At 43.7% G+C, this 71,437-nt stretch overlaps 1 protein-coding gene across 1 annotated transcript; it reads left to right on the top strand.

Moving 5' to 3' along the window:
* The first annotated feature begins 14,901 nt into the window (after positions 1–14,901).
* On the top strand, positions 14,902–69,655 carry TRIM71 (tripartite motif containing 71). Its single transcript, XM_058832873.1, has 4 exons — positions 14,902–15,790; positions 56,185–56,352; positions 65,921–66,055; positions 68,204–69,655. Exons 1-4 carry the CDS (start codon positions 14,906–14,908, stop codon positions 69,653–69,655), a joined length of 2,640 nt encoding a protein of 879 aa, XP_058688856.1. The 5' UTR covers positions 14,902–14,905.
* The last annotated feature ends 1,782 nt before the right edge of the window (positions 69,656–71,437 follow it).

The raw sequence follows: 71,437 nt of genomic DNA, 5'->3' as shown, positions 1-71,437 counted from the left end.
CTGTGGTCTTATTTGCAAGCGGTTCCAATCCTGATAATGGATGTGATCCCCTGCACAAAGGCTTTATTGGAAAAGATATTGCCTTGACTCTATGGAAGTTATGCTGGCAGAAAATGTGGTTCCCCAAAAATTAGCTGTTCCCCAAAAGCTAAGGCATTTTTTGTGCCTAAGTGTATATTTTCATTTAAGAATAGCAGACCAGCCCACTATTAAAAGTGTTTAAGACAACCTCAGCTTTGCAGTGAGCAGCCAGCTAGAGCAAGCAGGCAGCCAGCCCAGTGGAGCACTGGGAGAAGGATGGCAAGAGGAGCAGGACAGAGCGTCAAAGGGCAGCACTGCCCAAAAGCCACACCAGAAGGAAGTGCAGTCCTTTCCTGCCATCCAGGAGGGTGAGAGCTCAGACATTTTGCAGAGCTTACTCCCGGGAAATGGTCTAGCTGAAAAAAGCAGGGGAATCTCCAGTAGCACCCTTCTTACCCCGAAAACACATCTGCAGCTAATTGTCATGGCACATTTTTAAAAGCACCAAAGCAGTGCTTAGGAGCTCTACCCATCCCCAAACAAATGTAAACTTCTAAGCACTAAATTACTTTAAAAATACTCTCTGGGAATTAAAAGTCACTTTTGTGACTTGTGACATGAAGCTGCTGTTTCTGAACTTTTTTAATGGCAACTCCAGGATAAGGGAGAGCAGAGACAAACCTTCCCTTGCATGGGAGGGTTCTTGACCACTGCAGGGAGTTCCCTCACCAGGAGATGATTTTGCTCTGACCCACCTGATCCGGGGGATCCAATGGCTCCTGGAAACAGCCCCAGCCCAGCAGGATGTAGCTGTAGATGGCAGGCAGCTAGTCTGAAGCAGTCCTGGGGATTTCTTTGAACCAAAGGACTTGGACATTACCCTATAATGCCTTTTCCATAATGAATGACATGTAAATTATCTCTCCTAGAGGGTAGTAGTGTGTCAGCACTGGCATTTGCCAACAAAGAGACCTTCTTTGGGAATTTCTAAATGACCTCACAAATGTATGTCCTTACTGTGTCTGCTTACCCACAAACACTAACATAGCACTAATTAACTCCCTGGAAGTTCTCTCCCAGCCCTCAGTTCCCACTGTCTTTCTCCAGCCCTATTTCTTCTTTGATAGATTTTATTGTGCTCAGGGGATTCCCAATGTTGCAGCCACCGTGTGTCCCAAAAGTCACACCCACTTGATGGTTGCAATAGTTTTTGACTTCTTTTTGAAATCATCTTTCCCTTGCCTTACAGGTTTTCCTCCTCAATAACCCCAGAACCCTTTTTGAAAATATACAAGCTGACACGGTTGGTGGATGTCAGGAGCACTGTCAGTTACTGTATGTGCAGAAATCAGCCTTCTGGGAGATGCAATACATTATTCATCATCTTCCAAAGATCATCTAGAGGTCAGGGTATTTTGGCCTCAAGGTGGCTTTAGATATGCACTCTGCTTTATGGGCTGGCCACGCTCCCTGTACCTGGAAGCCTGCGGTGTTACGCAAGGCACTTGCATCAGAAACCTGAAAAGCAGAGAGGGCTTCATAGCTTTGCAGATCACTGCTGGCAGGATCAGATAGCTCTTCACTGGCTTTTGGAGACACCCTCAGGTCTGAGAGAGTCAGCACCTCGGGCTCGGCACTGAGGTACAAGCTCTGCTGTTTTGTTGGTGGGGAGCTACAGTTTTAGCAGTTTTTCTACGTAATTTTGGGATCTGCACAATCAGAGAATAAAAGCTCAAAGCTTCGTCCTAAAAGACAAATTTATGCTTTCGGTTCAGAGTGGCTACCTGTCAGGGCCAGTGTGGCAGGGTGCCCAAGGGCAGTGTAGATGTTGCCTCAACCCTCAGCTTCTGTGGTCAGGCACCCTGAGATGCCCAGTTTCCTAGTGGTGCTCTGGAAGTTTTGTTTTGACAGTCCTGGAGTCAAGCATCCCCATGTCATGCCTTTGATCAATATTCAAAGTATCTTTGGGAGCTGTTTAATATTATGGGAAGATTAAAATATTTCTCTCTTGAAAATAAAATATAATTAGCCAGTTAGGTGGAAGCTTTTAGGGTGTTATATGTAGCTACATCAAGTAAAGACATAAAATCAGTTTAAAAAATAGTTTTTCATGTCTGGGATTTTTTAAAAAAATGAGTGAAAAGTGATCCAGCATTACCAAGTAGAAATACTGTTTGCATCCAGGAAATACAAAGAATTCCCGCATATCTCCAGAAATGACACAATATTCCCCACCTGCTCTGATACTGCCTTTGTTTTCACTGTTGAAATAGCCACATCAGAAAGACTTGAACTGGACCGAATTCTCATATCCAAATTTGTGCCTCTCATCCAACTCTGCAATATACATGCAATTGAAAGGATTAACAAGTACCAGCAGAAATGGAAACACTTCAGGGGACTAACTGTAGTTCTTCAACCTGAAGAATCCACTGTAGTGAATTCTTCAATTGTTTGAAAATAGAATGTAACACCATGGATTATTTATCGGTCAAACTGCAAAAGTTCTGCAATTTAATTTGCAGTTATTTACTGTGACTGTCCTGTGTTGTCCCACAAGGAGCATTTGGCCTGTGTTTTCTAGCTGCACAATGCTCACTGAGGTGCTGAGGATGGTGGCTTCTGCAGCAGCTCTCACTCTGCACAGGGACCTTCACTTGCTGCTTTTATCATACTTGAAGGCTGCTTTGCACATCTGTCGTCTTCAGCCAGGTTTGTGTTTGATCTGCCCACTGATGCTCGACGTGAGATATGCCTCCAAAACCAAACCAAAACAAAACAAACAAACAAACAAACCCCAAAAACAAAAACCAAGTAAGAAAGGAGAATCTGGGGAAAGACCAGATGGTCAGACTCAATTTAGTGCCTGGAAAAATTATGAAACATGTCCTGAGGGACTCTGTGTCCACCTTGTGATGGGCAGGAGAGTGGCTATGAATAGCTAGCATGGGCTCTCCAAGGGTGAGGTGTGGCTGGCCAGCTTGCCTGCCCTGCTGGTTGAATAAGTGCCCTGCTCTGCAGGGGTGAGGAAGGCACTGGATGTCTCCTTCCTTGGCTTTAGCAAGTCTTCCACCATGGTCTCCCATAGCATCCTTGTAGCTCAACTAAGATGGTATGGGCTGCATGGATGGATGGAAAGCAGGTGAAAAACTGGATGCTTAGGTTCTGGAGGAAGTGGTCACAGAGTGAGTTTTCAGATTCAGAGTCCATCAGGTGGTCCATAAGTGAGTTTTGGGGTCAAAACTGAGGCCTTAATTGGTTTACAGCAATGTCACCCACAACCTGCGTACTGTGGGGTAACACCTCCTCAACAAGCTGAGAGACAATGTCAAAACAGGGGGAGGTCAATACCCTGGAGAGCAGGGCTGCTGTTCAAGACCTGGACAAGATGGAGAAATGGGGTAATGGGGGCCTCATGAAGTTCAGCATGGACAGATGGAAAGTCCCACACCTCATCTGAAATAACTCCCTGCATTACCCCTAGCAACACCTCTGCAGAAAAGGACCTGAGGGTCCCTGTGAACAATGGCCTGAACATGAGACAGCAGAGTGAAGGCTAATTCCAGACTGGGTTGGATGGGCAAGTGCATAACCAGCAGGTGAAGGAAAGTGATACTTCCCTTGTTTTCAGTGAAACTGCACCTGTGCTACTGTGCCCCATTTGGGCTTTCCAGTGCAAGAGGGTTATGAATATAATGAAGGAAGTGAGCAGAGGAGGACTAAGATGGTTGGAAGACTGGGGTGTGATGTGTAAAGAAAAGCTAACAGAACCAGGTTAATTTAGTCTGAGAAGACTGGGAGGACAAGAGGCAGCAGTCAGGAATTGCAGCAAGGAAGGTCCCACCTGGATGAAAGGAAAAGCCTTTGTTGTGATGGGTGGATCAGACACGGGAGCAGGGTCACAGAGAGGCTAGGGAACCTCCACCTCTGAAGGTTTTTGAAACCACCCTGGTAGCATTTTCTGTGCCTGCTACCAATGCAGCAGTCACAGGGGCTACAAGAAATAAACATTTTTACCTGACTTATTTTCAAATTCCTACCAGAAGAGTGACAAAAAGTACCATTTCCTCAGTGAAGACTTGAATGTCTTTTAGGAACAGAGATGCTGTGACTGGCCCATGGGCAGTGTAAGGGCAGGAAGGTGAATGCCTGGGGCTGTGGCAGCACTCGGTCTCATCACCTTGGTATGGAACTCCATGAAATGATTGAGAAAGCTGCTATGGCCACGGTTTAGTTGGAATTTGGCCTGGAGTGAAGTCAACAAGAAAGAAAAAGCTAACATCAAAGCTTTCCTTTCAGGGTCAATTTACACCCTCAAACTGTCTGTTGTCTGAGTCAATCTAGCAGCTCACTGCTGACACAGAGGTTTACTTACCTCCAAGGACCCCCGACCCCCTCATGCTCCAGTTCCCCATCCCATCACCTCCTCTGCTCCGGCACTCATCAGACCCTGCTGTCAGCTGCCTGGGGTGTCCACAGATGAGCAGCAAAGAGCAGGAGCTGGAGGGAAGAGCAGGACTTGCCCCTTTCTGATGTGTTGAGCTGTTAGATTGGCTCAGGCACCTCCTGTCACCTCCTGCCAAAGGGCTGGGTGGGAGGGAGAAGGAGCTGACAGAGCTGCAAAAGAAAATGCTACTGCTGGAAATCCACAAGACCAAACCTAGTGCTGGCAAGGTCACTTGAACAAGCTCATTGTGGAAGAGATTTCCTGGGATGTAGTGGCAGCAGATAGAGCAGTGGTTGTCCCTGAGTGCCACTGGCAAGGGCAGGACAGGCACTGGCTGCTCTGCTTGGTCTCTGAACAGGATGTTGCAGGGTGCTTTTACCACTTACAGAGGGGAGGTCACTGACGCTGCCCCCTCAAGTGCCCACAAGGCCAAAACAATTCCCAGGTGGATTCTTTTTCTTCATCTACCCAAGGCCAAGGAAGCAGCCTATCTAGTATTGCCTGGCATAGGGTCTGGTGAGAGGAGATTACTGACTAACCACTTATTTTTACATAAAAGAAGCTAGCAACATACGGGGATCAGATTATCTTTCTGCTTCATGCATCACAACCTAGAATACTGTTCCCTACCACTGCTGCAGATCAATCAGCCAAAAGTTTCCTGTCTTGGTCTCCAAATCACTTATCTTAGATAATTTCTAGTTCCACTGTATAGTCCACCGTGTCTTGAGGCCACAGGACAAAAGTCAGGAGTCCTACAGTGCAACTGCTCTCTTAATTCCTGGGGTGTCTTCCCTGCTGATACATAGCAGAGATTGGCAACTAATCTATATATAGTACAGCACTGCAGCCGAGACACAATGCCTGCATTCAGCATGCATACATGATGATGTCAGCAATGGCTGTTTAATTGCATCATGGGAAGTGAAGGGAGAAAAGAATTGGAAGAAAAAAAAAAAAATAAGAAAGGGGGCCCCTGGCCCCTCCACTTTACATAATTTCCTTCACCGCCAGATGGAAACGCATGGGAATGCCGGTGCTGCATCTCAGGAGCTCCCTCCCCACAGCCTGGCATCGCCACATCTGTTTCCCTGATTTCCTACTCTTCTGATCTTCTTCACCTGCCCTGCACCCCACCACCTTAGGCGAGCTTCCTGAGGTGCTGCTACCGCCATTTGATTTGGCTTCCTGAGGCTCGCTCCCTCCTTCCTTATTTTTACTTCTCCAGCCTGCAGTAGCATCCAAAGGCCTGCAGTTGTGAAACACCCTGGAAGGGTAGGGTGTGCATGCAGAGACCACACAAGCCCCCTGGCTGCTTTTATTTAAATAAAGGAGCATCTGTACTGCCAGGCAGTGGTTCACAAAAGGGGCTGTCAGGCCCGGCACAACTCCACTGCTCTGCAGCTAGCAGAGAACAGAAGAGATACAAACTTCTCTTCCCAGCAGACATCCATCACTGTAAATGTACGTGGGTTTTATTTGAAAGGAGAGACAACACCCTCCCTGCTTTTATACAGCAAAAAAAGGAAAACATCCTCAGAGTGACAGCGTTCCCCTCTATAAGACCTACAGCATCAGCTAAATCAACAGCTTTAAAACTTCCCTGAATGCCTATAAAGTTCCTGCTCCTGCAAACAGGACCTGTGGTATCCTCCATTTTAAGATAGCTTCCCTTTGTCTTATCCCCCAGCCTATTTATAGCTGCTGGGATGGAGGTATACTGGGAAGGCTTTACACCGGCAGGCGCACGGCCCTTCCGTGCACAGCGAGGAGGCACGTGCAGAGGGACATTCAGTAGCCTCCAAGAAACGTGCAGCTCCTTGGGGCTCATCTTCTGGGAGGAGACTCTCACCCAAAGGGTTTGAGCTGCCTTTATTCCCAGTGGCACACGATGGGGGCTTTGGGCTGTGACGTGACTCATCGGCTGGTTTTGTAGGTCCTCTTTTATGAAGGACTGTAGGGATGCCATTGGGGTCTCACGTAGGAGAGGAGGCAGCTGCCTTCTCCTGCTGCCAGAGAGAGCTGGTCAGGCCAAGAACTTCTCCCTTCTAGGCTCCCTGGAGGAGCGGTGAGGAGGGGAAAGGCCTCCTCACAGGTCACTCCTTGTTCCCAGAATCATTGCAGAGAAGCCAAGATAGGAGACTCCAGCCAAGACAGGGGACTCCAACCTCTTGCATGTCTGTGAGCACACAAAAGCTTCAACCTGTAACATGAGCCTGGAGGAATAGCATGCTGCAAGGTAGCAGAGGCTTCCTCTGAGTCCACCTTGCAGCTTTCCCTACAGGAAACACAATTATAACCAGAAGAAATACTAACATAAACCAGAAAGTTTGATTAGCACCCTTCCTGGCTGCTTGCTTATTTGTTCCCTCTCGTAAAGGAGCACATTTTGTATGTACTGTCCCTGACCAGTGTTGTTTTTAATATATAAACCCCTAAACATTTCAGGTCCAAATTAGCTCTAAGCATGTTTCCTGCTAAGGACAATGCAGAAATAGCACTGCTTTTCCCTCTCACTATTCAATTTATACCTTTGGAACTGACCTGTCTCCATCAGAGCAGCTGCAGGAGAGAGCAGCACCTGAATGTGGGTCAGAATTGATGCTGGATGTTACATGAAATCATCTGAGGGAGCCTGCCACTGGCTGAGGTCACAGTTTGCCAGTGCTCAGGGAATCACACTGCATGGCCCTGAGGGAGAAGCGATCTGCCCACACTCCCCAGGGAATAATGATGAGGAGGCAGAAGGGGGAAGAGAGGCAGTGCTTGGATGCAGGCAGCCTTAAGATGTAGGTGACCTTCGCAACCATTCAAAGAGATGGGAGATGCTATTGTCCCTCTGAACACACTGCACAAGTGCTTCACCCTTCCCAGCACAAGGTCAGCCACAGCAGTGCCACAGTGTGTTAGGGGACGCTCACACGTCCCACTTTGGGGGCTGCTCATGAATAGCTGAGGGTGCCAGGCTTCCCAGCTCCCGCCGCCAGATCTGGAGGGGAACAGCTGCCTGCGCCCAGAGTTTACACAGCTGTGGGGAAGCATTAGCAGCTGACAAGCCACTCTCCCTTAAGCGTCAGCATGCACCACCTCTCGCTGTTACAGGCACTCCCCCAGCCGAGTAAAAGGATCTTGCAGATGTGAGCAACAGCGAAGGTAAGGAGAATTTTGAGTTACAGCCAAGTTAACTGGGCAGAGAGGATAAATGTGGAGTGAGGTATCGCAGCAGAAGGAGTGTCAGGAAACAGAAGACTAATAATAAAACTTTTGTAGTTATTAGCCCATAATGCTGGCACCTGCTTTACACGTCCAGCTGCTTAGAACTTGCATTTCTTGACCTGCAGAGCATGTTTGCAAGGTATGTCTATTTTGCCAAGCCTTTCCTGAAAGGGCAAAGTGATCTGATGGGACATTTTGTTGAAGGTGAGTTTGAGAACCTTCAAGACTGCTCCAGCATCAGTTTTCACTCCCAGTCAGTAAAATCACTTCTTGTGACTGAGACGTGGATTTAGACCATTCTTAATGGTAGGCAACACATTTGAAAGCTGTTTAGAACAGAATCAGGGTGAGAAGAACCAGACATTTGCATCTTCTGGCCTTGAGCCCATCCTTGGGGGGCAATAGTTGAGCTGTCATCATCAAAGATTAAAGCCAACACAGGTACTTAGCCTAACAAGAAATCTGATTGAACAGATGGTGAATAGAGAGAGATTTGAGAAGTCTGGAAGAAGAAATTGGTTTTAGAGAGACAGTCATTGGGAGGTAAAGGTGCTAAAAGTCGTTTGTGATGCTAAATTCCACTATGTGGTTAGAAATTAATGTTTTCAGACAGAATTTCTGAAAAGAAGAAAATTTATCAGAATGCACACCAAAAAAAGAAAAAGAAAGGTAATTTAGTTTTTTCTCAAATGCATAGTGTGCAGTAGGAAAGCTAGAGCAAGGCCTAAGCATTAAAGTGCTCTGGGAGACATTATAGTAGAAGTGAAAAAAACCCAAAACTTCCTATAGTTCCTATACATTGAAAAATGATATCTTTGCATCAGTTGCCTGCAGAGCTTAGTGCTGTAAAGCAAGACAGTAGGTGTTTGCTTCTTTATGGGAATAGAGGATTGATGCCTAAACCTGGTATTGTCTCTGGGGTTAGAAGTCATGTCAGCTGCTGGAGTGCAAGATCCCTGCTTCCCAAAGCCAGGCCTCAAAGACTGTACCAGTGCAAAGATGCACACCCACAAGATTTCTAGATTTCACTTGCATGTGTATGCAGAAGAGGCTCTCTCTGCTCCTCTCTGTATCCCTTCACACCCTCACAAGCACATCTTTAAACTCAAGGTGACCCTGCTGTAGGGGGGATGGATGGGTGGAGGAGGGGGGTGTCAAGAGCTTGAATTAATATGCTGAGCAAGCCAGTTTCCAATGATTTATACCATGGGGACAACACTTACTGCTTCTTTGCTCCCCAACCCTCCACCCTGCTCAAGATCCAGCATATCCTACAGGAAGCTCAGCAACACATGCAGAAAGTTGAGCTTACTACTGTACTTACTAATGGATCCAGTGACAGATATATGGTTGAGCAAGAGTCAGTGTGCAGGAGCAGGCATGGCAAATTTGGAATCTGAGGCAAATTTAGAAGTTTGTGCTCGCAAGAGGAAAAATGAGGGAAGGAGAAAAAAAAACAGCACAAATCAGAGCTAAAGTGGCTGAACTTAAGTGGCGCAGTTGTCCATGGAGCACAGTTGTGGTGAAAACCAAAAAAAGAGATGGATATTCCTCTGAGTGTAATGAATAAGTTACTAACAGTGAGCTAAAACCCAACAACAAAACCTTCCTCTTTCATTTGTCTGGCACTATTTGACAAATGTGAAATATCCGAAGGCTACACCAGCATCAAGATCTTGCTAAAGGCTTTCCTTGTGAGTAGATTTGTTGGAAGTGATGTTTTTGTACATTGATTTACTAGATGAATTCTTGAGCAGGTGAGGCAAAGACCCAAGCAGGTTGTAATACTGCGTCTCTTGTCTCTTTGTTAAGAGATAAGCAAGGAAGGGGATTCTCAGGGGCAACAGGACAGGGAGAATTTTAGGTCTTGGTAATCTCTAGGAAAGACTGCAGAATTTGAAGCAATGAACCACTGTACTGGCTTTTTATGGCTGTGGTATACCAATATTGGAGTTGGAAATATTTTCTGGGTCCTTGGGTGCAAAACAGCAACAGTGATAACAGGAGTTCAGACCTCCCAGTTTACCATTACCTGTACACATTTGGGGGCTTGCATGAGCTCCTCAGCTACTCCTGCTCACAAGACTTGCTGAGCTCTGAGCTCACAGCGCTGCCTTGGTGCTCAGCACAGCAGGGCAAACCCCATCAGGCTGCTGGACCACTTCACACAGGTGGCATAGGGGAGACCTCTTTCTGTGAATGCTTGCCTCTAAAATTACAGAAAAATATCCCCAAACTCACGATTACTCTACCTGGTTCTACTTAACAAAGCTTTTAACCTCCAGACCCCTGGGTTTTCCAGCTGTATTGCTTTTGGCAGGAACACCGTTCTGTTTGTCCTGTAGCGCTGCTGGCAAAAAGCAGATGCTTTCCTTCAAGAAAACAGAGTTTCCAAGTGGAAAGCACATCCTGGCATTATAAGCAGATGCCAGAGAATGACTCAGGTCCAGTCTTTTGCCCTAATGTCCTATTTTCCACTAAAATTTAAGGCAAAAAGAAAAAAAAAAAAGGCATTTTTAATGCATCCTCTAGCTGCAGTGGCTGGGCAGTTAGTCAAGGACAGACAAATGTTGCCAAATAGAGATTTTTCAACTAGGTAGAAGATGGCCTGTCACTTCAGAGCTATTTTGATTCTTGTTAAGTGTCTCTAAAGATCTGGCCAGTCATGCCCAGGTTTTAGCATTGTTAGAATGTTTTAATGGTTAATGTTTTAACACAGTTCTGACGTTATCATGACACAGTTATGATTTCAACATATTTTAAAAGATGGGCTTGCCTTTACTACAAACTACATTGTTTCAAATTCAGACCAGCAACAGTGTATGAATGGAGGACTAAGGAATGATAAGACAAATGGGTTGAAAAAGACTGGAAAAGGGGGGATAAAATGCGAGAAACCTCAGCAGATTGACACAAAGAAGAACCAGCAGAATGCAGAGGAATGTCTCAGATGCTCATATAAGCAGGGAGATTTCATTTATTTGGCACAGAGGGACAATAGCCCTGCTAAACAGGATAGCTATTGTTCTTTTGTTTTTAAGAAACAGAAAGGGAAAATGCGAAGCACTAGCTTCCCAGGGAAAAATCATAAAAATAAGTTCTCATCCTGCTGTCCAATAAGGAATGAGAACCCTCCCGCACTTCACCTATCGCCCCCACGCTGTTATTCACTCATGTGTTTGTCAGCTTAGAAAACAAATGAAATATATTGAGACCTCACTCTGAGGAGAGCTGAGGGTGTTTTTATAGCAGAACAACATAACTGAATCGAAAACCGTTGAGTCAATGTATTAAGGAGAAAAGTGCATGGTGCTATCTGCTCTGTAGTCGAGCGCACAAGTGTTCCAGCAGCCAGTGCTTCAGAAGGATTATAACACCGGTGTGTTGCCTCTAGCTTTCTTTCAGCATTTTTCACAGTGAAGACAGAAAGCCATCCATAACTGGGGGAAGCCTCAAAATGTTGCATTCCTTCAGTGGCAGAAGTGGAGAGAGAGAAGAAAAGGAGGGCTTTGATTCAGCAAGACAGAGGTGCTCCAAAACGAGGGTGACAGCTGGAGAATAAGGACCCTCTGTTCAGGGACAGTGAATTGCTTCTAGCCTTTTACAAGCTCAGGGAGGGTGTAAGATGTAAACGAGCTTTGGGAGCTTTGGCACAAACACAGTGGATCCTGTCAGCAAAAAGGACCTTCCACAGAGCATAGGTAACATCGTGAGCCCGTTAAGGACCATTTGAAGCATTGATGCGCAGAATTGCCCCCTTCGGCCGGTTTGCTGGAAAGCAAACAGCTGTCACTGAGGGAGGCAGGGGTGTCAGATATGCCTGGAGACACACATCTGGGAATTTCTGCCCAATTAAAATATTTCTGAACACAAAAGATGACAGTTTTCATTGAGGGAGCTGCTGCAAAGCGTTATCTGGGAAACCCAAACAGATCAACCGTGCGCTTGTTGTTCGGGGAGTTCCCACTCTTCACAACTGACTTCATCGGGGAAAGGACAAGCTCTGCAGCATCATAACTCCCTGCAGCAACCACAGGACAAACAAACAGAGCGGAGGCAAAGCTCAATGATTTTTTTAACCTCTAGATAGTCAAAGCTGTGGTGGATTTCACCTGCATGCTCAAATGTGAACATATGGACTTGTAACATAAAGAACAGAGCCCCAGAGCCAAATCCTTTAGTGATACATAAGGGAAGTTCTCAGCAGAATATTCTACTGAGGGGCATAATACATATTCATGCCTGTAAACAACTTAATGCACGTGTGTTGCCCCATGGACTTCATCAACAATTCCCATTGCTTGGTGTTACATAAGGGTGCTAGCATTCCTGAGTTTCTCAGTTCTCTGAAGGGCTTTTTGAGATCCCCACAGGCATGGCTTGGGCTCTGTTTAGTACCTGTCAGCAGAAGACAAAAGGCATTTTTAGGTAGACAATTTAAATTAGCGTTATTTGCGTGTCTAAGGCATAAATAGCATTAGTTGTTTGTACATCTAAGGGCTAAACAAAGGACAAACATAATTGAAAATATTTTAATAACCAGTTTGCCTATTCTGTGGTGGTTCTGAGAATTTATTATCATTACTGAACAGTAATTAGTTTTGAGTTTATTTGCTTATTTACAGATGCTTCCATTCACTAATCCGTATACTTTCCCATTGTTTTCCTTTTTCCTGTTTTTTTTTTTTTTTTTAACTTTCCAATCCCTAAGCCAGTTCCACGTTTCAAAATTTCTCAGATTTCCAGTTTCCTTGTTAAGGGTGCAATGCCACACGTCTTCTCTTGCTACCGCAAGCCCGGCTATCCAAGAGGGTGGCCACTCGGTCGTGCTGCAGAGCCGAAACTTTCCACCCACACGTTCCTGGTGGCGGGGCATTTAATTAGAACCGAAATAATTGTTGCGGATTTTTATTGAAGTGCGGTCTCACAGCAGCTCAAACGGCATCTCCGCTAATTTTTTCTAACTTCATCGCGTCACTTTGAAGGAGAGGAAGCGCCTGCCCCTGCCCAGCAGCAAACCCCCCCCGGGCTCGCCCGCCCGGGCACGGCAGACCCGGCGGCAACCGCAAGAGCGCGGAGAGGAGACCGTCACCCCTAAACCGGGCGTCAGAAAACAATTACTCGAGAGCCTTAATGTTTAAAGCTGCATTAACGCCTCGGTGCTTTCAAAGAACGGCCCCGGAGCCCCGCTCGCATCCCAAACCCAAAAAGGGCGCGAGGGTCTGGCGACCGCCGGAGCGGCGGCGCGTCAGACCCACGCTGGGAGGGGGGTCCCCGGCGCTGAAACCGGCGCTATTGAAAAATGGGGGGTGGGCGAAGGGGGCTGGATGAGGGCGGATGGGGGCAGGTCGGGCCGGAGGAGGGCGAATGTTTCCTGCCCGCCGCCGCCGCCCCCCGGCCGCCCCCCGCAGCCGGGCGGAAGTCAGCCCGCGCCGTCGGAGCTTAAAAGGCTCCCGCACGCCGCACCGCCCCAGTGCCGGCGGCCGCAGCGGGGCCGGAGCCAGCGCCGCCGCCAGCCCCGCGCCCCCCCGGGGCCGCCCTCCGCACCCCGCCCGGCGGGGAAGGCGCCCGGCGCGATGGCTCTCCCCGGATCCCACGCCGCCTGGGACGGTGCTGCCGCATCAGTGAGTAATTCCTGCTAATTCACCCCCCGGGGCCGGTGGGCTCCGGCTCGGCAGATCGCGGGGGAGGCGGGCGTTTTAGTTATCGCTGCTTTTCCCCCGCCGCCCCCCCCCCCCCCCACTCCCCACCTCCTCTCGCCTCTTCTTCGGGTTTTATATTATTTTTGTTTTCTCAATAAAACACCACGCGAAGAGGCGAGATGACAAAGGAAATGTGATCCTAGGCGCTGCAGGGGCTCAGAGCGAGAGAGAACCGGAGAGGAGGAGGAGGAGGGGGCGAGCGTAGCGCTCTCGGATAGCATTGCACAGCGGCTCCAATTTGTGCGAGCGAATATAATACACCCCCCATGAATAATTCAGGGCGGCCGGCGGGGACCTGCCGCTGCTCCTCTGCCCGGCCGCCGCAGCCTCTGCGAGCCGCGCCGAGCCCGCGGCACTGAGCGGCCGGCAGCAGCCGGGTACCGCGTGTGTGCCGGGGCTGCTGCGGGCTCGGCGCTGCCCTTCGCGGGAAGCCCCGCGTAAAGGAAGGCGTCCGGCGGGAGCCGGCACTCGGAGAGGCGAGAGAGGGGACTGCCCTTCTTGGCCGTCCTCGGAGCCCTTTTATTCTTCCCATCTCCTCCTCCGCGTCCCGCCAGCGTGAGTCTCTGCCGGTGGGGTGGGCACCAACGCCGCCCTCCATCCCCACCCCCCAGTCATGCGGTGGTGGAGCAGGCGTCGGCGGGGGAAGACTGGAGCCGGAGAAGTCTGCCTGGCTACTGTGTTTCAGTGCCTCTCTCTCTCCTAGAGCTGCTCTGGATTGCAAAAGTGGAGGGGGGAACTGAAACGAAATTTCCCCTTCCCCCCCGACAAGCACAGGTTTAAAGGAAAAGAGGAAAAAACCCAACGCCCCAAGAAGAAAGAGCGAAACTTGAGTTAAGCCCCTGCTGCCCCCCAGCCGGCCGGCCGAGACGGACTTGCACTGCCGCCCCGACCCGGTTCTGCGGCCGTGGGAACCGGAGCCGAGCCCCGGCGGACAGAGTTCGGTCCCCGCTGGATGAGGCGGGGATCGGGCGGTCGGCGCCCATGCACTTTCCGTTTAGGAAGAGGACAAGTAACCAAACCACGTTGTCAAACTGCTGACCCGAGGGGGAGATGAGAAGACTGTGTGAGGTATTGACCGATCGGGGAATCGATACAATTTGTCTAATGCAACGGGGGATCGGGGGTTAAGTACATGAGAGGGAAGAAAGGATCCATTTACTGAGGGAGAACGGGACAGCTACACCTTGATACCAAAAATACTCCCCCCTCCCCGCAGCAGCCAGCCCAGCAGCAGCGACGTACGAGGAGAGGACCCAGCTCCCTGCAGACCGCCGGATCGATGACACCGTATTTGCAAAACCGGCCCATCGATCCCACTTGGCAAAACGACTGATCGATGCCAGCTTGCTCGTAAGCTGCTTGCAGAACTACTTTCTCCCCGCGCCTCTGCTTTTTCCGCCTACGCTTTTTTTTCTTTTTTTTTTTCTTTTTTTTTCTTTTTTTCTTTTTTTTTTTTTTTTTTTTTTGAGGGAGGAGAGACACGTTTTTGCCCCCCATCGGGGAGTCAGGCCCATCGCAAATGGCTTCGTTTCCCGAGTCCGACTTCCAGATCTGCCCGCTGTGCAAGGAGATGTGCGGCTCGCCTGCTCCCCTCTCGTCCAACTCCTCCACCTCCTCGTCCTCCTCGCAGACCTCCACCTCCTCCGGGGGCGGCGGCGGCTCCTCCTGCGGGGGCCCGCCGCGGCGGCTCCACGTCCTGCCCTGCCTGCACGCCTTCTGCCGCCAGTGCCTGGAGGCGCAGCGGCACCCCGGCGCGGGGGACGCGCTCAAGCTGCGCTGCCCCATCTGCGACCAGAAGGTGGTGATCTCGGAGCCCTCGGGCATGGACGCGCTGCCCTCCTCCAACTTCCTCCTCAGCAACCTGCTGGACGTCGTCGTCGTGGCGGCCGCCGCCGACGAGCAGAAGAACGGCCGCGCCGCCGGGGCCGGCCCCGCCGCGGGCTCGGGCGGGGGCGGCGGCGGCAACAACCGGCACCACGGCCGCCCGCCGCCGGGGCCGCCCCGCGCTGCCGGCTCCTCGCCCGCCGCCGCCGCCTCGGCCGCGCCCTCCTCGACGTCGTCGTCCTCCTCCTCCTCGGGCGGCGGCGGCGGCGGCTCGGCTGCGCTCCTGCTGCGGCGGCCCCACAGCCGGCAGGGCGAGCCCCGCTGCAGCTCCTGCGACGAGGGCAACGCCGCCAGCTCCCGCTGCCTCGACTGCCAGGAGCACCTGTGCGACAACTGCGTGCGGGCGCACCAGCGCGTCCGCCTCACCAAGGACCACTTCATCGAGCGCTTCGCCGCCGGCCCCGCCGCCGCCGGCCCCGCCGCGCCGCTCGCCCTCAGCCCGCCCTATCCCGCCTCGCCCTACAACATCCTCTCCGTCTTCCCCGACCGGGCCAGCTACTGCCAGCACCACGACGACGAGGTGAGCGCGGTGCGCGGCGCGGGAGGGAGGGAGGGAAGGGGCGGCCGGGCTCCCGCCCCTGGCCGGCGCCAGAGGGCCCCCGCCCGCATCGCTCGCTGCCGGGGGGCGGCGGGGACCGGCCGCGGGGCTGGGGACAGGGGGCGGGAGCCGCTGACACACCGGGGGAGGGCGTGCGGAGGGGCGGCAGCGTCCCGGGAGCGCCCCGCTCCCACCGGGCGCTGCTCCGCTCCGCCGCCCGGGAGGAGGAGGAGGTGAGCCGGGGGGCCCCTCCGCGAGGAGCAGGACGTGCTGTTCCCGGAGGCGGCCGGCGGAGCCCCGCTCTGCCCGTGAATGGTTTGCAGCGGGGGCATTGGGCTGCTGCGGGCGCTGTGCCCCTCAGAGGGAGGGAGCTGGTCGGGCGCGTACCGAGGGGTGGCGGGGCCGTGGAGATGGAAGAAAAAAAAAAGGTTGGGGTCCCCCAGAGTCCCAGTATTTAATTAAACTGGCTTGAGGAATCCGCTTTCCACAGTCGTGTTCGGTGTGTAACTTACTGGAGAAAGAAAAACGAATAAATAGGGAAGGAAAATAACTGTGTTGAGAAAAGGACATATTTTTGATTATTTAATTATAAAGAAATGAAAGGTAGTGAAAAAGTTAGCAGAGATACTCATGCATGCACATGCCAGCTGCATCTACTGCTCTTGGTCAACATTTTGTCTGCCTCTGTGGTGGCAAACATCTACTGATGCAAAAACAGGAACTAGCTTTATGTGGTGTTAATTTAAAACGCTTCGGTGTTGCAAGTTCTGGTTCTGGTGACCCTAATTATTGTTTCATAGATCTTAAAAGAGGCAGTGGCTTCTTCAAAATGTACTTGAAAATGTCTTAAGTTTCATTGGGATAGTTTCTTGCTGTGATAGTTTGAAACTTGAATTTTCATTTGAGGCTGGAAAATGGCAATCTGCTGACTTTCCCCTTTTGCTCTGGGGGTCAACGCGAGGGGCTTTTGCTGGAATTTTCCAGTAACCAGTGTTGGAGGTAGTTTCCTCCCAGGATGAAATTCCACATCAAGGGGCTTCAGGGGAAAACCTGCCTGAGGACAGGGGTAGTAGTACAAGAGTTTCCTGTGGGATGCTTGCTTAACTGATACATGAAGGCATTTAGCCTAGGGAAATGTGATGCCTTTGTCTTCAGTTTTCAGGGGCACTTTTTCTATCTCCTCTAGTGTTGCTACAGCTATGAAATAATTCTAGAAAGGTTTGGCGTTCTGTGTTTCTTAAAGTTTGTAGTGGCAGAGGACAGACTGTATGAATTCTGTGGAAAAAGAAAGACCTTAAAATGACATTTGGGGGACATGAAGTGTGACTGAGGAGCAATCAAGTTTTTAACAAAAAAAAATGCAACCCAGAAACGTTATGGCAGCGGGACTGCTTACAGCTTTTTGTGGCATCTCAGGATCTTCCTAAGAGTGTGCTTTCTAAAGTATTTGTGTAATACGGAATGCTAGACTGAAATGAGGCATGATGTTCTTAAGACACCAGAAAAAGCCATCTTTTCTGCATTCATTTTGGAGTATAACTTTGGTCTTGTGGTACAGGCTAGAAAGCTTCTAGTTCTTGTGTTCTCAGTAGGATGAAAGTTCTTTTTGCAGTGTGTAAAGTGAAACAATTGAAGGCTTTTGGCCATAACATGGAATATCCAGCTTTAAATGCAATATATTCTTCATCACTTAGTTAAAAGAGGTAGCTGGGATTTGAGCTCCAAGGTATATTGTGAACTTAAAAGCTTAAATTGGAAAGGGAACAAAGGTATTTAGCCTTGCTTAAGCTGTACTAGAAGTAACTTCTGAAAAACCTTAATTTGTTTTACATACATGATTTTACCTTCTACAGTGTGCTCTGAAAAGGGTACGCCTCTTAAAAGATTTGGTTTGGGTGTTCCTGTGTCCTGTAGACCTAGAAATTGTTTTAAAACAAGTAAGTATTTTCAAGCCTTCAGCTCCTGTTGAGAAAGGCTTTTATTCTGCGAATTAATGATCTACTACTGTTCTTGATTAGTGTGTTTTGGTGGGCTCCTTAATGCGGATGTGCCTGATCAGTATTTGCAAGTATTTATTATTCATTCAAGGGGAATTGTTTGGGAGAGACTGACTGCTGGGAACGGTTTGTCCTGTAAATCTTTATCACTTTGGCTAAAAATATGAGTGAGGTGTACAACTTTTTTTTCCTAAGAAAGGGTGGCTGCAAAACTGTGAGGGTTATTGCTTGTTTAAGAATGCTATTTACAGCCTTGTAAAAGGAACGATAATAGAAAGGCAGCCTTCCAGGAGAATACTTAGTGCATCACTTAAGCACTTTGTTCGGCTAATAGTGTAAAAACAAACCTAAAATGCAAGGCGGGAATGGTAGCCTGAAACCTTAATATTAGTAGTTAAAAAACTCTGCTTCTGCTCAGTATGTGAGAAAAGCTGGTGAGCAGGATATTCCCTCAGATTAATTCAGGCAGGTAAGATTTGGGCACAGGCAGATCTCATCTGCAAGCTGCTTGGAAGAGTAGTTCTCTTACATGCAGAGCTCTCCTTCCCCAGGATATATCCTCCTTACACTGTTACAAGGAGTTTGACCCCATCCCTGAGTGTTTTCTGCACAAAAGTTGTTGGCTCCTTTATTTTGTGCCTCCTTGCCTAGGACACGATTCTCCTGTCCTAATACTGCTACTCATGTGTCACCTTTCGTCCTGTTCCTCTCTGGTCTTTCCACCCCTCCACTGTCCATTCCCCATAATTTTCCCTCATTCCACCTTTATTTTGAGACTCCCTCGAGTGAGAAGGGAAATAGCACTGTGGGTGGTTACTTACTGGGTGTTCCAAGTCTCAAAACAAGACTACACATACACATTTGCCAGACAAGATCAGTGTAGTTGCTCATCCTCTTAATGCAGAGAAATGCAGATTTCAGCTTTTAACTGGGATGTCTGGTGTAGTCTCTTTAGTCGAGATGGTTCTGGTCACAGTTGAGCTGTTGACTCCTGTTGTGTGCTTTGAGTACCTAACAGTCTCTGAAACAGAGAATATTGACTGTTACAGTAGTGGCAAACATTAAAGAGAGTGGAACCCTGAACACTGCTTTCGGGGTGGCAGTGCATGCAGGTACAATAGTGATGCATGAAAGAAAACGAATAAAACTGTTGTGGAGTGGGGGGGGGAGGGAAGCAAAAGCCAATTCTTTGTCATAGAGCTGCTGTTGAAATCCAGTCTGGTGGTTTACCACTGGGAACCTCAGTGTCTGATGTAAAATGCTATCATGGTGGCAGGGGAAATGCTTAAATTCGGATATTTCAAAGCATTCTACAAAAGTAACCATGTTGCAACCCTGATTTTTTTTTTCCTTGCAGTGTGTTTTTTTTTTTTTTTGTATGGACAGAACTATCAGTGCTACAGTAGCAGCTAGATGTTATAAAAACCAACTAGACTAGGACTAGAGAAAGATTTTATTTTAGTCTTACTCATAATTAAATCAAATTTCCTACCTGATACATCAATTTGTTCTTGATTGTTTCATCTCTGACTGAAAGAGCACTTTTTTTCTTTTCTTGGAAGTATTAATAAACTAAACTAAACCACGATTTTAGACTATATTGGAACAGCTGTAGGACACTTGGCTTGTATTGATAAACTATCTGGATTCAAGTGAGTTTGCAGAAAGTGGAAAATGCCACAAGTTGCAAGTTGAATAATTGGGGTTTCATTTATGCCAGAGCTCATTCCTTATGTGCTTTAATATAACACTTCACGATGACAGTGGCGGATGGTCAAAACACTTCAACAGCAGACCTCTAACACTTTCTAGGGAAAATGTGGAGTTGCCAAATTCAGTCAGCTTAATGGTGTGTGACCCTTCTAGTTCTCATTGTTCTATAGATTCCATTTTAGAAGTGGTTCTTGGACTACCAAGACAAACAAGACAAAACCCTGTAGCACCACAGTTCCTTTCCCTCCATTGCAAGAAAGGATTTTAAAGGTCTTTCTCTCCTTGTCCTTGGACACACTGTTCCTCCCTTTTCCTTTTATCAAGTCTATCTTTGGTCAGGTTCTTAACTGATCAGATTAATTTACAAACTCTTAAGTTTCTTGCCATATCAGTGAGTTTGAAATAGTTCATGAGGCTTTTGGAGCATGTAGACAACACTTGCTAAAATCAGATGGCTATGTTGAATCCTGGGGTTGTGTATATTCCTGGATTTCTTATCTTTTCAGGTTACAGATAAAATGCTTTCCTTCTTATTGTTTTACAGGTTGTGAAAGATGCAATTTTTGGAGGATTGTACATGTATAGGGGAAAACATTCAACTGCATAGCAGTCAGCTGAACTGAAAGCTACTTACCTGGTACCTTGGCTAAATTTGCTGATTGAATTTATGTCTAAGCTGCTCTAATGTAGGGTAAAGCTGTGGTTTCACAATAGGGAGCAAGCTGTCTCAACATCTCACAGCTGCTCAGAGAATAGGGGATCTCCCTTCCTCCTCTGTTCTCGCCAGGCTTGGCTGTGCGTGCTCAGGAGATTCTTCTGTGAGCCAATTTAACTCACTTAGCATGACAGAAAACTTCCCCTTTTGCTAGCGCTGGTATAAGTTTATTTTAATTGCAAGCTGAACTGGTATGAGGGCAAAGGAGGTATAGAGTGGTTAGACAGGAATGGTAGGTTAAACCTTTGTGTAATGGCTTTCCATACTGCCAAATGCTGAGCTTTGCTCCCTGGTGCTGCCAGTGCCATCCCACCCACACGGCTCGCCACAGCGGTTGGCGGATGCAGAGGGAGTATGCCCGAGTTCCCAGTTCCAGTTCTGCATCTCTTGCTCCAGAGTTATTTATATTACAGGCTCTTGCTGGTTCTCTTGGTAATGTTTAAGGTTTTTGCTGCCTAACAAAATGATTATGAATTTTAGGAGTGCATCCTGAGGCAGTGGTCCTAAAATGCGATACTTTGTGTTGCTGGTGTTGTGACTGCTTGAGCTTCATCTTTAAAGAAAAATGTGCACATGATCTAGAGAAATTCATACTTCCAGTGTATGTAAGAAACTGCATATAGTTCTTTGTACCCATGCAGCCTTCATTTATCATACTTAGTGTGTCTTTTCTGGTATCAAATGCACATACAGGTGCCCATCTGAAGACAGTGCTTCAGATTAGGTTACTGACACTTATGTTTTCCTTTTTAACTTTTTCCTGATAAAGAAAGCAGGGTAGTGATTTATTTTGGTCATGTGTGATTTATGGAATGCGGATTTAACATCCCTAGGATAAGGGGTTGAAATAATCTTCTTTTTTTCACATTTTTTTTTAACTTACAAATACTGTTCAGTTATCAGGTGTTGAAGCTCTGGGATTATTCTGCCTTACCTTCACTTTAGATACCTCTTCCCCATCACATCTTTATGTCCTGGCTCTTCCCTGCATGCAGAAGTATTTTTATTTAATTCTTTAGTAAGAGAATTAAAACTTTGGGTTTTAAACAGCTTTAATACCATACTGGACAGAATCTAAACACCCCTGCTTTGCAGTGACTGGTGTTGAAATCTGCTCACCATTTTAGGGTAAATACAACAAAGTTGTCAGGTTTTTCTCTTGGTGATAATGTGATTTTGTTATGCTACTGGCTTAATTAAACATGACTTCAGACAATTTCCAGTGAGGGAAAATTGGAAGAAGCAGCAATGCCTTGGATGTTCAGGCAACTTTCATGGACTGTTTTTACTTGGAACATGTCTTTGAAAACCCAAGAGTATTGCTGTGTGTAAGGGTATTGTGCTTGCAGGCTGCAGCATAGACCTCTGAGGTTATAGTGACTTTCCTAGAGAACATAAAACTGGAGATGTGCATACAATAAATAGGCATGAAACTAGACTACTGTGTACCTGTGTTTTGTTTTTTTTTTTATTACAGTTTTGTTAGAACTGATGTCTTGAAGTGTATCTCATAATTGGGAGAGGTCTGGCTGAATTTTTTCTTCAATTTAGTGACAAAATCTTGCATCACATGTAGCAGTTTCTCCTTTCAGCTAAAGCTTCAGAGCATGTAAACACACTTGCTAGACCAGGCATCCTTAAAGGAAAACTACTTAGTTCCTCTGTTTTAAAGTCAAGGAGGTATCATTCCTCTTTCAATACTGTCTTGACCCAGTCTCTTCCTAGCTTTCCTCTCATACTCCCTTCCTTCCTGCAAAGCTGTTGGTGTCTTTCCATCAGACAAAGAATCACGATGTGTTGAGAGCATAGATCTTAAGCTGCACGAACAATGCACTGAATGCAAGACTAATGTTACCACAGATAAGATTTCACAGAAGGGGTTTATTGTCTTCAGCTGTAATCCACTTTCAGTAGAGCAGTTACAAATATAATCTTGGATTGTAATTATGTAGTACATATTTTTTACTAATGCTTTTAACCTATCATTCCAAGGCTTTAACTTGGAGTGTAGAAATACTGGGGGAGAATGGGACTGGCTACTGCTTGGCAATCCAAGTATTGGTTAATGTAATGAATGGATGTCCCTGATCCTAAAATATATTAAGCATATTGACTTTGTTTCAGCTGTTCTCCTCATGGGCTCAGCTCAGCTCCAGTTCCTTCCATAGGTTGTTTTCTTTCCCTGGCTGTGCTTGAAGGAGGGCTCTGTGGGTGGAATGGGTTTGGTCCTCCTAACAAATTAGGCTTGTGCATCCAAATCAAGTCACAGAAATGGAACAAAAACATGGTAAGGAACTGGAGCATCACTATGTGCCCCCTTCTACCTTGAGCACAAAAGCTTCTTCACTGCATAATGTCACCTCAGACATTATTTTATCTTTCCTCTTTGTTCTACCATCTTAAAGAAAAGAAATTGTATGTGGCTAAGAGAGTAGTGTGCTTCTTTACTCAAGTTCCTTTGATTCTCAGCTACTTGTTTCTTTCTCTATCAACCCTCAACAAAATAAATTCTTTTCAGTCACAGAGTCCATAGCTGCTGATCTTTTTTAGCAACTAGAAATGTTGGCCAGCTTTGAATGGTCTAGCTGTATAGCATAGTATGAAAAGGAATAAAACCCAGTACCCACAGATGAGGCTCATGAATATACGTTCTGTGTTGTTCAGGCATCTCAGATATGTGTGCAATACTGACACAAGAATTAATTCATAGTTACGTGTTCAGCTCTAAGAAATAAGAGCTCCATTCCTGTTATTTCACTTGAGCGTGTAATATGCACTGCTAAAACCCCAGATGGTGAACTTTTTGGATAGGATGATGACTAGTTAGCAGTTTCCCTCATGTGTGGTTGAAATATTTTTGAAGTGACTAAGACTTGAACTGGAAACTTCAAATGCTTATTGTTTTATGGTTCTGTGTGCTTTGTGCTGTATGCCTCTGCACTGGTGCTGACTTGGAGAAAGTGGATTACCTCCCAGCAGTAGGGAGGACACTTGAGGCAAGCTCTAAATTTGTTGGACTGGCAATGGGTGCGAGTCACTTTTCAGAGTTGGGTAGCTTTTAACGTTCTGGGGATTGTGAGGTATGCCTTGAATGCTACAGAGAAAATTACCTCAACAGAAGAAACATGTGAATTGCCTTTAAACTCATTTCTGAAGTAGATAAATTAATCCAACCAAAGGTGACTGTTGTCACCTCAGCAGCTATGTTTTACTCCTGTGTGTTACTACAATACTATCTCTCCTAAGATCACACAAGCAATCACAAGGCTGCTGTCATACCAGTGCTTTCCAGGGATATGGGAATAGCAAATGCTCACTCGCCCTTGAATCTGTCTTGTGGGGAGAAGGGTGCTTTAATGAGATAAAGGTAATAGCTGAACTTGCGTTGCATCATCTTCCCTCTAATTTTGGATAGTCACCACACATAACCAAAATATTTAAAGGTGTTCTGTGAAGTTTGCTAAACCCTATCTCTTTCACTTATATATATTTTGTGGATAGCCAATGTTGTTATAAACTACCATCTACTGTAAATATTTCATTTTGCTAGGCAAGGTATTGTGAATGTGCAGAAATACCAAATGCTGTGTTTGGCTGGATTAAAAGGCTGGCAGGGATTTCAAATTCAGCAAATTTCAGTGTGCTTCTTGGATGGTAGTGCTGGAGCCTGTGGCTGTAACTTCCCCATGTCCCATGTTGTCTTAGGTTTTGTGGATTCTGTTTGGATGTATAGGTACTGGCTGGCATATGCTAAAAAACTAATGTTATACAGCCTTTTGTTCAGCTGCTTGTGGTTAACAAAAGGCAAAAACTATTATTTAGAGTAAAATGTTAGCTATTAGACTTAAAATCCTCTCCTTCTCCCTCCCCTTTCACTTCAGTGGTTCTTTTTACTCTGCTGTGCACGCTGTCAGACAGTTAAGTGTACAAAATAAAAATCCCTACCCTTAAATACTGGCTGTGAGCAAAGCTTGAAAGCTGTCTGCATTACGGACGCCCTTAAACTTTGTACTCCAACCTAGTGCTGCATCAGAGACTAGAGAAATGCCCCTGTCTTGTGTCAGGGTTGGTAGAGTGAAGCACCAGTGAGTGAGTCAGGACTGGTTGCCTGACAAGGTTACTATTGCTGATCTTGAATCTGTGACCTTGAGTAATGCCATGTCAGACAGTGGACAGTGTAAGGGAGAGCCATCAGGTAGCTCCTGAGGTCTTGCTGTGCTTAGGAAGTCAACTCTGTAGTTCTGGGAGGTTTTAGTAAGTGTGTGTGTATGAGAGGCAGAGAGGGTCTGTTACTCTGAGGAATAACTTTCTTAAGACCATAGAAAGAAGGAGCAGCATGCCTCCAAGCCATCTTTTTTTTCCCCCTTTAAAAGCAGTGCTGGTAAAGGGTTAAATTCCAGCCCCCTGCAGCACACCCCGCCCCCACCGCTATATATGGTGTGCCCAAAGGCACTGGAGATTTAATACATTGAAGTTGGAGCGTGAAGGGGGTCTGCAGCCTGCTAGACAAAGTCACTCAAATTTCAAGAATACTTGATCCATACAAGGATGTTACTTGAGAAAGGCATGGCTTCTCTGTTAAGAAACCGGTTGCCGAATGAGCCGGCTGAGTGTCCCAAACACAGCTTTTGTGGCTAGATGAGCAAATTGGAAACCAGATTTTCTTTATTTGATGGCTGACTGATCAGCAAGCTACTAGCTAAAGTTGTTGTGAGAGCCGGACAGCCTCCCTTCAGAGAAGTGGTTATTTGTAGGGGAAAATGAAAATTGTTTTCTCCCACTGAAGTGCTTGCAAGTCAGGGACACTATTGTGCAGATAATGATACAAGAGAATTTAGCTGAATTGACTGAATACTAGACTGAAATAATGGCAAATAATTTCCCCATGCTAGTTACTGTAAAAGTACCTACAGTGTTGCAGTTGTGTCCCAATAGGATGTATTTGGTGTCAACTTCTGTTAAAGGCTTTTAAATGGATGGGCAAATACTGGATGGGAAGAAAGGAGGGACAGTTTATGGAAGAAGGGAAAAAAAAAAAACAAAGCCAAATTTATCATAATAAAGAAATTGGTACTGGAAAGATCAGGCAGTGGTCTGGAGCGGATTATACCCTGAAACAAATAACAACCAAACAAGCAACAATAACAAAACATTAGGGAATTGGAAAGAATGAAGTACAAAAGAATTCCTAGAACACTGAGGTCCCAGTCTTTCTAGTGCTGCTCTTGTATGTACCAAAATGGTAATGGGGGTAAGATTTAATACTCTCCTTGCTTCTTCCCCTCTTGTTATACTTAATACAATTGTCTCTGAGGGGGTGGATGTAATAATCCCTGCCTCCCACAATATCATGAAAGCATTGATAAGATTAGAATTAAGAATTGGATTAGAGTTATAAATGGTGGCTGTTGACAGAGCTCCAAAAGGTAACTACATGCCCTCTCCTAGCATGAAGGTGCTGTCTTCTTTCTCTGTTCCAGACAACATGTATTTTAATTGACAATAATCCATGGTAGCTCCTGCACCCTTCTATCATTTCCAGTTTTCTCGAGGGCTCTGAGACTTGCTGGATAACTAATGTGCGGCCCCTGAGCTTTCTGTTGCCGAAGCACGGCTCCCTTACTTGAACAACCTGTGTGGTGGTTGGTGGGATGGTTCTTAGGGGGAAGTTCATCGTGGGCAGTCTAAGCAGGCTGGGCTGAGTGGAAGCAAGGCTGAAGTGTTTTGAGCTGACTTACTGTGTAGCTGGCAGTTTGCTGGAGGGCTGTCCACTCCAAACCTCCAGCCGCTCCTGAGATGTGCTTTTTCCATCTGTATGCACTTTCCAATGCATACAAATTTGATAAACTTCCTATGTTTTAGACAATTGTGACTTGTCAAAACAAACATGACTTTGTCTTCATGTTATTGCTTTTCTGGCAAAGGTGGATTATCGCACCTTTGCATCTTGTCAAAGGTAGTTCATTGCATTGCCTCTGAATCTGAACTGTTCCTCAGGAGCAGCTGTGACAAGTCAGCCTAATTCCTTTGTCTCTTACCAAAACAAGTGGAAAGCCTCTAAGGCAATCTTCTGCTGAACCTGATGGGGGTACATGTGGGCCCCTCGCTCCAACTGGCTTATTCCTCAAATAGTATTTCCAGGGAGCAGTTGTGTGCCTTGATGCTGTTACATATTTGCTACCTGGTTAGTGCATGTTTGTACATTGTAGTAACAATTGAAAATTCTTTATAACTCAGGAAGCTAGGTCTTCTAGAGAACTACTAGAGAGATTTTTGCTGGAAGTTCAGAAGCACTGCAGTTATAATTAATATAATGTGTGCATTTTGTTTCCCCTTGTAGGAGGCTTTGGCATAGGCTCAGATATAGGTAAGGTCAGCATGTCTTTGCAAAGACTGGAGTAGTTGGATTCTGTGGCTGGCCACTTGAGCTTGTAGTGGCATACTTGGGCTTGGCTTAGGTCCAGAGGCTCTTCTTTCACTGGAACACTTCCTTGTCAGACCTTTCATTTCTTTTCCTATGCCTCTGAGCCAGTGAAGGGAGTTCAAGTAGTACGTGATTACTAATAGTCTTTACTAGTGCTCCTATCTTGGTCTCTTGGCAACGATGCCAAAAAATTTTATACACTGTGAGAACAAATAGGAAGACCATAATTTAAAAGTAGAGGTGTTAACATGGGCTTACTTTCACAAACTGCAACAAAAAAAAACCAACTTTGAGCCATGTTTTAAGTTATTAGTTTCATTTTCATATCTCAGTCCTTAGATGCAAGCAGTTGTATTTTTTTTTCTTCAGAGAGTACCATAATTTTAATAGTTGTAGAAGTTACTTAGGGTGTTAAACTACTATAGCTTTATTTTAATTTGTTTCCAATTTGCTTGTTCAGCTGCAGAAACTTTGTGAGGAGGAATTACTCAGCTGCTTCATTTGGCAACCAGTTTCTTACTTGAAAGGCATGACATCATTCTAACATCCTTGTAAATACAATTAATAGCATTTTTATTCTGTTTATGATATCACTTCTGGCACCTGTTCTTAATGCCAGCCTTCAGCACAGAACAGGGGCTGCTAAGGAGCTTCGGCTGATGAAACTCCTCAGTGGTGTGGACTGAAGATGTAGCGAAGGTTCCTTTCTCTTGTCCAAACCTGTTCATTTAGTTTCCTTCCCCAGCTCTGCCTTAAACTTTGAGAAGAAAGTGGAATAACATGGATGCTTGAAATAAATTTTTGGTGAAAGCCATAGTTGTGCACTTCATTATAAGGCATTCTTTTGATTAAGCATCTCACTTTTAAAATGTCATATTCTTTGGTAGTGCACGTCACTGTGTGAACACTGTGGAACAAGAGTTCATTCCTCTCAGCTGTTCAACTTCTCCTGTTGCCATTAATTTGTCTTCATTATGTATTGTCAGTGTATGCATGTAAACATCATTTTTATATAGTATTTATGAGGGTTTGGCTAGCATAGTAAGACCAACTTATTTTCTCATAAATGAAAGATAAATCTTGACAGTTAATCAATCTAGGAATAATGTATTGAACCAGTACCCTGTCAGAACTGCTGTTTTGTCTTCACCAGGGTTCAATACAGCTGTTTCAGAAAAAAAGGGAAAGCTGTTTAGTATGTATTCTAGAGTACCTGGTCTACAGTACTTCCACTTAAAAATTTTTTAATTATCATGGAGAAGCCTTGATGGTGTCCTGTCTTACATGATTTTAATATTTGTTTTCTACTATGAGCAACAGAAAAAAATCATGGACTCGACTGAAAATACCATATAATGCATGAAATTCAGTTTGATCTTGTCTACAGGAGAACACAATATTTTCATCAATGTGTTGTTGTTTGAATTTCAAATTCATTTTAACACCATCCCAGGAGGAAACATAAAAGGAAACCCTTTCCACCAGCTAGGGGATAGATTGGAAAGAGGAAGTGTTGCATATCTAAACAAAGACCAAATAAAAAAAATAAAATAGTGATACTTCCCAGCTGAGATTGCTGTATGCTATCCAAATGTGCTGTCAGCAGGTGAGAGACTCATTGACATGGAATGCCATCTTGGAAATCTTATGTTTGTTTCATCCAGTTATTCCTTAGCATATGAGAACACAGTGTTAAGCTCATTGCAGAATTCAGGTGTGTTTGTATATATGGCTTATCTGGGGATGGAAATCAGACAAACTACTTGGGATAACGATAACCTCCCTCATTATAACTCTTTCCTAATTGTCAGCTTTTTGTAGTTTATTCCTCCCTTTGAGAACAATTTTCTCATATGTAGTGGCATGTGATTTTGCTCCAAAGCTTCCTGGTATGAATTTTCCTTAAGGCATGTGTAAAGAAATAGTCAACACCTGTGTTAGTGAATTGAGGTTTTGGATGTAGATGGGCAGTTTTCCATTTGGCTCCCCTGGCAGAGATACTTTGACAGACAGCTATGTAGTCCCTTGCTGAAGGAGGGAGGTAGTAAGGGGAAATGATCCAAGGTGACTGACACAGCTGCAAATCTAGTAACTTGTTTGGGATGCACATATTCTAATAAAGTGTAGCACAAGTGTTCTGAGCAGCATGGTGTAAAATTATACAAAACGCTACACTTCCAAGAGAGGAAACTCCTCTTCAGAAACCCCTTTCTAGCCCAGGAAAACTGTTGATAGTCATTCACTAGGAACAAATGGCTGTTGTTGGAAGATACTTTCCTAGGTCAGTACGAGTCAGAATATCATGGCATGTGGGTTGTTTTTCCCCATTTCATGTATCTGTTTTTCTCCAGGCAGGGGAGGCATTCCTACCAAATATGTGTGCCATCACTCGTTTTCTGCTACAGCTAGGTGGAAATGCTTTCAGAATGAAAGATCTTTGTAAATCAAGGTTTAAACAAACAAAAAGAAACAAAACCAGCCAAAACAAATTCTCAAAACACCCAGCTCTCATGTGGTCAAAGAAGCCACTTCTTGGAGTAAGCTGACTTGTTTCGTGTTTGATCCCATATGGAGTTACGAGTTACGGAGGGAAACCATTCCTCGAGTGCTTTTGTTAAATAAAGCTGTTGCCATGAATTAAGCAACGCTGCCCTGGAATGTTTCTGATCATGGTCTTGCAGAGCTTGTGACCTTTGCACTGAACATGTGAACTGAAACTTCATCTTCCAGTGTTCAATAACCATGTTAAAAATTCAGAGGTGATGCAGTCTTGAGATTTCCTTAGGCTAGCTTAAATGCCAAGTGAAATTTAAGTACTGATTTATACAGTTACTCTTCCTTTTTTTTTTTTTTTGTGCTAAGTCTAAGCTACAGTTTATATTACAAATCTGAAAATTCTTTATCAATTAAAAACACCTCCACGACTGCATATACAATGTCTTAAAATGCTTTCATTTATAGAAGCCTACTAAAGCACTAAAATATTCCCACTTTCTTGTCTAGATGCATTCAATTACTCTAATTAGAATGTTGTAGTAGTATACTACTACTGCTTCTTAAGGTGATTGCTTTGACCAGGAGCTGGTTGTAGTGCCTGCAGAGGATATCCAGTTTTAACTGGGCTGCAGCTGAAAGGGGTAGAGAATCAGCTTAAAAACTCTGCCTCTTGCAGTCCATCACTTTGATGCCACTGGACTTCCTCCCCAAAGAGAATGCTATTAACAATTAGTCTTTTTCCTGTTTACCAGATAGGAACACTGCCACCTCTTGGCTACTCACCATCCTGACCTTTCTGAAGAACTTTGTTGTTTCTTTTGAGGTTTTCTGGTGCAGTGTTTCTGAACAATTAGGTGGGGGTGTAGTAAAAGCCTTAATTGTACCATATTGTAGACTTGAGATTTTGTATGGAGATCCTAATAATTGTGCATTCTACCCTGGAACAAAAGAAAGATGGAATATTACTTCTGGGGAAGTGACTTTCAATTCTGACCCATTGCAGTATACATCCCTTAAAAATATACTAAGTTAAGATGGACTTCTGCCCTCATTAGATGAGCTGACCACACAATTTGGTAACAGTGCTGGCATCTGAAAGTAATGTCTGGAACAAAAGGGATTCAGCCTTTATGCCATTAAAAGGAAATTGACAAAGTATTTTCTGCTGATCTTTATTTGGTTTTGATCAAAGCTATGTTACACAAATGCTGAATTCTACAGTTGGGGGAGAAAGGCAGTGTTGGTTCTGACCGTGTTTCTATTATCAGTTTTAGTGAAGCTGACTTCAGGAGTAGTTTAAAATCTTGTAGCTTCAGGATTCCCTATATTGTGGGGGCTTATAACAGTTAGCCCTGAATTCCAGAACACTTCCCAGTTAGGAGGAAAGTTATGCTTCTACCCAAAAGCCTTTCCTTGCTGTAACCAGTTTTGTCTTTTTCATGTTTTAAAATGTAAAAATCCTACCACGTGTTTGCCTGGTTGTGCAGTGAACTTAATGCCCAAGAATACGCACAAAAGGGTGACTTCTTCAGCCCAGTAACAAACAAACTGAGCCTTGAGGAACACCCCTAATGCTGGCTTTTACTAACAAGCCAGTCCAAGGAGTGCTGGGAAGAACTCCTGCTGAAACCTGCCCATGTGAGAGAGAAGTCTGAGTAGCCACTTCTCAGAGGACTTTTCCTGTAGAAAATTCTGGTGCAAAGCAGTGGCACCCATAGCCCAGAGGGCTGTAATACCAACTCGTGCAAGCCCCACCTCCAGCAGTGAGTTTTAGCGGAATGCAGAAACTTGAGAGAGAAACAAGGTGCTTACAGAACATGAGAGGACTTCAGTGGTTGAGTGGGATTGTCAGGATGCTAACAACATCCTGACTCCTATATTAGCAACTGGAATTAATTTCTTCATGTGTAACTTAAGCTCCATAATGGTAATAGAGGGTCTGGGTTTCCAGCATCTGTTCATAAGTTGCATCTCAAAACCCCTTCTCCTTCCTACACCCCCTACCCCAGCCCCTTCAGGTGTGGGGGCTGGAGGTCATGGTGGGGAAGCGGCTTTGTGCTGTTTTATCTCTGTTTTATGTACATCTCAAAAATGAGGCTGGTGTAAATCCAATTTCCTGTGACTGAACTTTCAAATATAACTCCTGAGATGGTGGTTTGGAGTCTCTTGTGGGAGAGACTTTTATAGAAGAACCAGTGTGACTGGCCTGAGAAGGAGAGTAAGGAAGAGCCTGGCTTCCTCATCAGTAGGAGAGGACGGGGACTTGGGGTGCCAGTCAGTACTCCACTGGCTCTTATTTCATATAAATAAATGACTTCAAAAAAAAACCACCAAAAAACCAAAAGACACAGGGTCTTGTATTACTGCAGTACAAACCAGAAAATAAGCTGCAGAGCTTTAAAGACCTTCTGTAGCTGTAGCAAATAAGGCTTCACTGTGCAGGCTATATGTTTCCTTCTTGCAGATTTTAGTGAAGTAACAGAAAAGGGTGAAAGTTACTATATGAGCTTTTTAAGCCTTCTTGTCTGCCTTCATGAATCAAGGTTTAGAACTGCTGAGATTTCATTATTGGATTTAAATGACAAGTAATTTGATAGTCTAGAAGTTACTGAAATATTTTTGTTTAGCAGAAAACCTTCTGTGATGTGTTTAGTTTTGATGGCATACTGATTAAAGGTGTATTTTGCTGTTGCTGTGGCATTAATGAAAATACTATTTAGTGACTATTTTTCAGCTTCCTTAGTGCGGAGTCAGTGGCACTGTATAAGCAGTAGTGACAGATTTTTAAAATGGAGGCTTGCTGGAGGGAAGAAGGATTGGCAAATATGTGATGTATCTAAAAATTACCGGGAAACATTAATTTTCAGAAGTGTTTCTGTAGTGGCCAATTCATTCGGATAGAATGTTAACTGAATAGTTTGTGGCTAATTTGTGATAAAAGTGAACAGATAATGGAAATTTCAATGGAAATTTCAGGATTGCTCGAGGCTATTATGATGGCTAAGTATTTTGCATGGAAGAACAAAAACCTACCTTAAGGATTTTTTTCAGCCTTTTTGACAAAGCTTAAGAGTTTTTAACATCTCAAAACATGTTTGACCTCCCCACCCTTAAGCCATTTTGACACTCTTTACCATTGCATTTCAACAGGAAAGAAAGATCCTTTTTATAGCCAAATGGCTTCCTCCTTCTCTTCTGCCTCTTTCCCCCTCCATCCCCCACCCCAGAGAGCCTTTCTAGTGCTCAGCCTTCAGCTGCTGCCTGGATACTGGCTACATCTGTCTTGTTTTGATGGTCCTAAGAAAAAACAGCACCGAATGTGACCGGAGGGCCAACAAGAAGATATGTTTCTTTTCAAATTTGAAAGGAAGCCCTGCACTTGCTTCTGTCTGTTTCTCTAAACTGTTTTTAAATCAATCATGGCTCTTGCTGGTAAATGCATTCAATCCCCTCCCTCCCTGAAATGGTCAAAATCCAAAACATTTGAAAAAAGTCTAATGAGTTAAACATGGTGGTGTTCACAAGCCTGTTTCCCCTCATACAGCTTCCAATTTGATGAAAATGGGCTCTTGGTTTGAGACAGCCATTGGGAAGAGTTTCTAAGAGGATAGTGTGACTCTAGGTAGAATTTGGAGGTTTGCAAGTCCATAAATACTTACACTGATGGCAGACTGGGCTTTTGTACTTGTGTTCAAAGGGAGAGCATTAAAAACTGATTTTGGACCTAAGCAGTGCTTGATGTTTTGTGGTGAAAAAGATGGTGACTGTCAGGGAAAGAGTAATTATGTGGGGCTGATGGAGGACCGAGTAGTTCCTATTTTGGGGGGAATAATCTGATACTTCTAGAGTGCAGGATTAAGGCTGGAACAATGACAATCTCTGCCAGTCAAGAATGGAGTTACAAAAATGTGGGGCGGTGGTTCTGTTTTTTTAAAGGTTCATCATCTGGGCGGGGTGGGGGGGGGGGGAAGCCGTGCAACTTGATCCTGTTCATAAAATTCAGCCATAGCTAAAATGGAGTTGCCTGTGTGACAATATCTTGTTACACACAAAATAGGAGGAGGCTGTATTTACTGCATGGGAACACACTGATGTTTTTTTGCATCACAACCTGTGTGTGTGTCTGGCTGGAGGTGCTAACTTTTGGTTAGTAGTGCCTTTACCACCCCCCACACTGGAAAATGCATCTAATGAACTGCAGGGAACAGGGGAGAAACAAATAGTAGAAGAAATTGCTCTTTTAAGAGTTCCTGTTATCCCTTGATTAAATAGTGGTTGCTACTACTTTTATTGGTTAAGGAACATGTTAGCCATTTCATTTTTAATAGGCTTATGCTGCAGTGAATAGCTCTGTGTACGAGCTCTCTTATTGCTAGCTGTGATATTTTTAGTCATGAAAATAAGGATATAGGAGATGCACCCTAAATAGTTGGCATGTTACTGGTGTGACTTGGGTGTCCAAGAACCCAGTTCTTTAAATTCTGTGGAAATGTTGCTAGAGTGAAACTGTTTAGTTTCAGCATTTCCTCTCTAGTTACAGTGCTTGAACTTTGGAATCCACTTTCCTGGCTTTTGTGTGTGGAGGCAGAGCAAAATGGATGTTTGCGCTGAACTCAGCACATGCACTGAGCTTCAGATAACAATTATTTGGCTTTTTAACATCCTTGTATTTGTCATGTTGAGCCAGCCACACGGGGTTGTCCTGTGAATTCGCACACAAGGAGCAGGTCGGCTCGCTGGAGCTTTAATTTCCACTAACCTCATGTGGCTGCAGACTGGCTCGTGATTCTGTGCAGAGATGTATAACCCTACCCAGCTCTTAGGTGGCTTCAGCTTGTGCTCTGGAACAAAGACTCTGAAGTTTGGTTCTTAGCTGCATTTTAAAGACAGTCTCTACCTCAAGGCAGTCTCTCTTAATGCATGCTGCAGGATTTGGTGTAGACTGGGTATCTTACTCCTAGAACAAAAGGAGTACTTTTAAAATGTGTTTCCTCGTGAAAAGCTGGATTAAATAGGAAAACAGATTTGCAAAAAGTGGATTTAATAATTCTGACTCAATTTCTTCCAGACTTGAAGGGGTAGATTTCAATTTAATTCACTGATTTAATAAAAATTAGTGGCCTGACATCTGTTGGCTCTCAGCAGACTGAGAGGGGTCACAAACTGGAAGAGGCTGTGCCTGTACTGGTGGCTTTAACAGTGCTGGCACAAGCTGACGTGTACACTAGCTAGATTTTGTCTTCAACCAAGAGAGCTGTGGAGCCCTTTGAATCCAAAAACTCTTACAAGTAAGCTGGAGCTTTCTTCTCAGACTTCTCTTGAGAGATGTGCAGTTCCCTGTCTGAAACGAGCTGCTAATGCCCTAAGACCTCTCTGATTTGAAACCCATGTCCCATTTTACAGCCTGTGCCTTTTCCCCTGCAGAGAAACGGGGGTCTGGGGGATAGAGATGGAGATTAATGTATTACTGATCGGCCCTTGCTTTAATTTTCAGTTTGCCAAAAGCTGAGGAATTTTGAGTTTCTGTCATATTTATGCTGTGAGGATTGGTCTCAGTGCAAAAACCCTGCACTTGGCCCATGTTTAGCTCTGTGTGCAGCCCTGTTCCTCTGGTGTGGGGTGGGAGGATAAACACTCCCTGCACACAGGAGTAGTGTACAACTGGGGGAACACCGAGGGCATTAACACTACCGTGTCAGCGCTAATAACCAATCTCCCGATTTTTGTTCCTCCTCACTGGAAGCTGAAGTTTGGCCTCCGCCAGCCCGGCCTCAGTGCCTCCAGCCCCTCAAAATGGAGGCTGTTTGCCGATACAAAGGCAATGGGCGATGCTGTTGCCGGAGGGCGTTCCCTCGCCATCCCCTGGCTCCTCCAGGCGCTGGTTCTGCCGTGGCCCCAGCGAGCGAAGGGCGATGCTGCTGTGCCGGGGAGGAGGGGCGGCCCGGCCCCGCTCCTCTGCCCGGCTCGTCCTTCCCACCGCTGCCTTGTGCATCAGCACCGGCTTCTGCACCTGTGGCAGCACTCCTGTCACTTCCCCATCGTCAGTACAGCGGGCTGTATTAGCCAGCTGAGCTGACTGATGAGCAGCTTCGTCCTTTATAGACACGGATGAGTTCTCAGGGCAGACTTCACATCAGTTCTCTGCTGGCACCACGAGGTGCTGACGCTTGCTTGTCTAAACTGGGAGGGTGCTTGAAAGGGTGGTGGTTCTGGAAGAGGTGGGTTTGCTTGGGTCAACTTTGGAGCCTTTGTGAAACCTCTGCTGCGTATTTGTGAACACGAATCTGAGCTTGTACTGGGTGCTGCATCGTGGAATAGATAGATGCTTCATGTAAGTTCAGAATCTTTTTGGAAATAGAACTGACTTCCCCTGACAGCATCCACAGTGCAGCCCTGGGGACTTGTGATTCTGCCTAAACTGGAAGAGAGAAGTGGTGTGGGATTGGGATAATTACCTGAAACTTGGAGCCTCTTGGGATTGAATAACTTCTGTTTGATGCCACGAAACCACAGTACTAAACAGCTACTGCTTGCAGCAAACATTGAACCACCTGTACCTTCAGGTCCCAAGTATTGCCTGCAGTGAATTTGCTCTTTTTTTTCTTCAGCACATTAAACTATGCTGCTAACAGAACAGAGGAGCAGTCTTTATCAGAAGAGGCATTGGTCTACTGCATGAGTTGAACACAAAAGTCAGCGTGAAATCTGTAATAGAGGGCTCTTGCCTTGTCCTCAGTTTACCAAAGCCTTCTGCAAATACCCTCTTACAGTGGAGCTCTTTACACTTTGACTTGTTAAGTTGTAATCCTTTATCTTTCAGATTTCCTGCTTGTGTCTGGCACCAAAACTTTTCACCTGTCTTCTAATTCAGTACTTGGGGGTTTTTTGAATGTGGCTTCAACGAACAAATATAACTTTGGGTGAAGGGAAGAATATTAATGTACAGTGTAACTGGGGCTTCTGTTCACTGTAAGGGTCTTTTGACCTGCTTATTAGTGGGGGCATTGTTCTGGTAAGCCATTCCAGGACCCATCCTGCCAGTCTTCTGCACAGGATTAATCATTTCCTCTTGACCTCCTGCTCTCTTTTCCTAACATGTTGCATTGATCAGAATCCTTAACTCACAAGTTTGCTCCTGTTTTTTAAAGAACAGGAGGAAAAGGAGGGGGGAAGGAATGCAAAGAAATTAGATATAATGTCTGCTGTTAACATTCTTAGTAAGCTTTATTCCTTTTTTCCTGCTTGACTCCTCCCTTCTCCCAAGAAAAGAAATCCCTTCCTGGTATGTATTAGCTCCAGATCTCAAGCATCTTGAGTGCCTCTGTTTCACTGGAATTACTTTTTTTGAGCATGCAACTTCCTGCAAGATCAGCTCTGCTTAGAAAGGTCACATTTAAAGCTTTACCTCACTGCAGCTTTCACAGGCTACTGATCTACCACATTAGAGCACTTTGTTAATCTTATCTGCAGTATTTCCATCATAGGCAAGGCAGCATCAAGAATACTGCATGTGACTCTTAATTTCCCTCTTTTTTTTTTTTTTTTTAAGCCAGCAGAAGGGAAGGTATTTATGGGATCATATAGGGTACCTCCTAGTAGAGAAAGTTCTGTGTTTGTCTTTACCCACATCTTCGTTACACCATTAAGGGAGCTGTTGACTTTAAGGCACAAGGGTCTGCTGCCAGCCAGTCCCAGATTGTATCAGTTACAGAAAGGAAGACTTGTTCTGTTCAAATCACCCGGGCCCCTGTATTCCCTTACTACCTGTCACTGGCAGCTGAACCAGACTTCACAGGAGTAGACCTCTCTAGAATTCAAATTTTACTTGTGCATGACCTAATTGTTCCAGCCCACTTGTGCCCAAGTGTGGTCTGGTTTTGAGAAGGCTGCTGCGGCTTGTGCTTCCTTTTCTAAGGTGTTAACAGCAGCTCCAAGGGAGAGAGTTAAGCTGAAGAAAGGCAGTGGGATAAAAGGAGTCTGTTTCCTGTTCTCATAGAACCTCTTTCTGTGAGGCTGCATGTCAGAGGTAGTCTTCCATTCTTAGCCCTTGCTCAAGACTTCATCTCCTGGAAATAGATAATTTAACCTGCCTTGTATCTCTGAGCAGTGATGCTGGCTGATAAGCTGTTCTAGGTGCAATGGCCTTGCTCAGATCAGAGGAATGCTAGATGTCTGTACCGCTTCCCAGGAGTACTTTGTGCTACTCTGGGCTATCTGGGGATATCTTTGTACCCTAGTTGAGGCTCGGAATGGTTCCAAAGGGCACTGAGCCATGTGACTGACAATGCACTGATTACTGAATAGCAGAACTGACAAAGTTAGAAGTAGACCACGAGCTGGAAAGTAAAACTGGGTATAGTTATCCTGTCAAAAGCAAACAGATTGGAAGCTCTGTCTATGTAGTGATAAATTCATTGTCCTGTGGAGTGAGAGATCTGACTTAGCCCATCCACTAAGCCCATGGCACCTGAACATCAGACACAATAGCCCTTTGTTCCTGAAGCTGTGGGAATTACTAGCTTTTGTTAACTGCTGGTTTTGGAGGAATCTCCAAATTCCATTTTGTTTCCTGCCCTGAGGAAGTCTTGTGGGACTGTTTTCCCAGTAAGAAAACTATGATGGCTTGTAATGTCTTCTTCCCAGAGCTGTGTGGTAAGACCAAGCTAAAAGGCCGCATCACAAAGCAGCATTTTGCTGTCACGAAGAAATTGGGGGCAAGAATTCTGAGATAATACAGGATACTTGCTAGCAGAGGAAGCTCTATGTTTGTCTTTGCTGGCATCATTTTTGTTGTGTTGTTAGGCAAGGTGTTTCTGAAGAACACCTCTGTGAAGGTGGAAGTGGGTCTGTTGTCTGCTTGGTAATAGATAAAGCAAAACAAATCGCCTGCACTGAAGGCAGGTTCAGGCTGATAGCTCTGACACTGTGCATGTGAGGAATGGAGCTCGGTGGAGGGAGCTGTACATCTTTCCTGCTTCTTCTCTCAGAAGATCCAGTGGTCTGTGGGTGCTTTCAGCCATGCCCAAGACCTTGCATTAAGTAGTTTTTAGCTGCTCTTGGCCACCACACCCGAACATCTAGGCTATTGTCCCTGGCTGCTGCTGCTGCTGGCTGTTGTGCTCCCTTAGCATCTGGCTCTAGTGATAAGGGATGAAGTAGCGAAGATGAGGAGGAATGTGCAGCCACAGAAGGAGGCCTCTTGTTTCCCCCTGTTCCAGCTCCAAAGGTCTGTCTTCCTTTTCCTCAAGCTTCCTTGTAGAAGGCTACAAGGTCCGTTACTGCCATTGGCTGATATCAAATGGGGCCCCTTCAGTTGGGGTGTGGAAGGGGGTAGTTGCATAACAGTCTTCTCTTTTCATGTGTTATCTTGATGATTGTCTTGGCAGTTATTAGCCTTTTCGATCAGGAAAAAAAAAGTCTATTGACTTGTTTCTAAAGCTTCAGCTGTGTGGGCATACATACAGTTATTTTCAGCATGGAGACTACATGCTTGCAAAAAAAAAAAAAAAAAAAAAAAAATTACAGTGGTGATTCTCCAGGAGTCTCTTGTGAATGGTTTCAAGGCACAAGATCTCCTTCCACTTTAAATTCGAAGTCCTGCATCCAGTTCCATTTACACATGGAACTTTTTTTTTCATGGAAAATTTAATGGAATTTTTTTTCCCTACCCAGTATAAGCAGAGAAGATCTTTTTCAGTTTCACATGGCAGTCAGAATAGGGCCGAGGTAGGATCAGGGCCGATCAGTCACACCTGTGTGATTTACACCTTATTCCACTCCCATGCCATCTTCTGGTGAAGAGCACATGAGTGACTAGCTGCAGTGCTAGTCCAGCATTTGGCTCCTCACTCTGGTCCAGGGAGTACACTTGAACCCCCAAAGAATTCTAGGGCATTGTCAAGTCTCATTTCTAGCTCAAAGAAACAGAATTCTCTTTTCAGATAAGAAGGTGTCCCAAGTAGCTAGATTTTCTAAGTTTTTCTGGCAGAAGCTGTGTCAGTGCAGTATCCCAATATCCAGAAATAGCCTTATTTCCAGTTTGAAACCAATGTAATTTGGTAAGTGGCCTGTTTGTATGAGAATTTTTTTTTAAAACTAGAGATGCTTGAAATAGGTATTTCAAGCAAGGCCTCTTTTATGCTCTGTACATCTTTTCTCAGAATGTGGTTGTGCACTGGGACAGGTTGCCCAGAGAAGCTGTGGATGCCCCATCCCTGGCAGCGTTCAGGGCCTGGTTGGACGGGGCCCTGAGCAGCCTGGTCTAGTGGAAGCTGTGTGCCTGCTCATGGCAGCAGGGTTGGAGCTAGATGGTCTTTAAGGCCCCTTCCAACCCAAACCATTCTGTGATTCTATGGCCTTGCACTCCTCTCTTGGAACCACGGAAGGCAGTACAGCAACAGCCATGAGAGTTAACTGAAGTAGCATGCAGACCTGATGCAAGTTTTGATTTTCTCTTTTGGAGGGAAGATGTACAGTGGTAGAACCTTTCCTCTGTCTAGGAAGCAGTGGGCACATTCAGGCAGCATGAAGTGAGGGTGATTCTTCCGTGGTGTCTCAGCAGTGAATTTGAGTTTGTGTGAGTAAACCAGAACATCAACCAAGAAAAAAAACCAGTTGTATTTTTCTCAGAATGGTCTTGATGAGAAATGTGTGCCTTCTGTAACAGAAGGCTTCTGGTTACTTGTTTTACTCCTTCAGTGCTACCTGAATTGAGTGCAGAAAGGATTAAGATTGGTGCCATCTGTATGTTTTGATTTGGCAAGTAGACTAAGTTTGAGGTTGCTTTCTCTAAGCAATTACTAGTGTGGTCTTTCAGTGTTCTATTGGTAGTATCTGTTATTAAAACAGATTTAAATATTCTTTCACTTGTCTGAGATTGTTACACCCTTTGAAGAGAGAAGTCTTAACAGAGCAGTTTAGCTCAGTGGACTGTCTGTAGCAGTCTGTATATTCAGAATATGCTATGTTTGTGCTGTCTTCATGATCACAAAACTTTCCTAGAAAAAAAGGGGTGTGGGAGGGGAGAGGTGGTTCTGCTCATCCTTATCCACTAAGGTACATCTTAAAGGTGGTGTGCTTTTCACCTTGCTGGTGAAAACAGTGATTGCATATGAAAGAACCCTGACCAACTGGTTTACAGTTTACCATGTGGTTTACAGCACAGGGAGGTATTTTACTGAAGTTGCTAGTGCCAAATGACAGTTCTCTGAAAGTGTTCTTCTTCCCCCTTCCTCATCAGAGGTTGTGGATATACAGCTCAGTCCATGCCTAAAGTCTCTGCCGTAGTTCAGTTTCTCACAGGAAGAGCTGGCAGTGAATAATCCTGGGACACTGACATAGGATGGGGAGCTCTCTAAGTTCTGTTTGGAAAACTTGTGCTGCTGTCACAAAGGGAAACAACAGCTTATAATTGTACTGCCCCGGCAATAACCCATCAGTTGTGTGACGCTCTTAGACTAAAGAAATTGCTTGAAGTTGCTTAAATACGCATAGAAATGTCTTAAATCCACCTAGAAATACCTGAGCAGCTGATTGCATGCAAACTGGTTTTCCCTGTGTGTGCTCAGCTGCTAATGGAGGCTCAGACACTCTCTTCAAATGTCCCTTGGTCGGTCGGAAGCCCCTTTGATACCTGTGCTGCACTTTGCCATGCAGCAATAAAACCAAACCCTTTCTAGGAACTTGGAAGCAGCCAGACCAGGACTCTGCACCTACAATGCCAACATTCAGCTGAGCAGTTTATAAGGACCAGCTGGAAAAAGAGGGCAGTAGTAGATGAGGTTTAAGATCAGCGAAGCTGGAGAAAGAAATTGGAGGCAGGTTGATTACTTTGTCCTACCTCAGTAAAAAAGTAGTGGGGGTAAAGGTAGACTGAAAGTGTTGTTCTGAGTCCTTCATCTGAGGAAACATGAGCTCTAACTCAGATGTACTGTTTAAAAAACAAAACAAACAACTAAGTAAACTTATTTAAAATGTAATTTCTAAAAACTGAACTCATCCCAGAAAAAAATGCAACATTCTAGTATTGTCTGCAGTGAATTCATTATGTTCTTAAATTCTGCTTGCTCTCACTGCTACATGATTAAAAGATACTTGAATGTTTCAAATGCAGGAGTCTTTTCCTCAAAGCTTGATAATTTAATATTAATTATTTGCACTTAGATTCACAGTGCAAATTTGGTTTAGAGATATTAAAATTAGTTTAATCTTTGCCTGCAAGACCTTAAACTCTTCCTTCCCACCCACCCCTTTCAAGGATAATATTCCACTGTGCCAGATTGCCCATATTGCCACCAGAAAATTGCTTGGACCACTTCTTACAAAATCAAAGGTCAACTCCATGCCTTGGTGGCAGCTGGGAAACTAATGATTTAATGCTGCTTTGACCTTTGGCTTCCTAGTCCGTTTGAGTCTGACCCAATGTTTTAATTTTCCAATACTGCTGGGCAGTTGGCTTTTGTCTGTTTCCAGATGTAACTTGCATATTGAGGCCTGTTACTGAAGTGAGAACAAAACAACAAAACATCTCAGCCTTCAAGGGGAAGGAAAAATAACAGCACCTACTTCTTATGCTACAAAATACAGCTGTCTGATGCTTCCACAACTAACCAAGGTCAGGTTTAGAATAACAAAATGTGAATATTTGTCCCAACTTTCACATCTAAAGGACGTTAACAGCAGTCTTAGTGAAATGCTGCTTTTTCACATGTCTCTAGAAAGGAGCAGAGGAAAAACAGTAGCTCTTTACCCTCCATTCTACACCCTCAATCTCTCAAATATTTATTTTTTTCACTGGAATAAAAGTGAATGTTTGTTCTGATACTGGGAAATATAGGAAAAAATGACCAGTTGATTGTTGAAAACATGCTTGTCGTGGGTTAGGGAATTGAAAGAAGTGTAAAGTGAGATGGAAACCAGTGGCGATGTACCCCTTTATTGTCATTGGAAAATTCCTTCCCCCCCCCCCCCAAAAGCAGCGCTCCTCGAGAGTATTTTGTCATGGATTTTTGGTGTATACACAAGGTGAATAATGCATTAGGCTTTTGCAATACCGGTAATTTTGCTACCATTGCCAGTACCATTTGCATTTGCTGTTAATGGTGTGATAATGGTGGGGAAAGCACCCTGAGGTGACTCTTCTTTTCTTAATGAAAAGACTGCTGATCGTTTGGGAAGCTCCCCCTGGAGTGTTCTGATGCATATGGAAGCTCCTCTTTGCCTGAAAGTGCAAATCCCTTGTTTTGCCTGGTCTGTGTGCCCACCACCAGCACCCATTGGACTCACTCCTGCCTGAACTATGCTGCAGCTCTCAGAGGTCAGCTCATAGCCGGGCCTGTGTGTGAGAGGTTAGTTTTGCAGAGCAGATGGGCTCCTAAAACTTTTATGGTTTCCAGTCAAATCACCTCAAGCTGTAATCTCATTAAATCTTAAGTGAATCAGTGGGTCTGGTTATTACTTGAAAGCAGTGTTACAGGAAGTGATGTTCCTGATGCAGTAGGTCTGTCTTGGCAGTAAGCTCCCAGAGGTACTTGCCTGTGTGTGGCTCTTGAAGCTGTTCTCTTTACTTTAGTAGCAAAGGTGGTGTGTGGGGTGCAACAAGTTCACCTTTTGGTACAGCACAAAGGTAGAAACGCAGCTTTTCCTGAAACCTGTGATTGTGTTAGCTTCTGGAGTTTAGATTCTCCCTTGCATTCCTTAATCACACACACCCATTGCACTGTCCCAGTGCTCGTTTGTGTCTTAATATAAATTAACTACTGCAAATTTAGGAAACCAGCGTGTGGTGCTTAATGCTGTGCACAGTTGCCAAGAGAACTGCATGACAGCACTGTCCAAAAGCCTGACCTCCTTCCTGTTTTTTAATTCAGCATAACTATCTTTGGGAGAAAATAGTACACAAAAGAATCTTCTGGAGGAAGGCAGGTAGCTTAATTGAAACTCATTTGATAAGCAGGGTTGACTCTAGTTTTATTGTCGTGTGCTTGGAAATCTGGTTAAGCATGTTTTGTGCCTGGATTGCAGAAAGGCTTTTTCCTCTTTAGAGAGAATAAACCTAATCTATGGCCTCCTCATACTTGCTTCTTGGTAAACAGGGGACACGCAAGACTAGTTTGGCAATACATAAAAAATTAATGATCATGGCATAATACGCAAGATTTGTGTACACAAGAGCGTTCATAAAAACACAACCTGCTGATTGTGCACAGATAATAAAATTTCTTCTCCCTTGCCTACCCACTTCCTCCCTCAGGATATGTGTGTGGTGCATGAGACCATACCTTGTGTTAACCCAGCCTTTTGGCTAGTTCATGTACCTAAACTTGCGTCAAAGTCCTGCTGATCCTTGTCAGAAATGTCTTGTTTCTAATTTAGGTGTTTATGCTGCACTTGAACTGTAACTTGGAATTTAACTTAAAATTTTTGTGTCACAAGAAAATGTAGATGGGGATTTTTTTTTGTTGTTTTGTACTAAGACCAATTTGTATTTTTCTTTTCAAGAACTGGGCAAAGGTTTAACCTTCTTAGCCATCCCTTCCCTCTTCTTTCTTCCTTTGGTAAAGTGAATCACATTCAAATATTTCCTTCTAGTTCAGCCTGGATACCTTTTCTTCCCTTCACTGATATTTGAGCAAGCTTTCTATACTTACATGTATCCTGATTTAAAGCTTAAACAAGGCTACAGTTAAAGTTTAGGATAAGGCTAGCTTTCCTGCACAATGTAGAAGCAATCTAAAGCTAGTGGAATGTGAAACTGTGGATGCTTCAATTGAAATGGCTGGTGCTTTCACTGAGGGACTCAAAGTATTTAAGCATTTTAAAAATTCAGAATGCTTTTAAATTCTTAAAAAGGTCCTTGAAACACAGTGCTCTGAGCCATGACAGGGTGGCATCAAACCACTAAAGTTTGGTTAGACCAAAGCTGTAGTGCTCTGTAGCAGACTCGTTCTGGTGTTGGTAGGAATGCCACACTGTATACTTGCCCCACAGGAGCGCCGTGGAATGGATTTAAAATAGTGCCTATCAATCATAACTTAAACCTTGACTGTGACAGAAGATTGTCCTCATTCTCCCCAAACTGAAGCTACTACTCAAGGATGGTGTCTATGGCATAGTGACAAAGTGTAGTTATTATGTGTAGGCACCTCACATGTGTCCTGCAGTTTGAAGGAGTCCCCAAACCATGCTGTCAGTTTCCACTTACTTGAATATTCATCCTGGAAAGCTTATCACTTTCCAGCATTCCCAAATTCAGAAGGAAAGCAATCTGAAGCCCTCTCCATGAAGAAAAAGGCTATTGAAATAGGGCACTGTGCAGGTCTTAAATCTACAACAGAAATGCTGAAAGTACATTTTCAGGGATTAAAAAAAAAACAAACAACCCAAAACCTCCCACAATCAACAAAGACCACTTGGGGGAAGAGGGGCTTTAAACTTGTTTGTACCTGTGTTTTAGCCACTTGGAAATAAGTATGCGGTGGGTAGGTAGTTCATTCAGATTAGGACATTCATTCAAAACCAGAGGTTTTGCTTTTGCTCCGTTGTCAGAGAGGTAAAGGGGGATAAATAAAGACACACTTAAGACAAGTCCTGGTGGACAATTTAAATTTTCATATATAAATAAAAATTCTCTCACTTTGTCTTAATGGCTTGTTGACAAAAATTTTCTGTTTGTGTTCTTTTATGGTGATGGAGAAAAAAACTATTCTGTGCAAACACTTTTGACTTCCTGGAACAGCTCTTCTTATTCTTAGATGTCTTTCCTTTATGATTTACAGTACCTTTTTTGGCTGTAACTACAGAGCTGTGTAATTATATGATAGATGGACAAGAATTTACTCATTCACTCACAAGGGATTAAAGAGTAACCTGCAGTAGTGTTTGTTATATGATTATTGAAATGCCCTGTGGCTGTTAAGACAGCTAGGTCTTCCAAAACAAACATTAAATACTAGAGTTCAGTTGGAAGTAATAGTGCACTAGCACCCATAGGATAACACTTGCATCAGGAGCCTTTCATAAAATGTGATTTGTATAATCCTCCTTAAAATTAAAAGGAGTTGTAACAAGCGTATTAATCTGACAAATGCAGTCTGACATTCTGTTCCAAGCAGCATAGCTTTGGTCCTCAAGGACAACATTGTTTCTCTGAATAAGATACTCCAGTGTATGTGCCAAGCCCTATGCTGGGAGCAGATAATGATTATTTTTGACGTGGATGCTACAATTTGATGGTGTTAGCTAAGGAAGCCTATAATAATACACTTCCAGAAACTACTGGATTTGAAGCAAACCAATTTTGTCTTTTCTTTTAATGCCATCCAAATTTGGTTTTGCTTAATTAAGATTCCTCATTTATGAGGGATCCCAAATGAAACCTCAACATGTTGTAATTTTTTTTTCCTGCTCTGAAACATGTGCACTTAAGCTAGTAAAAATTTTACACTTGCATATTTTTGGTGTGTTAGTCTTTCAAAGGATGATGGTATAGAGGTAGAACTTGTATGTTTTTTGAAGATACCTTTCAAATGTTCACATTGGCTGTTTTGGTGAAGAAGGAAGTTCCCTTAAATGCCTTAAATTTCCTTAAATTCTGTAAGAACTTCATATGTGGGCATGTAGTTGTTGTAAAAGTACTTTTTAGGACAGAGGAAAGCGGAGGAGGTAAGGCAAAGTACAGAATGGGCCAGTTCAGTGCTGCCTTTGTGCTTTCCACAAAAGCTGTTCCACATAAGCAATAACTAAAAACATTGCAGTATAAAACACTTGGAATGGGTTTATATGTCATTTTCCCCAGACAACCGTCTTGCCTGTATTTCCTAATAAAAGGCTATAGTTGGTCATATTCACTTTGACCCGAGTTTGATGTGCATATGGCACTGGTAGTAACTGGACTTGTTTAATAGGAATGGATTGTTTCACAATTAAAGAAGAAAAAATTTAACAGTTCCTGCTGTGGGGGTTCAATACCATGGCTGTTCCTGTTACAGCTTTTCCCTTAAGACAGAGATTTGAGGCAGAAGTGGGAGGAACCGCAGAACCTTGCTGTTCCCGTTAGATATTGGGGCTGCAGCAGTACCCAGAGCCTAATGCTGGCCTGGGGTGGGGAGGAGAGGAGAAAAGGATGCCACTTTCTACCCCTTCCCCAGTCTGCTTTGCACACTTGGCCAGCTGGAAGTTTACCACTGAGAAAACGCAGGGAGGAGGAATTCCTTCCTCTAGTATCCCAGGTGGTTGGCTTATGTCCTAATGGGTAAATTGCTTTTATTGTTATTTGCTTTTACTGCACATAAAAACAGAACCATAGCAATCCTATGGAAGTTAAAACGAAATTTAAACCTGATAGGGGTATTTAATGTTTTGCATATGTAAAAGTCTAGTTCTCATTGCAAGCAGCCTAATCCTCCATCGGTAATTGCTGTGCTATCTCTGCGGGGATATTCACTCCCATGGGTCACTCTCTGGAGAGCTGATACTGGGAAGCAGGGGAGGAGGGACAGTGTCTTGTACAAGTTATGTGGCCTGACTGTGCTTGCCAGGCTGTTACTCAAACTGGAGTTACCAGAGTCTAGCAGTGGTGGTGTTAGATATCACGCTTCACTTTGCTAAATGTGTACTAACAATCCTCTTTGTTAAAAGGGCTTTGAGGTTTCCTAGTCTACAAGTCGATGCATTTGTCTTCCTTCCTAACACAAATATTCCTTTTAAAATGCATAAGAAGCTTTTTTGAAAATTATGTAGAGATGATGTTATGTTATTAAAATTACTTGAACAAGTAATCAGTACAGAGATAAACACCCCTAAATAATATGTATGTATCTGAAGATCAGAGATTAAACACGTTGAGCTGCTACCTACTGCTGGTTTTATGTTCATGTTACTTCCATGTAAAAACTATCTAAAACTGTAAACATGTAAAAACTTTATCTAAAACTTATAAATTTTTGAGCACTGTTCTCCACTAATTGTTTTTACTCCGGGTTCCTGTGCTTTTTCTCTGTGGTTGTCAGTAAGGCCATATAAGCAAGGGGGGAGCAAGGAGACAACAGAGCTGCAAAATGGGCTCAGAATTCATGCTTGCTTAGTTTTCTAGTACTTAGTTTTTCAGTAATTCCCCAGCTTCTGCAGTTTGACTTAGAGGGTATTCATGTGGTGCTTCAGCTGTGGGAGTTTTCAAATACATACTTTCAATCTTTTTTTTTTTTTTTTCCTCTTGTAGCAAATGAGTACTAGATGATGTAGTTGAAGCATTACACTGTGTGAAAGAGTAAGTCCAAACTCGTGTTCTGAAGAAATACTTTTCTGAACCAAGATTTCTAGAACTGCTTAAAAAAACCAAAAAACAACAAAGGAAAAAACAGTCCAAGCCCTGCCCCAAAACTTCACATGAAATAAAAATTTTTAAAATACCAGAAAAACCCCTGAAGTAGAACCTATCACAAAGTTCAAACAGTTAAAGCAGAAGTTTATCTGGATAAATGTGTTCTTTCTTCTCATACCCAGCTGAACATTTTGAATTTAAGACATCTAGCCTGAGAGGCTTTCTGACCCCCCCAGAGAAGCCCTCTGACAATATTAATGGGAGTCAGTTGCATCAAAGTGAATTTTGTTAGGTAGTGGTGGATTGTCTAGAGACTAGTTGTATAAGAATGAATCCTACTCAAGACTTGTTTGTGTTGGGATCAGGGAAGTCTCTCTGTCAAACTGCACACAACCCATCTGCTTAACATGTTGTTTCTCAATTGGTTTGTCCTCAGCATGCGGACTAGCTGCCCTTGAGTGAAATCTGGGAACTTCAGGGTTGTTTGCTTCTCTTCCCACTCCCTTCCAAAAGAATAAGGTTTGTCTCCAGTTTATTAAGAGACAAAAACTTTCTATTTGGTTGCAAGACATATAATGGCATCCTTGCTGTCATATTTCCATGTGAAGATCAACAGTTGCCAAGGACCTGAACAGAGAAAGTGTTTTCTGCACTGGTGTGGGAACAGCATGGGTTTGAAGAATATGGATTTTGAGAGGTGAAGCCTGTACTGATGGTAGTCACAGAGCTGACACAGAAGCCTTGTGTGTACCCTGATTCTTAGTCCAACCCTTTCTGTTCATAGAAGGAAAATTTTCAAAAGCTCTAACACTGTGTGGGAAAGGGGAGAACATGTTACATAAGGAGTTTGTAGAGATGTTAACATTTGGTTCTCTCCAAAACACAAAACACCTTGTGCAATAGCAAAGAAGTTGTCAACATGTTGCTGTTTTACAGCATCATTGAAATCATGGCCAAGCTTTGGATCAGAACTTTAAGACACTCTGGTTTTCAGAGAGCTGAAGGATTTACTGAGTCTCAGTGGAGGATTTGCAGGGACACTCACAGCAGTGCCTTGGACAGATGGGCTTCAAAGTAGAACTGTCCTGACCCACTCTCAGCTACCACAGCGGGCTATTTATTAGCTTGCATGCTTGAACTGTTGAATATTTAGATCCACCCACTGTCCCCTGTGCCAAGACCACCCTGCTGCTACTCATGTCATGCAGATTTGGCACAGAAGCTGCATTTAAACAGCTAATGAGTTGTATGTTGAAGGACAGGCTGGTCTCCCCTATTGAAATCTGTGAAAGAGCTGTGACTTATCTTGGGCTGAGTAATCTACTAGCTACTGATAGCATTGCATCTTTCTCTAGACTGGCTACTTTACCTGCTTCCGTGTTGAAACAGATGTTGTGACTTTAAAAAACAAAAATATAGATTTTTTTTTTTAACTCCAAACAACTTACTTAAAAGAAAATTACTGAAGTCGACTTGCCACTATGTAATAATTAAACAATAGTCTACTGTGAGATAATTATACCTGCATCACCTCAGTATTAACATAAAATGGTATTAAGCCTTGCTTATCCCTATTTAGGAAGAATTGGACCAATGAGTTAAGCTGGAAGCAAGATGCCCTTTCCATCAGTAACTGGAATCTCTGAGGTGGCGAGTTAGATCAGCTGACTGAGTTACCTAGTACCCAGGAGCTTTTAGAAAGCTGATGAGATGGGCAAAGTCCAGTGACTGGTGTGGTGCTCCCTCCATAATCAGAGTGGATCAATGGGGGCGTAGTGCATCTGGCAGAGGTGAGAGCTGCAGTGCCAGGTGAGTGCCTGCAACCAGAAGCTGCAGGCATCACATGAAGTTTCATTTGTAAGATTTTAACTTAAAACACAGAGGATGCAATTTCGTAGTAGGTTGGAGCCAGCAGATCCTTAAAACAGCTTTGTCAAAGGTGTGACTTCCTGTCTCCTGGCCCGGCTGGCAGCCTGTTGTCACACCATTCCAGTGATCATGTGGCCTTCAGACTGAAGTGGAACTTGATTGTCATTTCTACCCCAAATCCCTTTAAATTTGCAAATGCTGTTTGTGTTGGCAAAGGCAACTTAAATGGTCTCTGCTCCACTCCCAGCTGACTGTTAATACCTACTGGGTGTTCCAAAAGTGATTAATGTGGCTATGGTCTTTCAAAGATCTTTGCTTTTAGCCTGGATGGTTTGACTGACTCAGTGCTGTCAGCTCTCTAAAATAAATAGCTGTTTTTACTGGCTTCATGACATCACAGGAGAATTGAAGAAGGTAAACATTAGGAATGTTAAGGGTATAGTAGTCTGTTTAATTTGCCAGCCTGTTTAACTCACCTCCAGTTAGATACTGTTCTCTTCCAGTTAGAACTCGAGACGAATGCTATCAGTGAGAAGATTTACACTGATTTCCAGCTGTGAGGTTGGCAAAGTACCAGATAGTTGTCATCAAATGTCTCTATGCCCTTAATTATGGGTTCTTCCCCCTTCCTTGTGCTGATCCTACTGATCTTCTGATCCCAGGCTCAGCTGATAAAAATAGTTTATTCAAAAATGAATTTTATGCTTTTTGTAAAGATACCCAGATCTTTTCACTGAGACTGAATCAGTAAAGGGAGGGAGATAAGAGCAAGGCAGGGGAGATTTAGGGCTTCCTTGCAGAGTAGCTGTCAGTTTAACTGTGGAGTGAAATGACAGCCTTGAGCTGTGTGTGGTTTCACATTTGGGGTTTTATTTGTGAGCTTCCTTCCCCTCTTCATGTGCTGGGCCAAGAGATACCTGTGTGGCTGAGAAACGAGGAACAGAACCCACTGGAACATGTGGGGAAGGGAGGGTATTAACACTAGTGCTGGAAAAAAAGCGTGTGGAATTACAGCTTTATTTCCTATAAACAGACTTGCATGAGCCAAGTCATCTGTTAGCTGGACTTTTATTATTCCAACTGGGATAGGGAAATCAAGGTGAATTTAACAGAAGGGGGCTGAATGATCCTCTTGCACTTGATGAATTTCTAAATGGACCAGAACCCAGCTCTGTTCATCCAAGCAGCAAAGGAAGGTAATAGTAAACTTATTTTATTGTTGCCACTTGGTACAGCTACCTGTGCATGTTGCGTGCCCTGTGTAGGATACAGCTGTAACACTTCAGAGTGCCCTTGCTTTTGTAGAAATTTTGTAATTACAATTTTGAGCTGAGTTCAAAGAGTAACTCTTCTCTGTTGTGGAGACCTTCTGGAGTTGGTGTGCAATTTCCCATTACCACTGTATGCAGAGAGGAAGATGGGTGTTAAGCCAGCCCCTTCTACACCAGAGCATCAAGTTAAAATACAAGTTCTAAGAGCAATTTGATCATTAACTGGTGTCTCTGCCAGATGTCTAAGGTATACTGGGAAATTGCCTGTAGTTCTGATGTGTCATGTGCTTTGCCCACGTCCTCAGTCCTGATATTTAGCACTCAAATTTCAAATTAAGGTTCCTAAAATACTGCTTTCATCATGGTGTGAATCAAGTTGTCACAAATTGCCAGTGAGGTGGAAACTAAGGACCAGTTTCCTACAGAGTAAAAAAATTACCTATTTTTGCTTAAACCTGCAACAATTACCTGTCTCAAACTCTACACCACTCAGGAGGACTAGTTAATTTGTATACTGTTTAAAAAAAAAAAAAAAATAAAAAAGTTCTGCATGCAGGGAAGCAGCTTTTTCTTCAGGGAGGGAGGGAAGCAAAAGGTAAAAACAACCCCACAATGCTGAGGAAATAGGACCAAAATTCATTGGAAAATTGCTTTATACTAAACTCAGTCATCTAAGCATTACACACTACCTAACAAAGCCACTGGTGTTTGAGTTACTGTCAAGGGAACGTGATAATAAAACACCTTTAGTAATGGAAAACTTTAAGTATAGTAAGATTTTTAAAATTTGTTTTTATCATAAAGCCAGCCTAAGTTAACTTATAAGTACCATACTGAAACTTTTCCAAAAGTAGAAAGAAACCAAGAGGCTACTGTTTTGTCTGTAGACTTCTTTTATTGTTGGTTAAGATTACAGGGTAGCTTTTTAGAGCATCAGACTTTCATTTTAGAAATAATGTGGCCTTATGTGTTGTTGCCTTGTACAAATTCTTAACATTGTAGGCTTAAATAAAATCCTTGCAAGATAGTAAAATGCCATGACAGAAAACAAATTTTTAATGTGATTAGATTTCCCATGTTTTATTGTACATTTGCATGCACATGTGCTCTGAAAGTGAGAGAAATGAAGTGTTTGCAAGCTGGGAGGAGAAGGGCACTGTGAATATTGCTGAAAGAACATTTATTTAAACACAGTGTAAGGATAAGCCTCCTCAGATGCTGTTTCTGCTGAATTCTCCTCTGTCGTGGTCCCTACTACATTCCATTGCTTTTGTCTGGGGCTTGGTATTTGGGAAATTTTGGTGAGGGCTGGAAGGTGGGGGGGCACGCTGGAAGCTGGTCAGCAGTGAGGAGAGAAGGGCTGGTGTGGGAATTGTGGAGTGGGGTCAGGGTTTAACTTTAGTGGCCATTCATCAGATGATGATTGATTGCTGTGCAGTCCCGGGGGACGTTTAACAACATCTCCGCCCATCCCCCTGCCCCCTTTGAAAGCAGATGGACCAAAAAATGGGGAGAGCGACACCCAGGAATTCCTGCTGTTGTAAAATGTTTTTACGGTGCACTGTACAGCCTTTCCTGAAGCAATCACATTTATGGCCTTGCTGTTGTATTTCTTGGGCTGCTGTGGCTGTAAAAGATGAATAGCCCTGTAACATGGTTCACTGATTCTGTTTAAATTGAAGTAGGCTCCCTTTATTGTTTTGTGTCTAAAATTGTATGCCACCAATTCAGGAAATATTTCCTGTTTGGGAAATAATCAACCCATAGCTGATTTATTTTAAAATAAATCACTTTTAACTATCTCTAAAACTAGTCCCATCTTCCTTCTGATTTCTCTTTTCACTTAATTCGGGTGGAAATTCTAAAATACTAATTAATGTAGTAGAACAGTTTTAAAAAAGAAATAAAAGCTCCTAAACTTGCTTATTAATCTTTTCCCCCTAACTGATAGGGTGTTGTAGGGCACTAGTTTTTATCTTTAAAACGGTATTTTAACTTAATTACTTAATAATTACAACAGAAAGAAACAATTAATTAAATGCAATTTACACAGATTGTAAATTTCTTTGAAAAGAGAAATCTGTCTTTACTTTTGTACTTCTTTCCTTGCTGCCCATCAGAGCATTCATGTGCTTTGGAAAAACCAGCAATGTTTGAAGGTGTTTGTTTATAAACCAGTTTTTCCCATGTTTGGGTAAATAGTGAAATTAACCAGACAATAGTTAATTTACAGCCTGATGCATCTTTTGGCTGTATCATCTCTGCCTCTTCAGATAGGGAAGGGGGGGAAATTTTTAGGACTTTCCTTTGAGGTACTTGTTTTGGTTTTTCATTTTGTTGGAGCTTCTGTTTTGGTTTGGGTTTATTTGAGGTGATGTGGAATTTTTTAACCGAGTCTAAGCTGATGTCCACTAAGGAAGACTTAGTCTTATTCCTCCCTTCCCTCCTACTACTCCATCCACACTTCAAGACCAGCCCTGTTATTTATCCTGTGAGGAGCAGGGAGGGAGCATTGGGATGCTACAGTAGCAGTGAGATGTGGGGAGCCCATCTCGCATTGCTGAAACTGGAAGAAGGGGGGCTCTGCCAGCTTTGGGTGCGCTGTGTGTGCATCAGTTCTGAACTGAGAACACATCTGTGCATTGTCCTACACCTATCCTCGGTATGATTATCCTTTTTTTTTTTTTTTTTTTTCTCTCCCCCAGGGAGTTGCTTGTTTGGGGGATGGGGGGAAAGGGGAGCTCTGGCTCCCCCTGCCCCCCTCTGTTTAGAACCAGGCATAGAAACTCAATCTAGCAGTACGTGACCTTTGTGGCCATGACCTAGGGACTGGGATGTGAGCAGGCTTGAGCTTAACAACAAACTCCTGGCTGTAGCTGCAAGCACAGGCAAGTTGGATGCTGTGCCCAAGCCCCATCAGCCCAGCTGGCACAAACTCCCTGCACAGCCAAAGACTTCCCAGCTCTGTTCTCTGGGAGCATGCCCCCTTTGCTGGGCAGAGCTGATGTACAGCCTGCTGGGCACTCCTGACCGGTGTGTGACACTGACCACAGGAGGAGAGCTGCCCTTGTACCCCTGCCAAGTTTGGGGGGTTCTCTTGTAGCCTTTGTGCCCAGAAAGGAGTTTCTGGGGAGTTGTTAGTCCACCTTGAAGCTGACTCCTCCTTCAGTGCTTTTCTGGCGGCTGGCTCCCCTCCCCACAGAGAGCACACAGGACTGTGCATTTGTGATTTTCCCCTCTTGTGTGTACTTAAGGTAAAGTGTAGTGATAGAGATCAGACCAGCATATCTACCTCGTTTTGCCCAAGCTTGCTAACTCTTTTGCTCTCTGTTTTAAATCTAGATTGTTTTTACCTTTTTTGTTTTATTTGTTTGACTAAGAAAGAAATGAATAAGGCCTTATCAATGGCTCTGTAGTACTTACCCAAGACCTTCCCCTGCTATGTCCTGTGTAATCTCCCTATTTCCTAAATGAGAATATGGCTCTTGTCACTCTTCATTCTAAATTCAGGAGTGATGTTTCCCACCACATTTTGGTGGGTGGCAGGAGGCAGCTGAACAGTTTAAGCTTGGTTTTTTCATTGGCTTGAACAGCTGGGTGTCTCTCTTACCCAGTGGCTGCTGTTACCTTGCAGCAGGAGTGGATCGAGCTTTTGCTTCTGGTATTGAGTATTAATAGTTACCTAGTAATAGATTTAACTTGCTTCTGGTCTTCTGTTCATATGGTCACCATTTTCTTTTCAGCTGCTCTGCTTGACTGAGGCCCCAAATCCCTGCTGTATGTTTTTAAAGTATATCAGATTCATATGACTTAACTTGATACCTTGTCTTGGTTTTCATTCTCTCTCAACTTCTCAGTTGTTTAAGTGGAGTTATTCAGCAACATGTAATAAACATTCCCTGTAATTTCAACAGAAAAAGAATTTTGTTTGCAAGTGAACATTGTATACATATTTAGACAACCGCAGTGTAAGGACAAGCATCCCTCTAGTTGAGCAGGACGATGTGTTTGAACAATGTATTTCAGACCTAAGGCATTTTTTTACTTGGGAAAATGGCAGTCTGAGACACTGCTTGAGGATTCAGTGTTTGAACAGAAGCAAACATAAGTTTGTTCCAGTTTCCCTACAGCAAAATTTAATTTCAGAGGAAAAAAAAGAAGCAGATCTTAGTAAAATCTGACATGTGCACAGGAACACACACATACCCCTTTGAGAAATTAATCCATATACCGCTTCAGCTGTTGCGCTTATAGGAGCTTAAAATGTCACTTTATGCAGCCCAGGCAATCCAAGGGAGTCACCTGTCCTGTCCTTCCCCTTGCTTTTGAGGGAGAAGGGAAAGGGGGATGTTAAGCACCATATCACGAGCTGTTAGCTCGTGGCTGGATGACAGCTGGGAGAAGACAGGCGTATCAAACACTTGCCCAATCTTTGTTCTGCTCTTGCTCCTTTCTGTGAGGTAGGCTTCAAATATCTGGTGATGGAAAAGTTGTTCTTAGTAGGAAACCTTGTGCCATTGTACTGTTCCATGGTAATATAGATTTTTGATTATTACAAAATAAAAAACAGAAAAATAGTGTGTGTAGTTAGGAGCAAGACTGGAATACGGAACTTTCTTATGTTGGAGTGTTGTGCTCCTTCATTTGCATCTTTGGAAACAAACTTAAGAGAGCCGATTTCTGCTTCCCTCTAAGAAAACAGGCTTCCGTGGAAAGTTGCTGTTTCTGTGTGCTACTTCCCTCTACTGGATGGAATGGGAGCAGCTACGGCTGATGAATGGATCCAGCTTTCTAGGCTAGCATCTTGGTCTAAGTTGTGGTTTGAATACAGCGTTTGGAAGTGCTTTGTGAGCAGAATGGGGATTTAGTGGCTGCCACAGGTCACTCTAGCATTCAGACGCTCTGATTGGGCATGACAAAGTTCCAGTCTTGTTTTCCAACTCAAGCATCTCGAAGCATCACTAGCATAGAAAACACTGTCATAGCAAAGATTTTTTGCTTTGTTGATGGAAGTGGCAGGGGGGAGTTTTGCCTAATATTGTTGCTGTCCTGAATGTAAGGAATTTGCATATTTTGAAAAGAGAGGATGGTTCTTGGCATGCATGGTTGGTTTTCCCCTTGTGAGCAGTGGGAGTGCTGGTGTTGCAGCTCTCCAGTGTATTGATTATTGAATGGCCCATTTAAGAGAACTTGGTGTTTGTATTTGCAGGAAAAGTCTTCACCTGAAACTTGCCATAGATGCCATCTCCAATCTGTAAGTGTTGGCAGATGGCTTCCTCTCTTAAGAGGAGCTGATGCGGACACTCTTCCTAGTATTGTATTGCAAAGAAAACAATGACACTTCCATCCAACTGTTATGCATGATTTGGAGTTTACTGGGAAGGATAGCTGTAGAGAAACTATTGTGAAGTCTTTGCCTATTGCTGCTGCCTCTAACCACCTCCTTTACAGCTGAGCTTTTGGATTTTTTTATATTTTTAAATTTTTTTTTTTTTTACACATCCCGACTCTGTTTTCTTTTTGATTCTTCTCTATGTAGTGAGATTTTAATTTTTTTTTCTCCTTCTTCAAGGTACTGCATTTCTACTGTGATACCTGTTCTGTCCCCATATGTCGGGAATGTACCATGGGACGACATGTGGGTCACAGCTTTATCTACCTCCAAGACGCCCTACAGGACTCCAGGACTCTCACCATTCAGCTCCTGGCAGATGCTCAGCAAGGACGACAGGCTATTCAAGTAAGATACTCCCAACTTGTGTACTTTATTTCCCCCTCCTTCTTCTCCCCCCTCTCCCCCCCAGCTTGTCTGTTACAGGGCAAGGTGTCAAGGCAAAAAGCTCTCTGCTTCTGCTGTCAGTCTTCTCACTCCTTCTGTTTTCTCAGATCTCTGACAGAAGTGATGGTGGAGCTGAAAATAAAAGTGCTGTTATATGAGTTTTGCATTCTTGCAGCATAATCCTGTCATGTAAATCACAATATATATGAAGCTCTGTACAAATGCGCTTGAGTGTGAAGCATTTCCAGAAAGATCTTGTGTGGCAGTGCCAAACCTGGTTTTGTTTTTACAACTGAGACTTTCTTTAAGCATCTTCCTGCCTGTATAGCTTCTAGCACTCTGCCTACCTTTGACTCCTGTTATGTCTTCAGTGTTGTCACCAAATACAAAATACTAATCAGTTGCTGGGCTGGTGTGAAATTCCTTAACCTGCATGTTCAGAGGATCTAGAGCTATCTCCATGTGAGGATTGCTCTGCACACACAGATGCACACTCTGCCTATTACTGTGTTCTACCTCAGCTGTGTTTTATAGTGCAAATATTAATACCTGGCAAGGGCTGGAAAGAAGCTAGCACTATGCTTCAAACCAGAGAAGGCGTTTTCATAGGGAATTAAACTGCTGTGATACATAGAATTACTTACTTTTGATGAATAATACCTAGTGGTAAGTTTGATATTGTATTAGTAGTAGGTTTGTCTATAGGGAGACTCTGGATAGGGAGTTAACTTACTTTCCAAATTGGGTGAGCTTTCCTGGCACGTGCAAGGTACAAGCAATAATTAAAACAATCCAAGGCTCATTGTCATCCCTTTGCTGCTTGTTTCTAGTAAATGAGGGAATTAAGCTTGTTCTGTGAAACAAGACCGACTAATTGGTCTCTCATTAAGTCTTTGCACCAGTGGAATGATAATAGTTTATGTTGGTACAGATAATAGTCAGTTGTTGACATTTCCTTCAACTTCTGATGTTAACTTGTTGCACCATCACAGTAAACAAGTTTTTGGCACTGGATGGCTAACTTTACACTCCAACTTCAGGCAGAATCCTGGAAAACATAGCATCTTCCAAGATCTGTTTTAAACCGGGTTTCAAAGCTCTTCAGCAGTATCCATACTGAAATGTTTCACACATCCCCAAAATGACAAGAGGGAAGGAATGATACTACTTTAAAGACCATCACTGGTGCGGTATTCCGAATCTCTCCAGGCTGTCCTAGACAAGGGCTTGCCTGTTAGTAATTAAATTATTGCTTTTGACCTCCAGGGCTCTTAATTGTCTAACTGGTACAGCTAAATCATCTAAGGACTGTTTTTTGGAATAGAAACTAGCAGGAGATCATGGAGCACCACTCTGCTACTATTGCTTAAATGCTTTTGTGTCTGATTTTCTTCCCACTGAGTTTACTTTGCTCATTCCTCCCTTATCTTTTTTCTGGCTTTTATGCTGAAGGCTCTTGCCACTTTATTGAGCTGATTGTTACTTGATGGTGCAGGTAAAAGTTACGTGATACTGGCTGTACTCAGGTATCTCAAGCAAGCAATTCTACTGAACTTGGCTCATGCAGCTTTGCCCTGGTCTGGCTACAGCCCATCCAGGTTAAGAGGCTGTCTTGGAAGTGCTAGCTGAGCAGCTTGTGTAAAAGATCTGTAAAATGAGCCATGTTTTCAAGAACTGAGTTGTTTCATTAGTTTAATGGTGTTTTTAATCTGGACTACTGCACAGAAGAAGAGTAGTGAGCAAACAGATCAGTGATAAAGTTACCAGGGTGGAAATCTTTGTGTGCGTGTGCAGGAATAGGAAAATTGTTCAGTCCAAGGCAGCTTCTCCAACATCAGCAGCAGCCAGAAGAGCATGTGATACTGTTAAAAGTAGAGGTGCTCAACTCAAAGTTTCCATGGAGCAGAGCTCTCCTTGTTCTTGAGACAATATGGCTGTGAAGCTATATGTTTATCATACGGAGGAGACAGCTTGTCAGCATGAATTCAAAACAAATTCTAAAATAAGTAGTCTCTAAATTAAAAGAAATTGGCTTGAGTGGTTTTGTTAAAAGTATAGAAATAGTCAACAGAGAATTGAATGCCAGTACAAGCTGTAATATGAGGAACACAAGACTGGAGCTCTAAGAGGCTTGAAAAGTAATACGTGGTAGTAACACTTCTTAGTGGGACTGATACATACTGCTGTTCCATAAACTCTTTCTTAATAGGCTCTGAAAGTGATAGCTCCCCTGATAGGAGACACTGAGGATGGATGAGGAGGGGTAGTTGGGAGTAAATGGGAAAAGGTGGAATTTGAAGGGCGTTGCAGGAGAGAGGAAATCAAGCCATGAGTCAACTGGCTGGAGAGTATCTGGTTAACCAAAGTTGAAGGCTTTTAGGAAGAAATGTTTATTTAAGCTCTTCCTGTGGCTTTGGAGGAAAGATTGTTTTTCAGACTTAAAAAAAAAATGCTGTGAATTGGGATACATTTCAACCTCTTGATCCACTGAAGCCTGATGTAGTCTGTCACTCCAGAAGAGTCCAAACCTCACTTTTCAAGGAAGTGGAAGTCCTCTGTAAGAAACAGCAAGCCTGGGAGCAAGAAGCTTGCTTGTTTTTCCTGAGTGAAATTTCTGCAGCAATGGAAAGCCTTCTATGCCTCCTTGTGCTATGAGGTCCTGGCCTGCATTCCTAAGCCTGTCTCTAACATGAGAACTTGTGCCTGTGGGGTGAACTGATCCAGCTGAAAGGGAAGCCTTTCTGTGGGTTTACTTTTTGGCTGGGTCAGCCCCCTGGCTGGTTCACTGCAGTGCTACAAGGACCATTGATGGTGCCAGGGAATGAAGCAGCAACATCCAACTGGGTTGCTGGTAGGACTCTTGTCTTATTTCAGCAGAAAGTTATACTCCTAGCTGGGATACTTTTCCAGCCTTTTCAGAGACTCAGATTGATTCACAGGGTGATATGAAAGCCAAAGTTGACACTGGATAAATGGTGTGGGAGCAATCAGGACTGCTGCCGTTCTATATGGGGAGCATGTCCCGCTGCCTTGTTTTACCTCATGAAAGTGCACACTTAGCTGTCTTCTTTCAGAATTTTTTCCAAGGACTAGGTCACAAACTGAACGTAAATCTGTTATGGTGAAAGATAGATGGCTTCTTCAAAATGTCACCTTCTTAAAATACATCTATACGTGTGTAACTGTATATATGTATGGATGTATGCATGTAATCCAATGCACTTGCATAACACTAAAGCACTGAGTGCTCATGTTCATTTAGGGTCAATTTCCAGGTGAACATGTTAAAATCCGTTTTAATTTGTTCATCTCAGATGTCTTAAAAAGTGGGTTTATTGGTAAACAAGATGAATTCTTTCTTAGCTGAGGTTATAATTGGTTTTGCTGGGGTGCTTGACCGTGCGAGCATCTCACTGCCTGGTGAGACTGGCCATGTGCAGAACACAGCAGGAGCTGCTCTCTTATCTATCCTGAAAGGCTTAGGAGCTTCCCTCCCAAATTTGTGGGGGAAGTGGTATGAAATAGATTAGCACCTTTACAGGGGGTGAGGGGGTACTGTAAGAAGCTGGGCTGGCCAGAGGAGGAAGCTGATCTGTTGCCTTGAGCCTCTGCCCTTCAGTGGGAGCTTCCCTGTGGGTTGCCATATGGATCTGTGCTGCTGGGAGGCCGATACCTGAGAAGGATGGCACTGCTGGGCTGCGAGGGATCGTTTTGGGGTTGTCACATTGAGTTAGCTCAGGCAGCCCTGTGCATGGCTTTGAAGTCAGGCTCGCAGGTTTGAGACTCTGAAATGAAGTGTGCTTTTGAAAAGCTGGGATTTATATCAAGAGGCTGAATTTCTTTGTACTTTTAGTCATTGTTTTGTGTGGTATTTCAGTGAGTTCCTCAGTGCAGCACATGAGCAGATGGTTATTGGGGAAGATGGATTTGACATGTGTCACTGTCCAAACTACTGTTCTGCCTAAAACTGTAGGCAAAAAGTCTGTTCTTGCAATACAAACCAAAATGATTGTTTAGATGTATCTGGCATGAGTAAACCTGGCCTCTAGCCTGCCCTCCATCAAAGCTTCTTTTAAAATTATCTTTGTGAGGAACTTCAAGTGAGGATGTTTTAGTGTTTTACACACATTAGACTGAAACCTTTAAATTGGGCCATCTGAGATTTGTGCTATAGCTGCACCAATATTACTGCAAATTCACTGCTAAGCTTCTTAATCCTGGTACCTTTTTCTGCAGTTATGTAGGATCTTCCAGTTAATTTTTCTAGTGTAAGAACATTAGGAAGTTTGTATCCAGTTCTTGATGCTGGAGAAAGCCAACAGATTGTTTTGTCCTGGTTGTTTTATCCTGCTTTGACACAGTGATAAGTAACTGGAAAAGTTCAGTGAAACCAGCCCTCTGTATCTTTTTGTGCCTTAAGGAACTGAAAACAATCCACTTATGGCTGGAACACCTTTCATTTGGTGGGAAAGGGCTAACTTGAGACATACCAAAAAGTTTCCTTCAGGATTTTTTGTATTTAATGTGCTTTTAAAATCCAGAAAGGAGTTTGTCAGAGAAGAAGCATCTCAGCATCAGTTTGCTTCCCTCTGAGTAGGACTCATTTAGTCTTAAATTCCTTAATGGTTTAACAGTAAATCCTACATACTGAGGTAGGAAAGTGTATATTTAATATTCTTTATTCAATACCTGTCATCCATTCAACTCTTCAAATACTGAAGAATTCCTCAGTAGAACCAAAATTTGCTTTTGAATTTGAATTTTCTCTCCAGAGGTTTGAACTTTTATTGGAAAACTTGAGATTGGGAAACTTAAATGTCAGAATTAATGCCTGAAAAATTATACCTCCATCTCATCTTTGGATGGATGAATGGAATAAAAAAATCCTAAGGACTTTTTCAAATATGTTCATGCAAGCCAGCATTGATGAGTTGCAGTACATAACCATAAGCAGCCTTAATGTATCTCATGGTGCTGCCACTGTGGTATGTTGTGCTGCAGTTTGTTCAATTGGATAAATTCCTGGACTGAATTGGTGTGATCTAACATCATGGCTCAGCATCTGGATTAACAGGCCCTGCTGTTTCAGAGACCTGAGTTAGCCTCTGTGTGCTGTGTGGACATAACTGTGGACAGACTGATTTAATTTGAGTATCAGACAGCAGAAACCACACAGCGAGGGCATCAGCATGTCTGTCTGTCATAGCTCCTCAGTACACAAGCTTTTTAACAGTCTTTCTTTCTCCTGAAGCATTTTATGCTTGTGATCATTTTTTGGGTTTTTTTCTCATTTAAAAAAGCAGAACTAGTGAAAACTTGGGGAGTCTAGAACATTAAATATTCCATAGGAATATTTAGGTAAACATGAAATCAATTAATTTTTTTATAACTTGGGGCTCTAGTTCTTATTGTTCAACAGAAGACAGGAAATGCAAAAAATTACTGAATGCTGCCATTCTACAAAAATGGCAAGTCGTGATTTGGGCACACCTGTAGTCAGCATGGATATCCAGAAGTATGGCCAAGTTCTATAATGCTACCCTGCTACTTCTGACTCGTGCAGTTGGTTTCTTCATTGGTTCATGTTGTACCATCAGTTGCCATAGCCACTGGAGCAAGATCATCACTAGTTTTTCCCTCAGGTGGTGAAATATAGATAGAGGGGAGCTCACAGAGATGTCCACCTAAAGGGAGCTTGCAAAGGACACCCACATTCTGATACAACTCTGTTTGCCACCTTTTACTCAAAACTGAAATGTGCTGGTAGCAATAAGAGATTTTTAGGCTTCAGGCATTAGCTTGAGCCTGTCACTTGAAACTAAGTCACACAACTTTCTCACCCTGGCCTGGGAAATCAGGAGGAGGAATCCAAACAGTCCTTGGAGAAGGAAAACAAGCTTTGCAGGTGTTGTTTGTCTCCTTGTTGTTTACTTGCAAGAAACAGTCGAGGGCTGTTGTTCCCAACTGTCCAGTGATGGTGATGTGTTGATGACCAGTGAGAGGTTTTACCTTTTCAGAACTGTCTATAAAAGAAGATCTGGAAGAATAAAACTTGCTCTCTTTTGGAACCCAAGCTAGAGAGTCTGTGTCATCACTTTGCCATTCCTAATACAGTGGTACAGCTCATGATGGATGTCTGCATTGCTTTCCTTCATGCAAACAAGTTTGTCTGTCTCACTGGAAGCTGTCTGCAGTTTCCTTGTGTGGTGGCCCTCCAGAATGTGTCACCTGCACAAGGACTGTTGCTACTTCAATTTTACTCTTAAGGAATTCAAAGTACCAGTTTCAACCCTGAAATTTACAAGATACACTGCAAAGTAGTGTTTTACTTGTTTTCACTTGTTTTTAACACACACAAAGCACTGGTGACATCTGTAATTGAATGGGGAGTGGTATTGGCCATCTTTAGAACCCTGAGATGCCACAGGTGGAGAGGGACAGGTACAAATAGATTATTTACTTATTGGCCAACAGCAGGAAATGGAACAGTTGTTTTCCATCTCACATTCAGTAACCCAGCAGAATTCTTGGATAAACACAGGCCTTGTCTTCTGTCTCCTGAGTGTGTGAGCTGGTTGACCATCTAATTCACTAGCACTGGGAAAATTAAGACATGCCATGAGGTGAGAGCATCGTAAAAGCTATTTTTCTTTACAAGTGTTGTTTAAAAGATTGCTTGGTGTCTGACCAGAACAAGAAACACTGCTGCTTAACGTGCTCCCTAAAAAGTTGACTGCTCCAAGACAAGTTCCACATAGAAAATGCCTGCAGGAATGAGTTTTCATGGCAGAACTCTGACATCTTACAATAATCAAAGTAAACAAGGGATTTCCATGTGAAGAAGACTCCCAAAAATTGTGCTTTATGCTTTTGGCTTTTGCTTCAGATATAGATAACTTGCTATTGCTGTTCCCCCTGTCATACCTCTGCTGTTTGATGCTGGTCAGCCTTCCTAGGCTGTTCTAGCTTATTTGGACAGAGTGCAGGACTCTGAATTTTACTGAAACTTTACTAATATTCTGGGTGATATTAGAATCTTAGCACTTGGGGCATCCCCCATGATCTGAGCTGATCATGCTTGGGCAAGTAAAAATAAATCCAGATGATGACATGATTAGACAACCAGTTGTGCATAACTGGTTCTTATAGCTAAAAGATCACAGCATCCACAGGGAATTACTACTCCTTCTGCCATGATGGAGTTCTTGAAAGGTAGACTCGGGTTTTAGTGGAGATTATTGAGGGAAGTTGGGATTTCTCTTATCTCTAAGGTATAGTAAAGGATAAGTGTATATATAGATCATGGTTCTAAATGGGTACTGAGTACAAAAAGCAAAAAATAAAGAAATCAAGATTTTTATGCTTCCCCAGACTTCATTGTTAAAATTGGAATATGAGTGGATAGTTTCCCTGATGACACTTCTCAAGATGATACCACTTCCTCTTTGCAAGAGAAGGAAGGTGTTTTGCTGTACTTGATGGGAATCCAGGTCTCTTGGAAGAAATGGATGCTTTTTCCATGCAGTAGAGCAACTTCTGTATTTGAATGGCAAAGAGGAGTTGATAGAGGTGCAGTATTGTTACATGTGACCTCTTCTAGCTAGGTCTGTGGCCTCCTGGCTTTTATGAAGTCTTTATCCCTGGCCAGTTGTGATTTCATGTCTCCTTTGCTAAATGTTGTAATGAGATTTTCATTTTTTGTCAAATTTGCCTGCCAGAAGTTTTGTGAGAGGGCAGGGCAGCCTCCAGTGGGACTGGGATATGTAGGCTGTCTATGAGTTTGAAGACATTCCCTGTTAAAACTGTAGTGAAGGTGACTCTGGGAGCTCTTGAAGGAGGAAGAGCTGAAAGACCTGTTCCTCTTACTGAGCCTTGGGCTGCAGGCTGGCTGTCAAGTAGCACTCCTGTTTTCCCCTGACGGTTTGCAGAAGAATTCTTTGGAGTAAAGATAGAAATGTTGTCTTGTATGATTTTGTCAGTGTTGTCTTCAACTTATCTCTAGAGAGCAATCACCTGACCAAGTTAGTCTTCCTTGTTCTTTCAGGAAAGGATCTCCTGTGTGGCCTGGAAGAGTAAGTCTAGTTCAGACTCGTTGTCTTAAAATAACTTAGCTGGAATGAAAATGGCCAAGTAACGCTATATTTAAGTTTCTATGTTTTAGCATTCCAGTTCTTGGCATAAACTTAGATGCTGCTGAACTGAGAGTTCAAAAATCCTAATAACTATTCAGTGAATGATGACAATGTACTGTCTGACTTTCTAGATGATGCTGGATCACGTTGGGTACTTCATAGATTGTTGCAACAGGTAGTTCTTAGGTTGGCACATCCTCATACGCACAGTTAAAATGAGGGTATCTTCCTGAAGGTTCTGAATGTATGGGAAAGCCTTTAAACTCCTTCTTAGCTGATTTCAATGAGCCTGCATTTCTGAAGACAAAGGAAGTGTTTCCTTCTGTTCAGAGGGAACCTCTGTTCCAATCTGTGCCCATTGCCTCTGGTCCTGTCAAGGGCACTGCTGGAAAAAGCCTGGCTCTGCCCTCTCAGTGCCCTCCTCTCCAGTGTACATATACTTGTAAGAACCCCTCTCTTTTTTAGGCTGAATGCTTTCACAGGCCATCATTTTGTTCTAGAATTTTGTAAGTAATAAGTTACTATCTTATTAACCTCTTTGAGGGGCACAGGTTCATCTGCTGGTTCACTTTATGACAAAAGGTTGAAAAAATTGTTAGCCATTGCTATTGAACCTGTTCCATTGGGAACTGATCCTTCAGATTTGCCTGGTCTTTGTTTTTATGCTCCTTTCTGTAATACTTTGTAAAACTTGGGAGTAGTTTAGGAAGAATTTTTTGAGGAAAACATTTTTAATTTGGGGGGGGGGGAAGAGACATAGTCTTTCTGGGTGCATTCTGCAGAATACTACTACAGAATGCTTTTAAAATACTAACATTGCAAGGTTATATTAGAAACAATTCAGTCTCTACCCAAGGTGTGAATAACTATATGAATACTTTTTACTGATAACCATTTGTTCTTTGTTTTTTCTTTTAAAATTAATTATCTCCATACTCCTTTAGGGGGGCAGCTCAAACGCATTGACAACACTGTTTGTTCCCTACAGTGTCATTTTTAACTTGAAGCGCACCCATCACACAACAGCAGTCTGAAACATTTTGAGGGGGTAGATAAACTGGGTTTTCTACATGGAAGAAAACATGAATATGAATTTCTGTGCAAGTCTCTTGTTCACCATATTAGCTGCTTGCTGGAATTGCACAGGGAATTTAGTACTGTAGTGTTAGTGCAAGGCACAATGAAGGTGTAAACTCTATGTAATAGATGTATTTAAGCAATCCCTGTCAGTTTTTAGGCTGCAGTATATGAAATGTGTGAAGGCTTAGAAAGAAACTAAGAGTTGTCACTTCACACCTTTACCTGCAGGCGTAGTGAAATGCAACCAGCAGTCCTCTGACACATTTTTTTATTGGTTTGGTCAAGCCTTAAATGTGTTTGTCTTTGTTTCTCCCCAGCTGAGTATTGAACAGGCCCAGGCTGTGGCAGAGCAAGTCGAGATGAAGGCGAAGGTGGTACAGTCTGAAGTCAAAGTAGTGACCACTAGACATAAGAAGGCCTTGGAGGAGCGGGAGTGTGAGCTGCTCTGGAAGGTATGCACCTTTACGTTTGTAAGTGCTGACGAGTGCTTTTCAAACTGAAAAAATACTCAAACTACTGCACAGCCAGATTCTGATATCCGAGGGAAACTGCGGGTTTCCTTAACCAGAGCGACTGGTGGGGTTTTTTCTGGGGCTGCTGGATCCTCAGAGCATCACAGCCCCACGGGTGGGTGGGCTGGGCACTCCCTCTGCTGGCCCAGCAGCTGCCCCAAGGGGAGATCCCCTCTAAACAATGTCTTCAAAATGTCTTAAATGTGCTGCTCTACAGTCAGGTACATGGTATATTTGGTTTTCCAATCCACTCCTTATAAAGGACAGTAGCAAAGCTGTAGATCCTATGCTGTCCTTTCTTTGTTTTCAGAAAGGCTAGTAGAAATTCTGTGGGGCCAACTTTTCCCCATCCTTAAAAACCTTTGCTGTCAATCAAGGTAGCATCCTCCCTCTAATTTTTTTTTAACTAGTGTAAGAAAAGAGTGCTCTCCAGCAAGAGTATCTGCACAATTCTGAACTGATGGGCTCATTTCAGCCACAATGCATGTGTTGTATTTTGAGAGGAGGAAAGGATGTAACAGGCAAGTTTGTTATTCCAGAAAAGCAATTCAGTGGTCACCTGCAAGAGAAGATTTGTTTTCTTTTGTAAGTGTCAATGGCAAGATTAAAATTGCACTTTATATAGTTGATGTACTTTGAATGCTGCTTTTTTGAGGATTTGGATTGAGGGAGATGAGTTCATTTTCACTGTTAACCTTCTGCAGGAAGCATGGCAGCTTTCTCTTTTAAGGTATTGCTAGTGCAGGAGGAGTAAGATCTGCCCCTAAGCTCTTTTTATCCTACGGTGCTGTACAAATGCACTTTGTTGGAATATCTGCACTGAGAGCAAGTTCTCTTCAAGTTGAAAAATGTTATTTTAAGAAGGAAATGTGGTGGTAAATTATTTTAGCAAAATAAAAACTCAGCTATCAAGCTTTTGTGTCAAGCATGCTATTAAACAATTTTGTATACCAGAGCTGAGTCTGGGGATTAAGCTGAGACCTAAGATCAGTAATTTGCCTTGGACAACTATTGGAAGAAGCATCTCCAATTTTTTTTTTTTTTTTTTTTACAGTCTGGTAAAACCTACATTACTCAACTTATAGCATGTTTGTACGTATGTTATCTAGTCAGTGTCCAACCAAGGAGTCTTCAGACATTGAGTCTTCCTTCACTAAAATATATTCCAGTCATTGTTCTGTGGCCAAAAAGGTATTCAAACATCAGGGAGATGTACCTTTGCAACGATAAATCAAAGACATGTTCTATTAGTTTTATGAAGCAGGTGTCTTTGCCAGGTGTTCTGAAGTGGTTTTTCACAAGTAAATTTAGACACAGGCTTATATAGATGAGTTACAAAACAGACATTTTTGCACCAACTTCAGTCTTTCAAGCAGGGGCTGGCAGCAACCTTCTGTGTTATTTGAAGTGACATTTACAAAGCATCCTGTTTTAAAGCACAAGCTCAGCATGACTGCCACTGTTTACAAGAAAATATTAAATTAATTGGACCCTGAGAATCCCTGGAGATAGATGTCTGGGATTATCCAGTCACACAAAAACAGTTCTGGCAGGCAGGGGAATGACATGGACAGGAGCCCACACACATTAGCTGATGCTGACTCCCCAGCCTCAGCTCAGTTGGACAACAACCCACCCTCTGAAATTAGTCTCAGCTCTGGTTAGTGAAGCCTCAGCCTCTGCTCTTCTTGAGAGGCTGCAATAACTTCTGCCCTCCCTGGGGGCTGAGGAGATGTGCATTAGGATGATCTGTCAAGAACCTTGCTACTAGAAAACAGAATAATAGCATTTGAGGAAGCAAGTAATTGCTGGTAAGCAAGCGATTCTCGCTTTCAAATGTCACTCTGATGCAGCAGATCTGCAGAGTAGGAATGTATGGTTTTGCCTGGAGGGTAGGAGAGGCTAATAATCCTAAATTTGGGTAAATAATTAGTTTTCCTTGTTTCTTCTTGTCTACATCATTTTTAGAGGTGTTCAGCTAACAACTGTCCAACTGGCATTTATGTAGCAGGGAGACTGATGGAAATCTGTGTTGTGGTCTGTCTTTCCTGACGCAAGTGTGCTTTTCTCTCCCCCATTTCCCACAAGGTGGAAAAGATTCGCCAAGTCAAGGCCAAGTCACTCTACTTGCAAGTTGAAAAGTTGCGTCAGAACCTAAACAAGCTGGATAACACCATTAGTGCTGTCCAGCAGGTCCTGGAGGAGGGTCGAACCATGGATATTCTTCTGGCTCGGGACCGCATGCTGGCTCAGGTGCAGGAGCTGAAGAACGTCAGAGGCCTTCTCCAGCCACAGGAAGATGACAGGATCATGTTCACCCCCCCTGACCAGGCATTGTATATGGCCATTAAATCAATGGGCTTTGTCAGCAGCGGGGCTTTCGCCCCCTTGACCAAAGCCACGGGGGAAGGTCTCAAGCGTGCGCTGCAGGGCAAGGTGGCCTCGTTCACCGTGATGGGCTACGACCACGACGGGGAGCCTCGCCTTTCAGGGGGTGACATGATCTCTGCAGTGGTCATGGGCCCAGATGGAAACCTTTTTGGGGCGGACGTCAGCGATCAGCAGAACGGGACCTACCTGGTCAGCTACCGTCCGCAGCTGGAGGGAGAGCACCTGGTGTCTGTGATGATGTGCAACCAACACATTGAGAACAGCCCCTTCAAAGTGGTGGTGAAGTCCGGGCGCAGCTACATCGGCATCGGGCTGCCGGGGCTGTCCTTCGGCAGCGAGGGAGACAGCGACGGCAAGCTCTGCCGCCCCTGGGGGGTCAGCGTCGACAAAGAAGGCTTCATCATCGTCGCCGACCGCAGTAACAACCGCATCCAGGTGTTCAAGCCGTGCGGGACCTTCCATCACAAGTTTGGCACGCTGGGCTCCCGGCCGGGCCAGTTCGATCGCCCTGCCGGCGTGGCCTGTGACATTTCACGTAGGATCGTCGTGGCCGACAAGGACAATCATCGCATCCAGATCTTCACGTTCGAGGGGCAGTTCATTCTGAAGTTTGGGGAGAAAGGAACGAAGAACGGGCAATTCAATTACCCATGGGATGTGGCTGTCAACGCAGAGGGCAAGATCCTGGTCTCTGACACAAGGAACCATCGCGTTCAGCTGTTCGGGCCCGACGGCGTGTTCCTTAACAAGTACGGCTTCGAAGGGGCACTCTGGAAGCACTTTGATTCCCCCAGAGGCGTGACGTTCAATCACGAGGGCCACTTGGTAGTGACGGACTTCAACAACCATCGGCTCCTGGTCATCCATCCAGATTGCCAGTCAGCACGCTTCCTGGGCTCCGAGGGCACCGGCAACGGCCAGTTCCTGCGCCCGCAGGGAGTGGCGGTGGATCAGGAAGGGCGCATCATCGTGGCCGACTCCAGGAACCACCGGGTGCAGATATTTGAGTCCAATGGTAGCTTTTTATGCAAGTTTGGCACTCAGGGAAGCGGCTTTGGTCAGATGGACCGTCCTTCAGGTATAGCTGTCACCCCTGATGGCATGATTGTTGTGGTCGACTTTGGAAACAATCGAATTCTCGTCTTCTAATCTGTGTTTGAATTAGGAAGAAACTGTCTCAGGGAAATTCTTCTAAGAGAAAATGAAAAAATACAACGTTAATTCAAACCTACCTCATCTTTAATTTTTTTACAGATGAATGTACTTACCTTTTCTGCAGGGAGTGAGCCTGTAAAATTGAATTCTATCTACCTCATTGTCCTCCCTTCCCTCCCCGGTTTCTTGCTCCCTCCCTATCCCCACATACTCATAGTTCAGAACGTTTTACCTCTTTCCCCGTGATGGGGTTTCATGCACAAACAAGTGTTGCTGTGCACATTAGGTGGTTTGTGTGGTGAGTTCTGTTAGACTAAGCCAAGAAAGGCGCTATGTAACTTTTTAAATGGAGAAAATGGTAGTAGGTGTTTGTAGAGAATTTGTGTTCTTGACCATTCTGCAGTTCTGTGGGTGGGGACACGGGAGGGAGGGACATTTGTTGGATTTGGTTTGTGCTTGTTTTTTGGGGTTTTGGTTTGGTGGGTTGTTTTTTTTTGGTTTTTTTTTTTTTTTAATTGCTGCTGCAGCAGAGAACTTTTTCCTGTTCTCCTTTTTATACCTCAGTGTGTTTGATTTACTGGCGAGCACAGCATCTTGTTCCCAAACAACTTTGAACGTTTTATGAAAGTGAGTGGGATTCACTCGCCAGGAAGAACAAGTTTGCATCTTTTTTGGCATTTCTGTGTATTTTTTTACTGAAACATGGTAATTTAACAGCACAAAGTGAAGCTGATGAAAATGCACAAAAATTCTTTAAGTTTAAACCAAATTGTTCATTTTAGTGGCTTAGTGCAGTCATTGTAAAGTTCAGATAAAAAGCAAGGCTTCCTTTAATGTATCCTATCATTGAGAATTTCATTTTTACCCCTTTTCACCTGAAAGCTAAATTAGTTTGAAAAAAGTTACTGTTTCTTTTTATCAGTGCCCCCAATCTAGGTAACAGAACAGGTTAGGAGGAGCATTGAAACAGGGAAAAATCAAACCCTTTTGATATACCTTCTTGTGAAATGACTTAGTGTTTTTTGCCCCTCCCCATAGAGAAACTTTAAAGGAATAGCATGTGAATTTGTTAGAACAGAAGTGGTACCTTTTTCCAAAAGTAAGAAATAAGCACAGCTTTGGAGATTCAGGGTGTGTTTTGGAGAAGTCAACAGTTGTTTTGCTTTGTTTTGTTTTGGGTTTTTTTGTTCAGAGACGATTGCAATAACTCTATCAGTGACTATTTTTTTTTTTTTTTAAATCATTTTCTGGCTTCCCCAAAGAGCTGGACTGAAGATTTTGGGAATATCTACTGTAGCTTTTAGGGTGGGTGGGGTGGGCCTATAGCTCCCTGCTGCAGGATCTCTGGCTACAGATCCAAGTGAAGAGTTACCAGTACCAGCTAAAGGCAAACTGCATCAAGGTGAAACTTTGCTGCTTTTTTTCCCAGGGCAGTACCAAAGAATTCTGTGTAGAATTAACATATATGATTCTTAAAAGCTTGGAGGCAGGGGGAAGTTTGCCCTTTCGGGGATATAGAAACAGATATTCTGAGAAGCAGAAACTTTTGGGGAGAATAGAGATCTCTTTAGCAAAACGTGACTTTGAGTCCCTGGAAGGATTTTGGTTTTATTCTTCAATTTCTTGCATTCTGGTTTAGCTGTTCACACAGATATGGTCTCTACAGACCTGTAGCTTCACCCTCTGGTGTTGGCAAACAAGAATTGTTTGAAGTGGGGAGCAGAGGGCTCTTCTGTCTCTCTGCAATGGAAAAACCTCGTGTGTCAGTGCTCTTGG

This window comes from Poecile atricapillus, chromosome 2 (genome assembly GCF_030490865.1).
Source record: "Poecile atricapillus isolate bPoeAtr1 chromosome 2, bPoeAtr1.hap1, whole genome shotgun sequence".
Lineage (NCBI taxonomy): Eukaryota > Metazoa > Chordata > Aves > Passeriformes > Paridae > Poecile > Poecile atricapillus.
Note: the sequence above shows the minus strand (reverse complement) of the source record. Positions and strands in the feature narration are given on the sequence as shown.

Bases quoted from the DNA above. Each gene is read 5' to 3' on its own strand.
- TRIM71 (XM_058832873.1), top strand. From the start codon at position 14,906: ATGGCTTCGTTTCCCGAGTCCGACTTCCAGATCTGCCCGCTGTGCAAG. The intron at 15,791-56,184 runs GTGAGCGCGGTG...TCCTTCTTCAAG, and splicing joins GCCAGCACCACGACGACGAG to GTACTGCATTTCTACTGTGA. The intron at 56,353-65,920 runs GTAAGATACTCC...GTTTCTCCCCAG, and splicing joins AAGGACGACAGGCTATTCAA to CTGAGTATTGAACAGGCCCA.